Source organism: Oncorhynchus mykiss, chromosome 1, assembly GCF_057628025.1.
Source record: "Oncorhynchus mykiss isolate SJ-2025 chromosome 1, ASM5762802v1, whole genome shotgun sequence".
NCBI lineage: Eukaryota > Metazoa > Chordata > Actinopteri > Salmoniformes > Salmonidae > Oncorhynchus > Oncorhynchus mykiss.
The window spans coordinates 10,118,411-10,189,721 of record NC_143022.1 but is presented as its reverse complement, the minus strand read 5'-3'; the positions used below and the strand labels follow the sequence as shown (position 1 = coordinate 10,189,721).

Below are 71,311 nucleotides of genomic sequence, written 5' to 3'. Positions count from 1 at the left end.
TCAAATAAAAATAAAGTAAGTGATATGTAAATGATTGGCAAAAGGCTCCAACCACCCAAGTCATAGACTGTTCACTCTGCTACCACACGGCAAGCGATACGAGAGCACCAAGTCTGGGACAAAAGGCTCCTTAACAGCTTCCACCCCCAAGTCATTAGACTGCTGAACAGCTTCTACCCTCAAGTCATTAGACTGCTGAACAGCTTCCACCCCCAAGCCATTAGACTGCTGAACAGCTTCTACCCCCAAGCCATAAGACTGCTGAACAGCTTCTACCCCCAAGTCATTAGACTGCTGAACAGCTTCCACCCCCAAGTCATTAGACTGCTGAACAGCTTCTAACCCCAAGTCATTAGACTGCTGAACAGCTTCTACCCCCAAGCCATTAGACTGCTGAACAGCTTCTACCCCCAAGTCATTAGACTGCTGAACAGCTTCCACCCCCAAGTCATTAGACTGCTGAACAGCTTCTACCCCCAAGTCATTAGACTGCTGAACAGCTTCTACCCCCAAGTCATTAGACTGCTGAACAGCTTCTACCCCCAAGTCATTAGACTGCTGAACAGCTTCCACCCCCAAGCCATAAGACTGCTGAACAGCTTCCACCCCCAAGCCATAAGACTGCTGAACAGCTTCTACCCCCAAGCCATAAGACTGCTGAACAGCTTCTACCCCCAAGTCATTAGACTGCTGAACAGCTTCTATCCCCAAGTCATTAGACTGCTGAACAGCTTCTACCCCCAAGCCATTAGACTGCTGAACAGCTTCTACCCCCAAGCCATAAGACTGCTGAACAGCTTCTACCCCCAAGTCATTAGACTGCTGAACAGCTTCCACCCCCAAGTCATTAGACTGCTGAACAGCTTCTAACCCCAAGTCATTAGACTGCTGAACAGCTTCTACCCCCAAGCCATTAGACTGCTGAACAGCTTCTACCCCCAAGTCATTAGACTGCTGAACAGCTTCCACCCCCAAGTCATTAGACTGCTGAACAGCTTCTACCCCCAAGTCATTAGACTGCTGAACAGCTTCTACCCCCAAGTCATTAGACTGCTGAACAGCTTCTACCCCCAAGTCATTAGACTGCTGAACAGCTTCCACCCCCAAGCCATAAGACTGCTGAACAGCTTCCACCCCCAAGCCATAAGACTGCTGAACAGCTTCTACCCCCAAGCCATAAGACTGCTGAACAGCTTCTACCCCCAAGTCATTAGACTGCTGAACAGCTTCTATCCCCAAGTCATTAGACTGCTGAACAGCTTCTACCCCCAAGCCATAAGACTGCTGAACAGCTTCTACCCCCAAGCCATAAGACTGCTGAACAGCTTCTACCCCCAAGTCATAGACTGTTCACTCTGCTACCACACGGCAAGCGATACGAGAGCACCAAGTCTGGGACAAAAGGCTCCTTAACAGCTTCCACCCCCAAGCCATTAGACTGCTGAACAGCTTCTACCCCCAAGTCATTAGACTGCTGAACAGCTTCTACCCCCAAGTCATTAGACTGCTGAACAGCTTCTACCCCCAAGTCATTAGACTGCTGAACAGCTTCTACCCCCAAGTCATTAGACTGCTGAACAGCTTCTACCCCCAAGTCATTAGACTGCTGAACAGCTTTTACCCCCAAGCCATCAGACTGCTGAACAGCTTCTACCCCCAAGCCATTAGACTGATGAACAGCTTCTACCCCCAAGCCATTAGACTGATGAATGTTAATTAAATGGCCACCTGCACTATTTGCATTGACCCCCTTTGTTATTGATGTATTTTTCTAATTGTTTTCCACTGACTCTCTTGAATTGGCTCGATGCACACTCACTACACTCTACCCACACATTCACTGTGACACTGACCGACTTTCACACTAGCGGCTGCTACTGTGTTTATTATCTATCCTGATTGACTAGTCACTTTTACCCTTACCTACATGTACAGTGCCTTGCGAAAGTATTCGGCCCCCTTGAACTTTGCGACCTTTTGCCACATTTCAGGCTTCAAACATAAAGATATAAAACTGTATTTTTTTGTGAAGAATCAACAACAAGTGGGACACAATCATTAAGTGGAACGACATTTATTGGATATTTCAAACTTTTTTAACAAATCAAAAACTGAAAAATTGGGCGTGCAAAATTATTCAGCCTCCTTAAGTTAATACTTTGTAGCGCCACCTTTTGCTGCGATTACAGCTGTAAGTCGCTTGGGGTATGTCTCTATCAGTTTTGCACATCGAGAGACTGAAATGTTTTCCCATTCCTCCTTGCAAAACAGCTCGAGCTCAGTGAGGTTGGATGGAGAGCATTTGTGAACAGCATTTTTCAGTTCTTTCCACAGATTCTCGATTGGATTCAGGTCTGGACTTTGACTTGGCCATTCTAACACCTGGATATGTTTATTTTTGAACCATTCCATTGTAGATTTTGCTTTATGTTTTGGATCATTGTCTTGTTGGAAGACAAATCTCCGTCCCAGTCTCAGGTCTTTTGCAGACTCCATCAGGTTTTCTTCCAGAATGGTCCTGTATTTGGCTCCATCCATCTTCCCATCAATTTTAACCATCTTCCCTGTCCCTGCTGAAGAAAAGCAGGCCCAAACCATGATGCTGCCACCACCATGTTTGATAGTGGGGATGGTGTGTTCAGCTGTGTTGCTTTTACGCCAAACATAACGTTTTGCATTGTTGCCAAAAAGTTCAATTTTGGTTTCATCTGACCAGAGCACCTTCTTCCACATGTTTGGTGTGTCTCCCAGGTGGCTTGTGGCAAACTTTAACCAACACTTTTTATGGATATCTTTAAGAAATGGCTTTCTTCTTGCCACTCTTCCATAAAGGCCAGATTTGTGCAATATACGACTGATTGTTGTCCTATGGACAGAGTCTCCCACCTCAGCTGTAGATCTCTGCAGTTCATCCAGAGTGATCATGGGCCTCTTGGCTGCATCTCTGATCAGTCTTCTCCTTGTATGAGCTGAAAGTTTAGAGGGACGGCCAGGTCTTGGTAGATTTGCAGTGGTCTGATACTCCTTCTATTTCAATATTATCGCTTGCACAGTGCTCCTTGGGATGTTTAAAGCTTGGGAAATCTTTTTGTATCCAAATCCGGCTTTAAACTTCTTCACAACAGTATCTCGGACCTGCCTGGTGTGTTCCTTGTTCTTCATGATGCTCTCTGCGCTTTTAACGGACCTCTGAGACTATCACAGTGCAGGTGCATTTATACGGAGACTTGATTACACACAAGTGGATTGTATTTATCATCATTAGTCATTTAGGTCAACATTGGATCATTCAGAGATCCTCACTGAATTTCTGGAGAGAGTTCGCTGCACTGAAATTAAAGGGGCTGAATAATTTTGCAAGCCCAATTTTTCAGTCTTTGATTTGTTAAAAAAGTTAGAAATATCCAATAAATGTCGTTCCACTTCATGATTGTGTCCCACTTGTTGTTGATTCACCACAAAAAAATACAGTTTTATATCTTTATGTTTGAAGCCTGAAATGTGGCAAAAGGTCGCAAAGTTCAAGGGGGCCGAATACTTTCGCAAGGCACTGTACATACTGTATTACCTCAACTACCTCGCACCCATGCACATTGACTCGGTACTGGTACTCCTTGTATATAGCCTTGTTATTGTTATTGTGTTACTATTTAGAAAATATTTTCTTACTTTTTAACTCTGCATTGTTGGGAATGGGCTCGTAATAAAGCATCTCACAGTTGTTTTCGGCGTATGTGACCAATACGATTAGATTCTCATCTGAACAAATGAATGCTCTCGTTGTTATAATGAGGAATTTATTTAAATAATTTGGTTTTCCTTGAAGATTTGAATGTGCTGAGAAAGCCTTTCGTGATGGATCTAGACAATCTGGTGAAAAGGGAGGGTTTGCGACTCTTCTCTTCAAGTGGGAAGGACGATGCGATATCATAAATTCCCTCTGGAGAAAAGGAGCCATGAGATGTTGTCATCGTCTCTGCAACGAAAGACCATCCAGCATGCCATCAATTTACATTTTTACTCATTTATCAGACACTCTTATCCAGAGAGACTTACAAGGAGCAATTAGGATGAAGTGCCTTGCTCAAGAGCACATTGACAGATTTTGCCTCGTGAACTCAGGGATTCTGAACCAGCAACCTATCGGTTACTGGCCCAACCTCTTAACCCACTAGGCTACCACCCAGCCCACAGTACAGTATGTCATAGGTAACAACTCAGAGGAGTACAATGTCTTTCCAAATGAATTAGTGGAATGGTAAAGGGATAATGTCTCAGTCTTGACTGAGCAGCAGCCTAAACAGCAGCAGGGCTTACCTGTAAAGTACACAGTAGGGGAAATGTTCTGAGGCTGGTACTCCAGAGACTCTTGAGGACAGAGGTTCTTACTAACATTCTTGGAACCCTGGTTGGTGGGAAAAGGCACATTAAAACAAACTGAAATGTTTTCGATATCTTACAGTACAGCATATCAACTGCAAAGAACCAGTGCAATGCCATGACACAAAGAATCATATTAAAAGGTCAACAGCAGTGTTATTCATGAAAGATGTATGTGTACTATACCTTTGTATTGAAGGTGAGGACCTGCTCTCCAGTACTGCTGATGGTATCCCTTTCCAAATCAAACACGCCTTCTACAATGTCACTGGTGGCCACGCTGGTAGCGGACTCAAAATAACATTTAGCAGTGGCTTTGGTGATCATTTGAAGAATGACCATGCAAGTAGAAGTCTTTGGATCGTTCTGGACTGAAACATCAAAGTTTATGTTTTCATACTCATCTGACCACTGTCTCAGGAAGCACTTCACTGTCTCTTCAGCAAATATCTGGAGAAGCTGAGAGGAGAGCTCCTTGGATATGGCACATTGTTCCTTTCCCCATTTCAGCCTTGAAAGAATGGAGTCTGAAGCACTTTTGGCTGCTTCCAATGTTAAGACCTGTGGAGTGCTGTGGCTGTCCTGAATGGCTATCACTTTATCCACCAATTCATGGCTGAAAATGTGGATGGTCCAAGTGGAAATTATTTTTCTCAATTTCCTAACAGCAGATCGGAGGTCGTCAAGATGAGAAGCACCCTGTCCATTTTCCTGTGTGTTCTCAACACTTTCCACCATAATGTCCACTACCACCCCAGCAGCTTGCCTGACTTTGTCCACAAAGGTTACAGGAAGTAAGTCCTCTGTGTGAAAGAAGTCCTCAATGATTGTGTTTCTAACAATTGGAAAGTCAATCTGAGCAGGAAACTCAGTGGGGATGGGAGTCCCGGGTAAAGCAAAGTGCCATTTCGACTGCCTTAATTTTGAAGTAGGTGTTAGAGAGATGGAGGAGCGTGAAGAAGAGGTATTTCTTGTATTTTGGCTGTCAGCACTCCTACAACGGATCGTGTCAATATCCTCCAGCATGGATCCTGAGAGCTTAGTGGTTTTAGGTAGTAATTTGTGCAGAATGTTCACACAGGCATCGTTTCCACCAGGTGTAACACTGCTCTGGTTGACCTCAAGATGGCCGAGACTTGCTCTTTGTGATGCAGGACTGCTTTGATATGTAAAGATTTGGATTGAACCAAGTGTTGTGTCTGATCTTTGAAGATCTTTTCGGAGAAACTCCGTAATCTTACTTTGCAGACTGTAGTAGATGTTACGAGCAACAGACCAGATTATTTTCTCAGAAACCTGTCCAGTGGTGAGCAGGGAGGTTCCAGATACCATGTCAGATGATTGGGTGGTCTGGGTGAGCTCCTGCTGGTCTTTCACCATGGTTTGTATAATATCAGTAGATGTGGTGGATGTAGATACAGACTGGAGGTACTTATCTGTTGTACCTTCCTCCACAATGTTAAATGATCTAGAGAGGACCTCACTCACTCCTTTCTCAGCTTTGGTTTGGAACTCATGACTAGAGAGTTTTTGGAGGCTCTTTGTTGAAAGACTGTGGGAAGATGCAATGCCTTTGGAGGCAGCCGTGCTGCAATCTAGACTTACTGGAGAGGTTCGCTCAGGAGAACCTTGGAGACGTTCAAACATGTCTTCACATGGTGTTGGGGACCTTGACAAGGAGATGTCCTTCAGCTGAGACAGAACACCACCTACCAATATGTTGACCTCAAGGGACATATCAGATATTTTCTTTCCTACTGTGGAGAAGCAAGGTGCATTTGATGCCTGATCCTCGCATGAGGTCAAGATTGTTGAAATGACCTCTTTGGTACTATTGGTCAGTAGAGCCTCGTCTGTTTCAGTCCAGAGAAGTTTTGAACTCTCGCTGACACCCCTGTGTAGAGCCACTTCAAGGTTCAAACTGTGCAAGTGAGGCACACTCTTACTAGCTTGCCTCAAGTCCTGGCTTGCCAAACAAATGTGCTCCTTAGTCCCAAGATGTCCAGAGTCCTCTGTGGGTATATGACTAGACGTTCTGCTCAGCATGTCTGACCTCCGCTGATGAATGATGAAGTCCTTTAATGTCTTCTGAATATTGTTATATAAACTAGTGGTAGCAGACCAGATCCTGCTCTGTAGCTTTTGTGCATTTTCCTGGAGGTCAGGTTCTCTCTCCTCTACTTCTGCAGGTTGCGCCAAGCTCTGCAGGTCTTCCACAAATGTTTCAATGATGCCAAAGGCAGCAGAATCCGCACAAATATCCTTTGACCATGTGTACTGGTTTTGAATGGAACAAGACCTGGATGCTACAGAATAAGCAGGCTGTGCACTAGTTAAGCTACTGGTGGACTTTTTAACTAGGAACTCACTCACTGCTTGAGTGGCATTTCTCTTAAATTCCTCACTTGAGAGTTTTCTAATACAATCTAACAGACTGGTCAAAGAAGCTGTGGCCTTACTTCTGCTGTCCTCAATTTGACAGGGGAACTCACATACTATTGGTGATGAGGCCCTGGAATGGGCAATATCCCCAAGCTGAGCCAGAACACCCTCTACAAATTTCTCTCTCTCAATAGAGAAGCCTGATCCTTTTTCTCCAACAGTGTACAGGGCGTCCTCCTTTGACATCTCAGTGTTGTACAAGACCAGAAGCTCTGAGATGACTTCTTGGGTGCAAGTTGTCAGAAGGAGCATGCTTTCTTCTGACTCAGTTTTTGCCCAAAGAAGTTTTGAGCTCTCACTTAGGCCTCTTTGTAAAGTAACTGCACCAGTGGACTCTGGCAACTGAGGCTCACTCTTACTGGGCCTATATTTCATGTTTAAGCAAGGAAGTGGAACTGTCTCCTTAAACTCAGCATTTGTGATGTTGTCATCAGATGTGACAATGCTCTTTAAGGCACATCGCTGAAGCTTGCTGAAATAATCTTTCAAGTTGTTTTGGATGCTGTGGTAAATGTGAACAGCAGCAGACCAGGCACTCTTCTGTTGGGGACTCTCTTCAGATTCAGCCAAGGACTTCATATCTGACACGAAAGTCTTAACAACTACTGACGCTGCTGAGCCCACTGGGTGAATTGACTCTGTCTTTACAATGCCAGACAATGTTTGACCTGATACAGCACCTGTTAACTCAGACTGAATGACTGAACTAGGAAAGCTCAAACTACTGACTTTTTTGTCAAGAACTCCACTCACTGCTTGTATTGCTGATGTTTGAAACTCCCGGCTAGAGAGTTTTTGGATGCTCTTAGATGTGAGCGTGCAGGAGGAACCAGATTCACTAATATTGTAGCTGCTCTCGTATTTCCTTATCAGGGCATCAAGATCCTCAATAAAGCCAACATGCGATGCCAAAAACGTGATCTTGTCCTTCAGATCTTCCAGCAAATTCTGTTCGTTCTCGTCAACAAAAGCCACCATTGTGTCAGAGATGGTGGTCATGACTTGCCCTGTTAGACTCTTGCTCTCTTGGTCAACTTTTTCAAGTTTAACAGCCAGCTCTCTCACCATGCTCTCAGTCACCTTGGTCTGTGAGTCTCCCCTTACCGGTGTCACTAGAGAGGTGTGACTTGCGGAGGCACTCTTAACGACCACTGATAAGGCCGACTTGACATCTTTAGCCAACTCTGCCATTACAGCAGGGGTTAGCATCATAGAGCCTGCACTTCCAGATGGAGAATTGGACATGCATGCAAGTTTGGAGAGAGAACCTTGCAGGCTGTCCTGCACACAGGTGACAAGGGTGTCCTCTGAGACACCCAAGAGGACTTGTAGCGTCTCAGAGTTGGTTGTTTTCTTCTGCACATCAGACAGAGAGGTTAGAGTCCTTGGGGAAAAAAACGCAGAAATCATCAAAGTCAAACAAATAATATGTAAGGCTGTGATGCACATTCAGTGTGTCAAATACATCTGCACCATTGAAAACAATGAGGAAAACGCTGCTGTTTCTCTGAGAAAAAACCTTAGTGTGATGTCAGCCTAACTGCTTAATTTCTAAAGCCCAATAAAGTGTATTTTGTATAAGTCATTTGTATTGAAACTGGCCTGTAGATATTTTTCTATCCTGGCAATATCTATCCTCTACAAAAATCCAAATTGCTATAAACTTCAAATACTGTAACTTCTAATAACTTCAAGGACAATCATAAATACAAGGCAGTTTGAAGAAATGTTAAAGGGAAATTTCTAAATGTTTCAACTTCATATTCATCATCTCCAGCACCACCCCAACATCAGCATATGTGAAAAACAGGCATTTCTATGTTTTGTAGTAAAAAAGAAAGAGGAAGATAAGTGTTTTCTATGACATCATCAACCAATTAGTAGGAAATGCCTACTCATAATTGGTTAAAATCACACGATGCACACTGATGATGTCATTAGAATCTAGAGCTGAGCATTTAATCAACATTTTTGTTATTTTTCGGTTTTTAAAAAACTAATTGACCGACGTCGGCTCAATTATTTGAATTCCATATAGTTAAATTTTTTCTTCTTCTGTGAGCTCGATGCTCAGTTTCTGTAGAGATAAATCAGATCAAGCACGAACTATGCAATGTAGTAGGGAGTTGTAGTTTCCAACAGGCCAATATTCTACATAGTTTAGCACAGAAAATATGGCAATTAATTCCCACAATCCATTGCACGCCCACTTGCTTGTCCACTCTGTGTGGAGCAGATACGGAAACCTCATTGACTGAGACGGAGAGACGAGAGAATGCATGAGAGAGATAAAAAGCAGTTGCGTTGCGAGGATTCTCTACCTGGAAATACATGACCTAAGTGATTGACAGTTGGTGTTCAGCGGTCATAAAAGTAGGTCTTATTTACTTAGAAGAACTACTAAAATAGTGATTTTGTCAGACAGGATAAGCAGCAGCTCTATAGAGATGAGTTGATGACTTGGAATGAAATAATAAAGTCATCAAATAAATATTTTATATGAGAAAGTAAATTATGGTTGATAAGTCATTAACAGTAATGGACAGTCACTACCATCATGGGACTTTTATTCATTGTTTTATTATGTGTTTGAGTTGATTTTATTTATTTATTTTTTATTTTTACAGGGACAGTGCACATTAATCAACGTTTCAGTAAAAGTGCCGGTTTTAGCCAGCCGGCTAATTTTCAACCGCAGTCCCTGGGCAGGTTATTAAAAACAATTACAATATAGACAATAGCAGCATAGAACAAGCAAGACATAGCAACATAGGACAAGCAAGACGTAGCATACAGACAGAGCAACATAGGACAAGCAAGACGTAGCATACAGACATAGCAACATAGGACAAGCAAGACGTAGCATACAGACAGAGCAACATAGGACAAGCAAGACGTAGCATACAGACAGAGCAACATAGGACAAGCAAGACGTAGCATACAGACATAGCAACATAGGACAAGCAAGACGTAGCATACAGACAGAGCAACATAGGACAAGCAAGACGTAGCATACAGACAGAGCAACATAGGACAAGCAAGACGTAGCATACAGACAGAGCAACATAGGACAAGCAAGACGTAGCATACAGACAGAGCAACATAAAACAAAAAGCGTCAAGACAAAATTCATAAAAGCAACAAAGTTTCCACACCTCACAAGCTACAGACAACAGACAACATGGAAAGCGGCAACACACAGCTAGGGACCATGTTCACAAATCTGATTGACCTTTAGCCATGTCTTCAAGCATTTTGTGAAAGTGTGATATGTGGTGCAGTTATGTGTGTCTGATGGCAGTGTATTCCAGACATGGGAAGCTCTCACAGAGAATGCAGATTTACTAAAGGTGCTTTTCCTTAGGGGAACTATACAGTCACCTCTCATGGCAGACCTTGTGGATCTGCTGCCATATGTCTGGGTTTTCTGTTTAACAAAAATATTGAGTGGAGGGGGAGCCAGGCCATTAAGGATCTTGAATACAAGACATGCGTCGGTGTATTGCACAAGATTTTCCCAACTCAAGAGCTCATGCTTTCTAAGGATGTGACAATGATGATGGCTATTGGGCTTCCTATCAAGCACTTTGAGAGCCTGTTTGTAGACAGACTGAATAGGTTTTAATGTTGTACAGCAAGCTTGGGCCCAACTAGTCAAGCAGTATGTTAAGTGGGGGAGTATCATAGATTTGAAGTACAGTTTTGCTACCTCTGTAGTCAAACAATTTCGTATAAATCGAAAATTAGCTAGGTTGAATTTGGTTATTTGAATGACCTTTTTTACATGCTTTTTAAAAGAGAGGTTGGAATCAAGTATGATGCCAAGGTACTTAAAATCGGATACCACCTGGAGCTTCTCCCCTGACACATAGACATCTGGCTCAGTAGCATCTGTTGTTACAGCATTCAACACACATAATCCATAGTGCATTCAATGTCTAAAAAAAGTATTGAAATCCAAAACCGTGATTATTTTTTAAATATTTGAATCGAAACCAAACCAACCTCAAAAAGCACTAATTTCTCAGCACTATTGGAAACAGTTACGTCCCTCTATATTTTTTTTACTACAATGCATGGAAATGTGTAATTTTCACATATGGTGATGCTGGAGATGAATATGAAGTTGTTAAATTTCCCTTTAAGAACATACCTCATGGCCCCCTTGGGCAGGTAGCTTCCACTGCCCAGACTGCCCTTAGTCAGGTCCTTGAACTTAAGTTGTGATTCCTGCTCTTCTTCATCTTCCTGCTCCATACAGTTGGAGGAAGGGTAGGGAGTCGGGATGCGAAAGCTATTGTAAGACTTTCGACTGCCTGGCCTCTTAGGTACACCAGCCTCAGTAAATCTCACGCGGGACTTGGTGTTAGTCTTATCGTCTAACAGACTGGTGAGTGACGCTGTGAGAGATCTCTGTGACAATGGAGAGGAGGCAGCATCTTGGATGCCCAGTAGTTCGTAAAGACCTGGGATGATGATCTGCATCAGCTTGTCCGATAAAAACTGGACAATCCTCAGACACAAGCCGGCAAGCTGTTGTTTTGTCAGCTGTATTCCAGAAACAGAAGAAGTGTTTTAAAATGTTGCATAGTGCGTCTTTCAAAAGCTTATGAACAAGGTTAAACATTAGGCAGAGTTTTCATGGTAATCTGATTAAATTGTCAGTAACATGATCTTACCGGGTCAAACATGCCCTCACGAATCCCCTTCCATTGCCTGAAAACAATATTGTTATAAATGTTGTCATATCAGGATGCGTGGCAGAATAGTTTTTATTTAATTATTTGCCTGATCGTGAAGTTATACTTGCTTTGTGTCAGTTGTTTTGGCAAAATTGCAATGTGACAACTTTTCTAGCACTGAACATTTTTTTCCGATTGATCAGTTTCTAATTTGATCCTTTTTCCTTGAAGGTGTGATAGTACCAAAGAAAACAGAACATACTTCTCAGTTAGGTTTTGAAGGAAGTCCATAAGTGTCAGATGTTCCACATTGTTGAGCTTCCCCTCTTCTGTGGTTTCCATCACTGAGGTTGCTCTGCTCCTGGTAGAATTGCTCTGCTCCTGGTAGAAATGTAATTATATTGCAAATAATCAAACTTAATAAACAACAAATATCATACTGAAATAATTATTAACTGTTAAAGAGGGGAGTAGCATTGGCAACGTTGGGCCAATTAAACAACTGCAACACAACAGAGATGGTTGTGGTACGTCAACATTGCCAATGATAGCATCACTATAACATTTTATTGGATTAATGTTGTAATATGAAATGACATGGTCAACTTACCATCTCATTGACAGCTTCAGAGGTCAGGTGGTCATCCACCACACAGACAGGCAGGTCTAGAGACTGGGACAAGGCTCTATGGTCATAACCAGGAGAGAATGGAAACATCAGAGCAGTCCCAATGGCAGAATCTAACCACTGTCTTCATGTCAAAGACTCACTCACTCATTTGCTTTGTCAAACCTACCCCTTAGAATAACTTCGATATTAACACTGAATATATTTTGTTATTAAGAGATCTCTCAATAATAATTTTCACAATAGCATATTGGTAGTAGTCAGTGACATATTAAAGCTAAGCAGGGCTGGGTGTAGTTAAAACCCTGGATGGGGTTCGATCCCGGGCTGAGGTGCTGCCTATAGTTTTTTTCTGAAAGTGTATATAATGTTGAAAATCTGACATGGTTTCAAAGGTACAAATTCAACCTATTTTATACAAGGTTTGGCTATGCTGAATTTAGTTTACAATGATGACATCCTGTGGTTGAAATTTCACCCTCAAAACAACAGTTAGGCCTATACCCCATTATATCCACTACACCCCTCCCCTCCCCCCCCCCCACACACACACACTTTATATTTTACCAATATATATGCAGCCCACCAGCCCTAAAGCATGAACATGTTTTTTTGCTAGAAAAAGTGGATTAAGAGAAGCAAAATGATCCTTTACGCTAGTTTCATCTAAATGGAAGGGCAACATGACATTGACAAACTTTGACATATCTGCTTTCACCGGGATTTAAAAACCCAGGCTTTCCTAAAATGTTTACCTCAGCCAGTCTAGAACCCAGGTGTGTCTGCAAAACACATGTACTCCTCCATAAGGTTTATGGGTTCCCTATTGTTTTATCCCAGTACAAGAGGGGCAACTGGATTCAGGATTAAACACAAGCAGTCTTTAAGGTATATCTTATTACAGTTTAGGCCTACCTTATTATTTTCTTCCATCTGGCAATATCATTTTAAGGAATGAAATCTGTTTTGTTGCTAGTATTATTAGTAACTGTAGGAAAATACAGCTGTAGAGTACAAGAATCAGCTACTTTCTGAAGGGAAGCCAAGCTCATAAGCAATTTAGAACCTACAGACAATTATGACAAAGTTGGAACGCATAAATGCGTCACAAACGCCTTGTGGTCACATGTTATTTTAGGGCGTGGCTCCGCATTCGTGACCGGTTCTCTTATTTCTATTTCCCGGTATCCGTTAGTGCTGGAATTTGCGATTAATACTTTTCTCATGCCGAAACCGGATTAAATACATACCGGTAGTTAAATGACAAAAATGATTATATTCGCAATGTCATTAAACAACAACAACATAAATAGCTACTACAGTACCATTTGTTTGATTTTTGTGGACCCACGACTAGACTTTATCCATGTTAGCTAGTTGCTAGCGATGCTAGTCAGCATAGGCTGCTACGTGATAAACAGTTCGCGTTAGCGAATTAGCTACCTAGCTAGCCAGCCTAACAAGCTGTCAAATCCAATGGAAACCCTGCTGCCAAATAAGGGCTAGCTCGATGACCCGTGGTAACAGTGAGGTCCCCATGAGTTTCAAGGCTTTAATAAGTGCTATCGTGCAGAAAAAGCGAATAAAATACTGGTTGATGAGCTAGCTAAGTTAGCTAGCAAGACGGATATGACCGTTAACAGCGTGCATGCACAAATGCATGACGACACTTTGAATATAAGTGAAGCAGGCATGCAGAACGAGATCGCCCCACCAAGCCAGATGGTAGAGGGGTACAACAACGCCGGGACACAGAGGCATAGCTCATACAATTATATTTTGTCCGGGTCAATGACTATCCTTGTTGAATAATAAATACCTGCGTCAAATATATGGCATCGCATGCTAGTGCAAAGATAGCTTGCATGAGTTTTAAAAAATCAGGTGACCACTAGATGTCCTCGTATATCCACATTTAGATCAAATATACTTGGTTTTTCATCAGCACTGTGAATGACAAGCCCACTGAATCTAGTTTAATAATCTTTATACTCAGCAGGTAGAGGCATAGGTACTTCAAATCAGTGCTTAATTTGAGCCGGATCATGCCAGAACAGGATCTGGCACCTTTCCGTTCTGGACTGCTTTGTTCCGGAACCTATTTGGCCGAATCCGGTACCTCTCGTGCCATGAAAAATAATGTTCACTTTTTGCTATGTAACAATTATAATAAAAGCGATCAAAGTTCATTCGAGTTGCCTCTTCGTCAATTATCCTACCCACTCATCTCTCCAGAGTTGCACTTCATCATTTGTTTCCTTATAGAATCATAGCTGCATGAAGGGTTCTGGGGGAATTTTCTAAAGTTACGGAATTACTGCTGTCTGTTCAGAAATAAATTAAATCATTCAGAATAGCCTAATACGTCATGAGAAACCCTATAATTTAGCTACAGAGGACCAATAGCTTATTTTTTAAATAGCCTAGCTGCGGATTGTAGCCCAATAACAAAGAATAGCCTACAGTCGGGAACGCGAGGCAAATCTGTCAGTGAAAAAACAGCAGGCATACAAAACAGGCCTTTTGCAATATTTCAAATACAATCGAGGGAAAACACAGGTTGAAAAGCAATGACTCTTGCTGAAAAGATAATACTATGCTGTAGACTACTAAAATATTTGATCAACTCCCAAACATTGTTTTACAAAACAGAGAGAGGGAGAGATAGGCTTTTGACACGAGCGCATCGACAATCTCCAGCGAGTGAGCTGCGCATCATTGGGTGAGTCAGTGAAACTGGAAAGCATTTTTAGGACTAATTTCCTCCTCATATTGTAGCCTACTATATGTTTCTCCATAAACCTAGGCCTATAGGCTATTGATGGATTCAAGACAAGGTCGTTTTTATTGATCTCAGATACTAAGTTTGTCAGTGTCAAAGTAGCCTGCCATTTCGATCATTTGTGCTGATTAAAAAAGATAATGCCAAAGTCTCCAGTCATGTAAAATTATGTAGAATTGCAGGAAATGCGGTTTTAAAAAGGCCAACACTTTCCCGGACCCTAGGCTACTAAAAATGTTCCCCATGTGTGCACCTTCTGTAAATGGCTCTACCCAAATGTGATGATATGCGTGAGTTCTCATATCTCATGAGTGCTGGTACCACAGAACCCCCCTCTAGCACCCATCCATCCTTCGGGACAGCTGGGTCCTGACAGACGTTGGCATCACCCCTAGCAGTGCCATCTGCTGCCTGCTGAAGGTACCAGCCGAACACCTAGCTGTTTCTACCCGTGCTTGAAAATGCATATCAAAGTGAGCTGGCTATTGCTTGAAACAGCTTCATACTATCATTAACATAAAGTGTTTCAGATATAGTGTGGTGATATATAGTATGGTTATATAGTATGGTTAAATAGTATGGTTATATAGTATGATTATATATATTATGGTGATATAGAGTGTGGTAATATATAGTATGGTGATATAGTATGATTATATAGTATAATAGTATGATTATAGTATGATTATATAGTATGGTTATATAGTATGATTAGGTGATTTAGTTAATTCAAACAGGTGCCATTAATACAGGTAACGAGTGGAGGACAGAGGAGCCTCTTAAAGAAGAAGTTACAGGTCTGTGAGAGCCAGAAATCTTGCTTGTTTGTAGGTGACCAAATACTTATTTTCCACCATAATTTGCAAATAAATTCATTAAAAATCCTACAATGTGATTTTTCTGGATTTTTTTTTGTCATTTTGTCTGTTACAGGCCTCTTTCATCTTTTTAAGTGGGAGAACTTGCACAATTGGTGGCTGACTAAATACTTTTTTGCCCCACTGTATAGTGTGGTGGTATATAGTATGGTGATATATATAGTATGTTGAGGTCACCCTGCTTGAGACTTAAAGTAATATTGCCCTTGCTCAACCAAGACCATGGTTATGGTAGAGTGATTGGTTAGTAAGAACACTGCTTCGTGAGTGTGAAGTGTTGTTGTACAGAGGTCCCTGGGTACATGTCCAGAGCCAGACAGGGACAGAACTCACTCTGTTCCACAAAGTTCTGTGGAAGATTTGCTAACAGAGGAGAGTGGTTATGTATCTAAGTACAAATTTAACCATCAGAATAATGTTTATTTGTGTTCCTTACTCCTTACTTACACATCCCATCATTGACATAGTCAAAGCCAGACCTTCTGTCTGTCTCTCCTTCTTGCTGGTTGACTAGAGTGGAACTCTATAGTATTGAATGGTTGACCTGGGATAGAGCTGAAATGTGGCCCGATATAGTGTTGCCTTTGTACCAAACACCCTTACAGTCATAAACCTTTTCCCCATGTAATCGCCTCGACCTCAGTCTGGTGTTCGCTAACAGTATCTGAAGAGTCTGTATACCCAGTGGTGTATAGTACAGTAGAGCACAGCAGACTACAGCAGACTACAGTAGAGTACAGTAGAGCACAGCAGACTACAGTAGAGCACAGCAGAGTACAGCAGACAATACAGCAGAGTACAGTAGAGCACAGCAGAGTACAGCAGACAGAGCACAGTAGAGTACAGTAGAGCACAGCAGGCCATGTAGTAGGAGAAGAAGAGGCCCTTTGGGTTCATTGAAATACATATTCATAATATTTCTGTTAACAATTTAATCTGCACCCAGATAAGTGTTCAATTTAATTTTCACCCAGATTAGTGTTCAATTTAATTTTCACCCAGATTAGTGTTCAATTTAATCTGCACCCAGATTAGTGTTCAATTTAATCTGCACCCAGATTAGTGTTCAATTTAATTTTCACCCAGATTAGTGTTCAATTTAATCTGCACCCAGATTAGTGTTCAATTTAATTTTCACCCAGATTAGTGTTCAATTTAATCTGCACCCAGATTAGTCTTCAATTTAATTTTCACCCAGATTAGTGTTCAATTTAATCTGCACCCAGATTAGTGTTCAATTTAATTTTCACCCAGATTAGTGTTCAATTTAATCTGCACCCAGATTAGTCTTCAATTTAATTTTCACCCAGATTAGTGTTCAATTTAATCTGCACCCAGATTAGTCTTCAATTTAATTTTCACCCAGATTAGTGTTCAATTTAATTTTCACCCAGATTAGTGTTCAATTTAATCTGCACCCAGATTAGTGTTCAATGTGATAGAACAAAACTCAGTACAGCACATGAATTAGAAAATGTTGTTACAAGTTTCAGCCACGAGATGGTGGTAGATTATAAGTTTAAATAGCATGGACCTTTGATTTGTCTCTGGATAGAAATTGCCCTTGGGCACAGATCTAGGATCAGTTTACTCTCACCAAATCCTAACCTTTACCATTAGCAGTAAAAACACAAACCAGACCTAAGATCAGTGCAAAGGAGCCACTTCATCTTACCCCTGTAATTATATGACTCCTAACTTATATATACTGAGTGTACCAAACATTAGAAACACCTTCCTAATATTGAGTTGCACCCCGCCTTTTGCCATCAGAACAGCCTCAATTCGTTGGGGCATGGACTCTACAAGGTGTTTGAAAGCGTTCCCCAGGGATGCTGGCCCATGTTGACTCCAATGCTTCCAACAGTTGTGCCAAGTTGGCTGGATGTTCTTTGGGTGGTGGACCATTCATGATACACACAGGAAACTGTTGAGTGTGAAAAACCCCAGCAGCATTGCAGTTCTTGACACAAACCGGTGCACCTGGCACCTACTACCCCGTTCAAAGACACTTAAATATTTTGTCTTGCCCATTCACCCTCTGAATGGCACACATACACAATCTTCCTTAAATCTCTTAAAACTCTTCCTTAAATCTGCGTATTCCTTCAAAGCTCAGTTGTCCTGAGTCTGCACAACTCTGCCAGGACCTAGGATCAAGAGAGACACTCAAGTGTTTTAGTACTATATCTCTTGACACAATGATGAAAATAATCATGGCCTCTAAACCTTCAAGCTGCATACTGGACCCTATTCCAACTAAACTACTGAAAGAGCTGCTTCCTGTGCTTGGCCCTCCTATGATGAACATAATAAACGGCTCTCTATCCACCGGATGTGTACCAAACTCACTAAAAGTGGCAGTAATAAAGCCTCTCTTGAAAAAGCCAAACCTTGACCCAGAAAATATAAAAAACTATCGGCCTATATCGAATCTTCCATTCCTCTCAAAAATTTTAGAAAAGGCTGTTGCGCAACAACTCACTGCCTTCCTGAAGACAAACAATGTATACGAAATGCTTCAGTCTGGTTTTAGACCCCATCATAGCACTGAGACGGCACTTGTGAAGGTGGTAAATTACATTTTAATGGCATCGGACCGAGGCTCTGCATCTGTCCTCGTGCTCCTAGACCTTAGTGCTGCTTTTGATACCATCGATCACCACATTCTTTTGGAGAGATTGGAAACCCAAATTGGTCTACACGGACAAGTTCTGGCCTGGTTTAGATCTTATCTGTCGGAAAGATATCAGTTTGTCTCTGTGAATGGTCTGTCCTCTGACAAATCAACTGTAAATTTCGGTGTTCCTCAAGGTTCCGTTTTAGGACCACTATTGTTTTCACTATATATTTTACCTCTTGGGGATGTTATTCGAAAACATAATGTTAACTTTCACTGCTATGCGGATGACACACAGCTGTACATTTCAATTAAACATGGTGAAGCCCCAAAATTGCCCTTGCTAGAAGAATGTGTTTCAGACATAAGGAAGTGGATGGCTGCAAACTTTCTACTTTTAAACTCGGACAAAACAGAGATGCTTGTTCTAGGTCCCAAGAAACAAAGAGATCTTCTGTTGAATCTGACAATTAATCTTAATGGTTGTACAGTCGTCTCAAATAAAACTGTGAAGGACCTCGGCGTTACTCTGGACCCTGATCTCTCTTTTGAAGAACATATCAAGACCATTTCAAGGACAGCTTTTTTCCATCTACGTAACATTGCAAAAATCAGGAACTTTCTGTCCAAAAATGATGCAGAAAAATTAATCCATGCTTTTGTCACTTCCAGGTTAGACTACTGCAATGCTCTACTCTCCGGCTACCCGGATAAAGCACTAAATAAACTTCAGTTAGTGCTAAATACGGCTGCTAGAATCCTGACTAGAACCAAAAAATTTGATCATATTACTCCAGTGCTAGCCTCTCTACACTGGCTTCCTGTCAAAGCAAGGGCTGATTTCAAGGTTTTACTGCTAACCTACAAAGCATTACATGGGCTTGCTCCTATCTATCTCTGTGATTTGGTCCTGCCGTACATACCTACACGTACGCTACGGTCACAAGACGCAGGCCTCCTAATTGTCCCTAGAATTTTTAAGCAAACAGCTGGAGGCAGGGCTTTCTCCTATAGAGCTCCATTTTTATGGAACGGTCTGCCTACCCATGTCAGAGACGCAAACTCGGTCTCAACCTTTAAGTCTCTACTGAAGACTCATCTCTTCAGTGGGTCATATGATTGAGTGTAGTCTGGCCCAGGAGTGGGAGGGTGAACGGAAAGGCTCTGGAGCAACGAACCACCCTTGCTGTCTCTGCCTGGCCGGTTCCCCTCTTTCCACTGGGATTCTCTGCCTCTAACCCTATTACAGGGGCTGAGTCACTGGCTTTACTGGGGCTCTCTCATGCCGTCCCTGGAGGGGGTGCGTCACCTGAGTGGGTTGAGTCACTGATGTGGTCATCCTGTCTGGGTTGGCGCCCCCCCCCCCCCCCCTTAAGTTGTGCCGTGGCGGAGGTCTTTGTGGGCTATACTCAGCCTTGTCTCAGGATGGTATGTTGGTGGTTGAAGATATCCCTCTAGTGGTGTGGGGGCTGTGCTTTGGCAAAGTGGGTGGGGTTATATCCTTCCTGTTTGGCCCTGTCCGGGGGTGTCCTCGGAGTGGGCCACAGTGTCTCCTGACCCCTCCTGTCTCAGCCTCCAGTATTTATGCTGCAGTAGTTTATGTGTCGGGGGGCTAGGGTCAGTTTGTTATATCTGGAGTACTTCTCCTGTCCTATTCGGTGTCCTGTGTGAATCTAAGTGTGCGTTCTCTAATTCTCTCCTTCTCTCTTTCTCTCTCTCGGAGGACCTGAGCCCTAGGACCATGCCCCAGGAATACCTGACATGATGACTCTTTGCTGTCCCCAGTCCACCTGACTGTGCTGCTGCTCCAGTTTCAACTATTCTGCCTTATTATTATTCGACCATGCTGGTCATTTATGAACATTTGAACATCTTGACCATATTTTGTTATAATCTCCACCCGGCACAGCCAGAAGAGGACTGGCCACCCCACATAGCCTGGTTCCTCTCTAGGTTTCTTCCTAGGTTTTGGCCTTTCTAGGGAGTTTTTCCTAGCCACCGTGCTTCTTCACCTGCATTGCTTGCTGTTTGGGGTTTTAGGCTGGGTTTCTGTACAGCACTTTGAGATATCAGCTGATGTACGAAGGGCTATATAAAATAAATTTGATTGATTGATTGAATCTATGCCTCAATTGTCTCAAGGCTTAAAAATCCTTCTTTAACCTGTCCGCTCCCCTACATCTACACTGAAGTGGATTTAACAAGTGACATCATTAAGGGATCATAGCTTTCACCTAGATTCACCTGGTCAGTCTTTGTCATGGAAAGAACAGGTGTTCATAATGTTTTGTTTACTCAGTGTATAAACACAACATAGGTATTTATGTAAAACAAGTGAATTTACTGTATGTCCATGGTCTTATACTTCAGCGGGAGCCGGTGGTGCGTGTGTTCAGTGCCGTGAAGGGGGAGACCCTCTCAGTCTTGGGCACTGTGTTTCTCCTGAGTACGTCTGTGGCCAGGCTCATGACCCTGGTGTCCCAGCAGTGTGGGCTTCCCGTCAGCTCCTTCAGACTGAGCTCTCCCACCGGCCTGCAAATCTACGACTGCAACCGGCTGCACGACTACGCCATTGACCTGGGTATGGCCTTCCTTGTGCAGTAGATCAATGGTCCTCTGGCTCAACACCTTATGGATGTAACACAGAGACAAATGGACTGTATGGAACACATTCTTGGTTCATGGAAACCAGGAGGACAACCTGCATGTGTTTCTGTCTCCCAGGGGCTACTCTAGTGTTGGACACCTGGGATGGGTGGGCGGAGTTCCTCAGAGGCTGCTTCCTGGGACACAGACTGACCGTCCAACGACACCTGTCTAGGGAGAGACCTCTGAGGAGGTCAGAATACACATCTACACACTGAACTGTATGATAGACTTACTATCAACAGTGATGGTACTGAACCTTTATATAGCTTACAATAATGGTACTGACCCTGTATATAGCTTACAAAGATAGTACTGACCTTGTATATAGCTTACAATAATGGTACTGACCCTGTATATAGCTTACAATAATGGTACTGACCCTGTATAAAGCTTACAATGATAGTACTGACCCTGTATATAGCTTACAATAATGGTACTGACCCTGTATATAGCTTACAATAATGGTACTGACCCTGTATATAGCTTACAATGATGGTACTGACCCTGTATATAGCTTACAATAATGGTACTGACCCTGTATATAGCTTATATTCTCGTGTTTTTTTCCTTCATACGTTTTTTCTCTTACCCTGATATTTAATACTGCATTGTGGGAAAGAGCTTGCAAGTAAGCATTTTACTGTACTGTTTTATAACCCACTGTATCTTGTGAACTTGACAAAATAAATAAATAAATACATAAATACATATAAATACATTGATTCTGTATTATTCCAGGTTCCAGCTCCGGGTGGCACTCTACATCGCTGCTTCTCTGGGCCACCTGGACCTGGCCGGCTGGCTGCTGGAGAGGGGGGTGCGTGTCATTGAGCCGGTGGGGGTTCACCCTTACCGTGAGTGGTGCCACCAGACGGCCCACCCCGACATCGCCAAGTGTCCCGCTGTCGCCTCCATCGAGCGCGGCCAGCTCACCATCCTCAAACTCTTTATCGCCAGCAGCGTTCTGACCCTTGCCTGTCGGGATCCCCAGGGTCGTGACCCCCTGAGGATCGCCCTTCAGTACGGCCACAGGGAGTGTGTGAGTCACCTGGCCACCAAGCTGTGCTCTGTGGTGGTCCTCCCAGGTATGGCCCTGCCCATGCGGACATACCTCCAGATAAAGGGCTGGGTGAGGCTGGGGCAGAGGAGGGCAGCATCCAGGCACTGCATGGGCCTCAACAGGGCTCCGTTCAGGACCAGGGTGGGCGACACGGTCCTGGTGGACGGCTTCACCCTCCCCAAGATGTCTTCCAAGCCCAGGAGGAGTGAGGCCAAGGCGGGTATCAGGGTGATGTCCACAGCCTCTCGACGTTTGACCCCCATCAACTGCCCATCTCATGTATCCTGCCCGTTCCGCGCCCTGGCATCCCAGGATAAACCTCTTCAACTACCGAAGCTACACCCTGTGGCCACGAGGGATGAAAGAGAGAAGAAGAGGGGATGTGGAGGGAAGGGATGTGAGGAGGATGAGAGTGGGGATCAGAACAGCAACCAATGGAGGAGCAGAGTCCCGCTCCCGCCCATTTCCAGAGACACCAATCTCAGACCTGTGTTTGCCTCGCCAAACTCCGCCCAGATACTCACCACCTCACTGGAGGCCTTTTCTCCCCACTGCGACCGCACACCCAGAGAAAACGCCATATACTGTTTGGCCTTGGCCAGGTTAGTCCAAGTTTAAATGACAGCTACGGTGAATATGAATATTTCTCTGGAGGTTTCTTATGAAAGGTGTGAATACTGTCAGAAGAAGCCTCCTATAATCAGTGGTGGTGGGGGGGGACACATGTAAAAGCTGTTTACACACTTTTTATTTTATTTTGTTCAAGCATTTACCCACCTTTTGTGGAAGATGCATTGAAAGTAGAGGGAGCGTTACTTCTTTAATCCTGAACGGCAATCAGCATTTACCAGTCAATGGTTTTACCACTACATCACTGCCTATGATATACCCTTATCCTCCCTGAATAGATTTCAGTACAAACAAATCATGAGCCAACCATCATGCTTAGAAGGTACATAGTCAAATCAAATCAACTCAAACTTTATTTGTCACATGCGCTGAATACAACAAGTGTAGATCTTTCCGTGAAATACTTTACTTACAAGCCCTTAACAAACAGTGCAGTTCAAGAAGAGTTAAGAGAATATTTACCCAATAAACTAAAGTAACAAATAATAAAACAGTTGAACTTGTCCAGTGGCCATTTGATTAATTGTTCAGCAGTCTTATGACTTGGGGTTAGAAACTGTTATAGGTTTACCCTAACAAGTCCTGAAACAAATCATGAGCCAACTATCATGCTTAGAAGGTATATAGTGTCAGTCTTATTGGTTCACCCTAACAAGTTGTTTCAGTATGGGGAGAGGATAGGATGTAAGGGCGCTTCATTAATGTATTGAAGCCATTACATATACAGTATTTCACAATGCTAGGACACAGATTTGGTCTCCTAACCTTGTTCTGGTTGATTGACTCTCTAACAGTGCCTTCACACAGAGACCATGGTTGCAGCAGCTGAATGTAGCGCGGACTCTGTCCAGGAGGAGTGCTCAGCACATTGGGTAGACACCAGGATCCTGGTCATTAGACTGCTGAATAGCTTCTACCCCCTAGCCATACGACTGCTGAACAGCTTCTACCCCCAAGTCATTAGACTGCTGAACAGCTTCTACCCCCAAGTCATTAGACTGCTGAACAGCTTCTACCCCCAAGTCATTAGACTGCTGAACAGCTTCTACCCCCAAGTCATTAGACTGCTGAACAGCTTCTACCCCCAAGCCATAAGACTGCTGAACAGCTTCTACCCCCAAGCCATTAGACTGCTGAACAGCTTCTACCCCCAAGTCATTAGACTGCTGAACGTTAATTAAATGGCCACCTGCACTATTTGCATTGACCCCCTTTGTTATTGATGTATTTTTCTAATTGTTTTCCACTGACTCTCTTGAATTGGCTCGATGCACACTCACTACACTCTACCCACACATTCACTGTGACACTGACCGACTTTCACACTAGCTGCTGCTACTGTGTTTATTATCTATCCTGATTGCCTAGTCACTTTTACCCTTACCTACATGTACATACTGTATTACCTCAACTACCTCGCACCCATGCACATTGACTCGGTACTGGTACTCCTTGTATATAGCCTTGTTATTGTTATTGTGTTACTATTTAGAAAACATTTTCTTACTTTTTAACTCTGCATTGTTGGGAATGGGCTCGTAATAAAGCATCTCACAGTTGTTTTCGGCGTATGTGACCAATACGATTAGATTCTCATCTGAACAAATGAATGCTCTCGTTGTTATAATGAGGAATTTATTTAAATAATTTGGTTTTCCTTGAAGATTTGAATGGGCTGAGAAAGCCTTTCGTGATGGATCTAGACAATCTGGTGAAAAGGGAGGGTTTGCGACTCTTCTCTTCAAGTGGGAAGGACAATGCGATATCATAAATTCCCTCTGGAGAAAAGGAGCCATGAGATGTTGTCATCGTCTCTGCAACGAAAGACCATCCAGCATGCCATCAATTTACATTTTAACTCATTTATCAGACACTCTTATCCAGAGAGACTTACAAGGAGCAATTAGGATGAAGTGCCTAGCTCAAGAGCACATTGACAGATTTTGCCTCGTGAACTCAGGGATTCTGAACCAGCAACCTATCGGTTACTGGCCCAACCTCTTAACCCACTAGGCTACCACCCAGCCCACAGTACAGTATGTCATAGGTAACAACTCAGAGGAGTACAACATCTTTCCAAATGAATTAGTGGAATGGTAAAGGGATAATGTCTCAGTCTTGACTGAGCAGCAGCCTAAACAGCAGCAGGGCTTACCTGTAAAGTACACAGTAGGGGAAGTGTTCTGAGGCTGGTACTCCAGAGACTCTTGAGGACAGAGGTTCTTACTAACATTCTTGGAACCCTGGTTGGTGGGAAAAGGCACATTAAAGCAAACTGAAATGTTTTCGATATCTTAAAGTACAGCATATCAACTGCAAAGAAGCAGTGCAATGCCATGACACAAAGAATCATATAAAAGGTCAACAGCAGTGTTATTCATGAAAGATGTATGTGTACTATACCTTTGTATTGAAGGTGAGGACCTGCTCTCCAGTACTGCTGATGGTATCCCTTTCCAAATCAAACACGCCTTCTACAATGTCACTGGTGGCCACGCTGGTAGCGGACTCAAAATAACATTTAGCAGTGGCTTTGGTGATCATTTGAAGAATGACCATGCAAGTAGAAGTCTTTGGATCGTTCTGGACTGAAACATCAAAGTTTATGTTTTCATACTCATCTGACCACTGTCTCAGGAAGCCCTTCACTGTCTCTTCAGCAAATATCTGGAGAAGCTGAGAAGAGAGCTCCTTGGATATGGCACATTGTTCCTTTCCCCATTTCAGCCTTGAAAGAATGGAGTCTGAAGCACTTCTGGCTGCTGCCAATGTTAAGACCTGTGGAGTGCTGTGGCTGTCCTGAAGGGCTATCACTTTATCCACCAATTCATGGCTGAAAATGTGGATGGTCCAAGTGGAAATGATTTTTCTCAATTTCCTAACAGCAGATCGGAGGTCGTCAAGATGTGAAGCACCCTGTCCATCTTCCTGTGTGTTCTCAACACTTTCCACCATAATGTCCACTACCACCCCAGCAGCTTGCCTGACTTTGTCCACAAAGGTTACAGGAAGTAAGTCCTCTGTGTGAAAGAAGTCCTCAATGATTGTGTTTCTAACAATGGGAAAGTCAATCTGAGCAGGAAACTCAGTGGGGATGGGAGTCCCGGGTAAAGCAAAGTGCCATTTCGACTGCCTTAATTTTGAAGTAGGTGTTAGAGAGATGGAGGAGCGTGAAGAAGAGGTATTTCTTGTATTTTGGCTGTCAGCACTCCTACAACGGATCGTGTCAGTATCCTCCAGCATGGATCCTGAGAGCTCAGTGGTTTTAGGTAGTAATTTGTGAGGAATGTCCACACAGGCATCGTTTCCACCAGGTGTAACACTGCTCTGGTTGACCTCAAGATGGCAGAGACTTGCTCTTTGTGATGCAGGACTGCTTTGATATGTAAATATTTGGATTGAACCAAGTGTTGTGTCTGATCTTTGAAGATCTTTTCTGAGAAACTCCGTAATCTTACTTTGCAGACTGTTGTAGATGTTACGAGCAACAGACCAGATTCTTTTCTCAGAAACCTGTCCAGTGGTGAGCAGGGAGGTTCCAGATACCATGTCAGATGATTGGGTGGTCTGGGTGAGCTCCTGCTGGTCTTTCACCATGGTTTGTATAATATCAGTAGATGTGGTGGATGTAGATACAGACTGGAGGTACTTATCTGTTGTACCTTCCTCCACAATGTTAAATGATCTAGAGAGGACCTCACTCACTCCTTTCTCAGCTTTGGTTTGGAACTCATGACTAGAGCGTTTTTGGAGGCTCTTTGTTGAAAGACTGTGGGAAGATGCAATGCCTTTGGAGGCAGCCGTGCTGCAATCTAGACTTACTGGAGAGGTTCGCTCAGGAGAACCTTGGAGACGTTCAAACATGTCTTCACATGGTGTTGGGGACCTTGACAAGGAGATGTCCTTCAGCTGAGACAGAACACCACCTACCAACATGTTGACCTCAAGGGACATATCAGATATTTTCTTTCCTACTGTGGAGAAGCAAGGTGCATTTGATGCCTGATCCTCGCATGAGGTCAAGATTGTTGAAATGACCTCTTTGGTACTATTGGTCAGTAGAGCCTCGTCTGTTTCAGTCCAGAGAAGTTTTGAACTCTCGCTGACACCCCTGTGTAGAGCCACTTCAAGGTTCAAACTGTGCAAGTGAGGCACACTCTTACTAGCTTGCCTCAAGTCCTGGCTTGCCAAACAAATGTGCTCCTTAGTCCCAAGATGTCCAGAGTCCTCTGTGGGTATATGACTAGACATTCTGCTCAGCATGTCTGACCTCCGCTGATGAATAATGAAGTCCTTTAATGTCTTCTGAATATTGTTATATAAACTAGTGGTAGCAGACCAGATCCTGCTCTGTAGCTTTTGTGCATTTTCCTGGAGGTCAGGTTCTCTCTCCTCTACTTCTGCAGGTTGCGCCAAGCTCTGCAGGTCTTCCACAAATGTTTCAATGATGCCAAAGGCAGCAGAATCCGCACAAATATCCTTTGACCATGTGTACTGGTTTTGAATGGAACAAGACCTGGATGCTACAGAATAAGCAGGCTGTGCACTAGTTAAGCTACTGGTGGACTTTTTAACTAGGAACTCACTCACTGCTTGAGTGGCATTTCTCTTAAATTCCTCACTTGAGAGTTTTCTAATACAATCTAACAGACTGGTCAAAGAAGCTGTGGCCTTACTTCTGCTGTCCTCAATTTGACAGGGGAACTCACATACTATTGGTGATGAGGCCCTGGAATGGGCAATATCCCCAAGCTGAGCCAGAACACCCTCTACAAATTTCTCTCTCTCAATAGAGAAGCCTGATCCTTTTTCTCCAACAGTGTACAGGGCGTCCTCCTTTGACATTTCAGTCTTGTACAAGACCAGAAGCTCTGAGATGACTTCTTTGGTGCAAGTTGTCAGAAGGAGCTTGCTTTCTTCTGACTCAGTTTTTGCCCAAATAAGTTTTGAGCTCTCACTTAGGCCTCTTTGTAAAGTAACTGCACCAGTGGACTCTGGCAACTGAGGCTCACTCTTACTGGGCCTATATTTCATGTTTAAGCAAGGAAGTGGAACTGTCTCCTTAAACTCAGCATTTGTGATGTTGTCATCAGATGTGACAATGCTCTTTAAGGCACATCGCTGAAGCTTGCTGAAATAATCTTTCAAGTTGTTTTGGATGCTGTGGTAAATGTGAACAGCAGCAGACCAGGCACTCTTCTGTTGGGGACTCTCTTCAGATTCAGCCAAGGACTTCATATCTGACACGAAAGTCTTAACAACTACTGACGCTGCTGAGCCCACTGGGTGAATTGACTCTGTCTTTACAATGCCAGACAATGTTTGACCTGATACAGCACCTGTTAACTCAGACTGAATGACTGAACTAGGAAAGCTCAAACTACTGACTTTTTTGTCAAGAACTCCACTCACTGCTTGTATTGCTGATGTTTGAAACTCCCGGCTAGAGAGTTTTTGGATGCTCTTAGATGTGAGCGTGCAGGAGGAACCAGATTGACTAATATTGTAGCTGCTCTCGTATTTGCTTATCAGGGCATCAAGATCTTCAATGAAGCCAACATGCGATGCCAAAAACGTGATCTTGTCCTTCAGATCTTCCAGCAAATTCTGTTTGTTCTCGTCAACAAAAGCCACCATTGTGTCAGAGATCATGGTCATGACTTGCCCTGTTAGACTCTTGCTCTCTTGGTCAACTTTTTCAAGTTTAGCAGCCAGCTCTCTCACCATGCTCTCAGTCACCTTGGTCTGTGAGTCTCCCCTTACCGGTGTCACTACAGAGGTTTGGCTAGCGGAGGCACTCTTAACGACCACTGATAAGGCCGACTTGACATCTTTAGCCAACTCTGCCATTACAGCAGGGGTTAGCATCATAGAGCCTGCACTTCCAGATGGAGAATTGGACATGCATGCAAGTTTGGAGAGAGAACCTTGCAGGCTGTCCTGTACACAGGTGACAAGGGTGTCCTCTGAGACACCTAAGAGGACTTGTAGCGTCTCAGAGTTGGTTGTTTTCTTCTGCACATCAGACAGAGAGGTTAGAGTCCTTGGGGAAAAAAACGCAGAAATCATCAAAGTCAAACAAATAATATGTAAGGCTGTGATGCACATTCAGTGTGTCAAATACATCTGCACCATTGAAAACAATGAGGAAAACGCTGCTGTTTCTCTGAGAAAAAACCTTAGTGTGATGTCAGCCTAACTGCTTAATTTCTAAAGCCCAATAAAGTGTATTTTGTATAAGTCATTTGTATTGAAACTGGCCTGTAGATATCTATCTATCCTGGCAATATCTATCCTCTACAAAAATCCAAATTGCTATAAACTTCAAATACTGTAACTTCTAATAACTTCAAGGACAATCATAAATACAAGGCAGTTTGAAGAAATGTTAAAGGGAAATTTCTAAATGTTTCAACTTCATATTCATCATCTCCAGCACCACCCCAACATCAGCATATGTGAAAAATTGTAATTTCTATGTTTTGTAGTAAAAAAAGAAAGAGGAAGATAAGTGTTTTCTATGACATCATCAACCAATTAGTAGGCAATGCCTACTCATAATTGGTTAAAATCACACGATGCACACTGATGATGTCATTAGAATCTAGAGCTGAGCATTTAACTAGACCGACGTCGGCTCAATTATTTGAATTCCATATAGTTAATTTTTTTCTTCTTCTGTGAGCTCGATGCTCAGTTTCTGTAGAGATAAATCAGATCAAGCACGAACTATGCAATGTAGTAGGGAGTTGTAGTTTCCAACAGGCCAATATTCTACATAGTTTAGCACAGAAAATACGGCAATTAATTCCCATAATCCATTGCACGCCCACTTGCTTGTCCACTCTGTGTGGAGCAGATACGGAAACCTCATTGACTGAGACGGAGAGACAAGAGAATGCATGAGAGAGATAAAAAGCAGTTGCGTTGCGAGGATCCTCTACCTGGAAATACATGATCTAAGTGATTGACAGTTGGTGTTCAGCGGTCATAAAAGTAGGTCTTATTTACTTAGAAGAACTACTAAAATAGTGATTTTGTCAGACAGGATAAGCAGCAGCTCTATAGAGATGAGTTGATGACTTGGAATGAAATAATAAAGTCATCAAATAAATATTTTATATGAGAAAGTAAATGATGGTTGATAAGTCATAAACAGTAATGGACAGTCACTACCATCATGGGACTTTTATTCATTGTTTTATTATGTGTTGTTACAGCATTCAACACACATAATCCATAGTGCATTCAATGTCTAAAAAAAGTATTGAAATCCAAAACCGTGATTATTTTTTAAATATTTGAATGGAAACCAAACCAACCTCAAAAAGCACTAATTTCTCAGCACTATTGAAAACAGTTACGTCCCTCTATATTTTTTTTACTACAAAGCATGGAAATGTGTAATTTTCACATATGGTGATGCTGGAGATGAATATGAAGTGGTTAAATTTCCCTTTAAGAACATACCTCATGGCCCCCTTGGGCAGGTAGCTTCCACTGCCCAGACTGCCCTTAGTCAGGTAAATCTCCTTGAACTTAAGTTGTGATTCCTGCTCTTCTTCCTCTTCCTGCTCCATACAGTTGGAGGAAGGGTAGGGAGTCGGGATGCGAAAGCTATTGTAAGACTTTCGACTGCCTGGCCTCTTAGGTACACCAGCCTCAGTGAATCTCACGCGGGACTTGGTGTTAGTCTTATCGTCTAACAGACTGGTGAGTGACGCTGTGAGAGATCTCTGTGACAATGGAGAAGAGGCAGCATCTTGGATGCCCAGTAGTTCGTAAAGACCTGGGATGATGATCTGCATCAGCTTGTCCGATAAAAACTGGACAATCCTCAGACACAAGCCGGCAAGCTGTTGTTTTGTCAGCTGTATTCCAGAAACAGAAGAAGTGTTTTAAAATGTTGCATAGTGCGTCTTTCAAAAGCTTATGAACAAGGTTAAACATTAGGCAGAGTTTTCATGGTAATCTGATTAAATTGTCAGTAACATGATCTTACCGGGTCAAACATGCCCTCACGAATCCCCCTCCATTGCCTGAAAACAATATTGTTATAAATGTTGTCATATCAGGATGCGTGGCAGAATTGTTTTTATTTAATTATTTGCCTGATCGTGAAGTTATACCTGCTTTGTGTCAGTTGTTTTGGCAAAATTGCAATGTGACAACTTTTCTAGCACTGAACATTTTTTTCAGATTGATCAGTTTCTAATTTGATCCTATTTTCTTGAAGGTGTGATAGTACCAAAGAAAACAGAACATACTTCTCAGTTAGGTTTTGAAGGAAGTCCATAAGTGTCAGATGTTCCACATTGTTGAGCTTTCCCTCTTCTGTGGTTTCCATCACTGAGGTTGCTCTGCTCCTGGTACAATTGCTCTGCTCCTGGTAGAGATGTAATTATATTGCAAATAATCAAACTTAATAAACAACAAATATCATACTGAAATAATTATTAACTGTTAAAGAGTGGAGGAGCATTGGCAACGTTGGGCCAATTAAACAACTGCAACACAACAGAGATGGTTGTGGTACGTCAACATTGCCAATGATAGCATCACTATAACATTTTATTGGATTAATGTTGTAATATGAAATGACAAGGTCAACTTACCATCTCATTGACAGCTTCAGAGGTTAGGTGGTCATCCATCACACAGACAGGCAGGTCTAGAGACTGGGACAAGGCTCTATGGTCATAACCAGGAGAGAATGGAAACATCAGAGCAGTCCCAATGGCAGAATCTAACCACTGTCTTCATGTAGAAAAAGCGAATAAAATACTGGTTGATGAGCTAGCTAAATTAGCTAGCAAGACGGGTATGACCGTTAACAGCGTGCATGCACAAATGCATGACGACACTTTGTATCTCAGTGAAGCAGGCATGCAGAACGAGATCGCCCCACCAAGCCAGATAGTAGAGGGGTGCAACAACGCCGGGACACAGAGGCATAGCTCATACAATTATATTTTGTTCCAGTCAATGACAATACATGTTGAAAAATAAATACCTGTGTCAAATATATGGCATCGCATGCTAGTGCAAAGATAGCTTGCATGGATTTTTAAAAAATCCGGTGACCACTAGATGTCCTCGTATATCCACATTTAGATCAACTGTACTTGATTTTTCATCAGTACTGTGAATGACAAGCCCACTGAATCTAGTTTAATAATCTTTATACTCAGCAGGTAGAGGCCTAGGTACTTCAAATCAGTGCTTAATTTGAGCAGGATCATGCCAGAACAGGATCCGGCACCGTTCCGTTCTGGACTGTTTTGTTCCGGAACCTATTTGGCCGAATCCGGTACCTCTCGTGCCATGAAAAATCATTTTCACTTTTTGCTATTTAACAATTATAATAAAAGCGATCAATGTTCATTCGAGTTGCCTCTGTAACAGGGTTATATTGGTGATTCCCCTTGCCACTTTATTGTTAAGCCAATGGGTTTTTGGTTTGAGTTTGTCTTGCCTTCACCTACTCAACGTGGCATCTTATTGGCTGGTTTGAATAGCTGCTTACGAGGGGTGATGTTCCAGTTAAAATCGTCCCAGTGAACAAGCACCAAACCAGCGGTAAGTTGTTGGTTGCAAAGCACTGTACATCAAAAGTGATTTTTATACTTTCAGGTGATTTAAATGTTAAATTTATATCAAATTGTTTGTAAATGTTATTCGAACATCACACATAAGATGCAGCGGTTTTTGGAGAATATTTGTTGTGCATTTTGTTGTAGAGAATTCCCGCCAGTACTAGCTAGCAATTTACTGAGTCAAGTTAAGGAAATACTGCTGTCTGTTCAGAAATAAATTAAATCATTCAGAATAGCCTAATACGTCATGAGAAACCCTATAATTTAGCTACAGAGGACCAATAGCTTCTTTTTTAAATAGCCTAGCTGCGGATTGTAGCCCAATAACAAAGAATAGCCTACAGTCGGGAACGCGAGGCAAATCTGTCAGTGAAAAAACAGCAGGCAGACAAAACAGGCCTTTTGCAATATTTCAAATACAATCGAGGGAAAACACAGGTTGAAAAGCAATGACTCTTGCTGAAAAGATAAGACTATGCTGTAGACTACCAAAATATTTGATCAACTCCCAAACATTGTTTTACAAAACAGAGAGAGGGAGAGATAGGCTTTTGACACGAGCGCATCGACAATCTCCAGCGAGTGAGCTGCGCATCATTGGGTGAGTCAGTGAAACTGGAAAGCATTTTTAGGACTAATTTCCTCCTCATATTGTAGCCTACTATATGTTTCTCCACAAACCTAGGCCTATAGGCTATTGATGGATTCAAGACAAGGTCGTTTTTATTGATCTCAGATACTAAGTTTGTCAGTGTCAAAGTAGCCTGCCATTTCGATCATTTGTGCGGATTAAAAAAAGATAATGCCAAAGTCTCCAGTCATGTAAAAGGATGTAGAATTGCACGAAATGCGGTTTTAAAAAGGCCAACACTTTCCCGGACCCTAGGCTACTAAAAATGTTCCCCATGTGTGCACCTTCTATATGTGTGCACCCAAGTCCATATGGGAGTTGTAGCAATGGGACAAGACTGTAACTACCAATTGGATACCACTAAATTGGAGAAGAAAAAAAAAGAAGTCACCTTGGGGGTTTGTGGTATATGGCCAATATACCTCCGCGTTGCGTTGTGCCTAAGAACAGCCCTTGGCCGTGGTATATTGGCCATATACCACACCTCCTTGGGCCTATTTTCTTAATTGTACACAATTGGACACTTACAATTATTGTATGGTAAACATTGACATCTGTCTGGGTGGAACACCTTCCATAATGGGTGTCTGTGTGGGACACCCTCCATTACGGCTCCATCAGTGTTGAGCCCTCTCATTCTTATTGTATGGGACACTCAATTACGGCTCCTTGTGTTTCCAATTTTCTTCCTCTGGCAGGATTACTTCCACGTGCAACTGTCAGACGACAAGCAGGTGAGGCACTTCCTGGAGCTGAGCTATGCTGGTGCCATCCTTCGGGACAGCTGGGTCCTGACAGACGTTGGCATCACCCCTAGCAGTGCCATCTGCTGCCTGCTGAAGGTACCAGCCGAACACCTAGCTGTTTCTACCCGTGCTTGAAAATGCATATCAAAGTGAGCTGGCTATTGCTTGAAACAGCTTCATACTATCATTAACATAAAGTGTTTCAGATATAGTGTGGTAATATATAGTATGGTTATATAGTATGGTTAAATAGTATGGTTATATAGTATGATTATATAGTATGATTATATATATTATGGTGATATAGAGTGTGGTAATATATAGTATGGTTATATAGTATGATTATATAGTATGGTTATATGGGGCGGCAGGGTAGCCTAGTGGTTAGAGCGGTGGACTAGTAACCGGAAGGTTGCAAGTTCAAATCCCTGAACAGACAAGGTCGTTCTGTCGTTCTGCCCCTGAACAGGCCCACTGTTCCTTGGCCGTCATTGAAAATAAGAATTTGTTCTTAACTGACTTGCCGAAAGGTAAAATAAAATAGTTGTAGGTGACCAAATACTTATTTTCCACCATAATTTGCAAATAAATTCATTAAAAATCCTACAATGTGATTTTTCTGGATTTTTTTTTCTAATTTTGTCTGTCATAGTTGAAGTGTACCTATGATGAAAATTACAGGCCTCTCTCATCTTTTTAAGTAGGAGAACTTGCACAATTGGTGGCTGACTAAATACTTTTTTGCCCCACTGTATAGTGTGGTGGTATATAGTATGGTGATATATAGTATGTTGAGGTCACCCTGCTTGAGACTTAAAGTAATATTGCCCTTGCTCAACCAAGACCATGGTTATGGTAGTGATTGGTTAGTAAGGACACTGCTTTGTGAGTGTGAAGTGTTGTTGTACAGAGCTCCCTGGGTACATGTCCAGAGCCAGACAGGGACAGAACTCACTCTGTTCCACAAAGTTCTGTGGAAGATTTGCTAACAGAGGAGAGTGGTTATGTATCTAAGTACAAATGTAACCATCAGAATAATGTTTATTTGTGTTCCTTACTCCTTACTTACACATTCCATCATTGACATAGTCAAAGCCAGACCTTCTGTCTGTCTCTCCTTCTTGCTGGTTGACTAGAGTGGAAATCTATAGTATTGTATGGTTGACCTGGGATAGAGCTGAAATGTGGCCCGATGTAGTGTTGCCTTTGTACCAAACACCCTTACAGTCATAAACCTTTTCCCCATGTAATCGCCTCGACCTCAGTCTGGTGTTCGCTAACAGTATCTGAAGAGTCTGTTTACCCAGTGGTGTATAGTACAGCAGAGTACAGCAGAGCACAGTATAGTACAGTATAGTACAGTAGAGCACAGCAGACTACAGTAGAGCACAGCAGACTACAGCAGAGTACAGCAGAGTACAGCAGAGTACAGTAGAGCACAGCAGAGTACAGCAGACTGAGTACAGCAGACTACAGAGCACAGCAGGCCGTATAGTAGGAGAAGAAGAGGCCCTTTGGGTTCATTGAAATACATATTCATAATATTTCTGTTAACAATTTAATCTGCACCCAGATTAGTCTTCAATTTAATTTTCACCCAGATTAGTGTTCAATTTAATTTACACCCAGATTAGTGTTCAATTTAATCTGCACCCAGATTAGTGTTCAATTTAATCTGCACCCAGATTAGTGTTCAATTTAATTTTCACCCAGATTAGTGTTCAATTTAATTTACACCCAGATTAGTGTTCAATTTAATCTGCACCCAGATTAGTGTTCAATTTAATTTTCACCCAGATTAGTGTTCAATTTAATTTTCACCCAGATTAGTGTTCAATTAAATTTTCACCCAGATTAGTGTTCAATTAAATTTTCACCCAGATTAGTGTTCAATTTAATTTTCACCCAGATTAGTGTTCAATTTAATTTTCACCCAGATTAGTGTTCAATTTAATTTTCACCCAGATTAGTGTTCAATTTAATTTTCACCCAGATTAGTGTTCAATTTAATTTTCACCCAGATTAGTGTTCAATTTAATTTTCACCCAGATTAGTGTTCAATTTCATTTTCACCCAGATTAGTGTTCAATTTCATTTTCACCCAGATTAGTGTTCAATTTCATTTTCACCCAGATTAGTGTTCAATTTAATCTGCACCCAGATTAGTGTTCAATTTCATTTTCACCCAGATTAGTGTTCAATTTAATCTGCACCCAGATTAGTGTTCGATGTGATAGAACAAAACTCAGTACAGCACATTAATTAGAAAATGTTGTTACAAGTTTGAGCCACGAGATGGTGGTAGATTATAAATTTAAATAGCATGGACCTTTGATTTGTCTCTGGATAGAAATTGCCCTTGGGCACAGATCTAGGATCAGTTTACTCTCACCAAATCCTAACCTTTACCATTAGCAGTAAAAACACAAACCAGACCTAAGATTAGTGCAAAGGAGCCACTTCATCTTACCCCTGTAATTATATGACTCCTAACTTATATATACTGAGTGTACCAAACATTAGAAACACCTTCCTAATATTGAGTTGCACCCCGCCTTCTGCCATCAGAACAGCCTCAATTTGTTGGGGCATGGACTCTACAAGGTGTTTGAAAGCGTTCCCCAGGGATGCTGGCCCATGTTGACTCCAATGCTTCCAACAGTTGTGCCGAGTTGGCTGGATGTTCTTTGGGTGGTGGACCATTCATGATACACACAGGAAACTGTTGAGTGTGAAAAACCCCAGCAGCATTGCAGGTCTTGACACAAACCGGTGCACCTGGCAACTACTACCCCGTTCAAAGGCACTTAAATATTTTGTCTTGCCCATTCACCCTCTGAATGGCACACATACACAATCTATGCCTCAATTGTCTCAAGGCTTAAAAATTATTCTTTAACCTGTCTGCTCCCCTTCATCTACACTGAAGTGGATTTAACAAGTGACATCATTAAGGGATCATAGCTTTCACCTGGATTCACCTGGTCAGTCTTTGTCATGGAAAGAACAGGTGTTCATAATGTTTTGTTTACTCGGTGTATAAACACAACATAGGTATTTATGTAAAACAAGTGAATTTACTGAATGTCCATGGTCTTATACTTCAGCGGGAGCCGGTGGTGCGTGTGTTCAGTGCCGTGACGGGGGAGACCCTCTCAGTCTTGGGCACTGTGTTTCTCCTGAGTACGTCTGTGGCCAGGCTCATGACCCTGGTGTCCCAGCAGTGTGGGCTTCCCGTCAGCTCCTTCAGACTGAGCTCTCCCACCGGCCTGCAACTCTACGACTGCAACCGGCTGCACGACTACGCCATTGACCTGGGTATGGCCTTCCTTGTGCAGTAGATCAATGGTCCTCTGGCTCAACACCTTATGGATGTAACATAGAGACAAATGGACTGTATGGAACACATTCTTGGTTCATGGAAACCAGGAGGACAACCTGCATGTGTCTCTGTCTCCCAGGGGCTACTCTACGGTTGGACACCTGGGATGGGTGGGCGGAGTTCCTCAGAGGCTGCTTCCTTGGACACAGACTGACCGTCCAACGACACCTGTCTAGGGAGAGACCTGTGATGAGATCAGAATACACATCTACACACTGAACTGTATGATAGACTTACTATCAACAGTGATGGTACTGAACCTTTATATAGCTTACAATGATAGTACTGACCCTGTATATAGCTTACAATGATAGTACTGACCTTGTATTTAGCTTACAATGATAGTATGATAGCTTATAATGATAGTACTGACCCTGTATATAGCTTATATTCTCGTGTTTTTTTCCTTCATACAATTTTTCTCTTACCCTGATATTTAAAACTGCATTGTGGGAAAGAGCTTGCAAGAAAGCATTTTACTGTACTGTTTTATAACCCACTGTATCTTGTGAACTTGACAAAAAAAAACTTGAAACGTGTTATAAATACATTGATTCTGTATTATTCCAGGTTCCAGCTCCGGGTGGCACTCTACATCGCTGCTTCTCTGGGCCACCTGGACCTGGCCGGCTGGCTGCTGGAGAGGGGGGTGCGTGTCATTGAGCCGGTGGGGGTTCACCCTTACCGTGAGTGGTGCCACCAGACGGCCCACCCCGACGTCGCCAAGTGTCCCGCTGTTGCCTCCATCGAGCGCGGCCAGCTCACCATCCTCAAACTCTTTTTCGCCATCAGCGTTCTGACCCTTGCCTGTCGGGGAAGTGTGTGCGTCACCTGGCCACCAAGCTGTGCTCTGTGGTGGTCCTCCCAGGTATGGCCCTGCCCATGCGGACATACCTCCAGATAAAGGTATCAGGGTGATGTCCAAAGCCTCTCGACGTTTGACCCCCATCAACTGCCCATCTCATGTATCCTGCCCGCTCCGCGCCCTGGCATCCCAGGATAAACCTCTTCAACTACCGAAGTTACACCCTGTGGCCACGAGGGATGAAAGAGAGAAGAGGGGATGGGAAGGGATGTGAGGAGGATGAGAGTGGGGATCAGAACAGCAACCAATGGAGGAGCAGAGTCCCGCTCCCGCCCATTTCCAGAGACACCAATCTCAGACCTGTGTTTGCCTCGCCAAATTCCGCCCAGATACTCACCACCTCACTGGAGGCCTTTTCTCCCCACTGCGACCGCACACCCAGAGAAAACGCCATATACTGTTTGGCCTTGGCCAGGTTAGTCCAAGTTTAAATGACAGCTACGGTGAATATGAATATTTCTCTGGAGGTTTCTTATGAAAGGTGTGAATACTGTCAGAAGAAGCCTCCTATAATCAGTGGTGGTGGGGGGGGGGAACACATGTAAAAGCTGTTTACACACTTTTTATTTTATTTTGTTCAAGCATTTACCCACCTTTTGTGGAAGATGCATTGAAAGTAGAGGGAGCGTTACTTCTTTAATCCTGAACGGCAATCAGCATTTACCAGTCAATGGTTTTACCACTACATCACTGCCTATGATATACCCTTATCCTCCCTGAATAGATTTCAGTACAAACAAATCATGAGCCAACCATCATGCTTCGAAGGTATATAGTCAAATCAAATCAAACTTTATTTGTCACATGCGCTGAATACAACAAGTGTAGATCTTTCCGTGAAATACTTTACTTACAAGCCCTTAACAAACAGTGCAGTTCAAGAAGAGTTAAGAGAATATTTACCCAATAAACTAAAGTAACAAATAATAAAACATTTGAACTTGTCCGGTGGCCATTTGATTAATTGTTCAGCAGTCTTATGACTTGGGGTTAGAAGCTGTTATAGGTTTACCCTAACAAGTCCTGAAACAAATCATGGGGCGGCAGGGTTAGAGCGTTGGACTAGTAACCGGAAGGTTGCAAGTTCAAATCCCGAGCTGACAAGGTACAAATCTGTCGTTCTGCCCCTGAACAGGCAGTTAACCCACTGTTCCTAGGCTGTCATTGAAAATAAGAATTTGTTCTTAACTGACTTGCCTAGTTAAATAAAATAAAAATAAATAAAAAAATGAGCCAACTATCATGCTTAGAAGGTATATAGTGTCAGTCTTATTGGTTCACCCTAACAAGTTGTTTCAGTATGGGGAGAGGATAGAATGTAAGGGCGCTTCATTAATGTATTGAGGCCATTACATATACAGTATTTCACAATGCTAGGACACAGATTTGGTCTCCTAACCTTGTTCTGGTTGATTGACTCTCTAACAGTGCCTTCACACAGAGACCATGGTTGCAGCAGCTGAATGTAGCGCGGACTCTGTCCAGGAGGAGTGCTCAGCACATTGGGTAGACACCAGGATCCTGGTCATTAGGCAGATTAAACATACTGAAACAAGGAGGGACAACCTGGAATTGTCCAAAAAGGAACTCTTATTTGAGTTTTTATTTTTTACAGTGAACAAGATGAGACTTTGGAACGGATGATGCCTGAAACAATGTGGACGACTTAGAATTTCGTTCCTTTGGATGAGGCTTATAGATATAGTCAGTACTGTGTTTGATTTGTGTGCAGAAAGTTTACAACGGCAGGCAGTGGATTCTCAGTCATTCCTCTCAAGTAACAAAAAACGTATCATATTTCACTGGCTATTTGTAGTAGCCAAATGTGAATGGAATTATTATCATTCTAGAATCATTCAGTTGACTGAATGTGACTATGGTTGTGCTGTATGTGACTATGTGATTGTACTGAATGTGACTATGTGGTTGTACTGAATGTGATTGTGGTTGTGCTGTATGTGACTATGTGGTTGTACTGAATGTGACTATGTGATTGTACTGAATGTGGTTGTACTGTACGTGATTGTAAGTGTTTGACATGGGTCTAATTGAGGCCCCCCCCCACACTTAACACTAGTTTTTATCCATAGAAATCCTCACTTGCTGATGAAGACCTATAGTGGTTGAAATCAATGTAAAATACAGTATGAACACTGCTGCCTTAAAACTCTTTTATTAAGATGTGGATCATTATTGCTCATTTAAATGAGTCTGTGCAGTGTCAAAATAATACACCTGATACATAAGGGGGGAAAAAATGCTAAAAAATACCACAAGACATGAAATAATGGCATTATGGGAAAATAATACATACTGTATTTCACAGAGTATTTGACAAACTCTTTATTTACGTTACAAAACTGACAACTACTGTAACGATGTGTTAGCACAGCATGTGTCATCATTCCCCTGCAGTGTGTGGATTTACACAGCAATATAGCAGACAGCTTAAATAGTTTATTTTTATTTAACCTTTATTTCACTAGACAAGTCAGTTAAGAACAAATTCTTATTTACAATGATGGCCAAACCCGGACGACGCTGGGCCAATTATGCGGCACAATATGGGACTCCCAATCACTTGGGACTGCTTAGACTGCTGAACAGCTTCTACCCCCAAGCCATAAGACTGCTGAACAGCTTCTACCCCCAAGCCATTAGACTGCTGAACAGCTTCTACCCCCAAGCCACCAGACTGCTGAACAGCTTCTACCCCCAAGTCATTAGACTGCTGAACAGCTTCTACTCCCAAGTCATTCGACTGCTGAACAGCTTCCACCCCCAAGTCATTAGACTGCTGAACAGCTTCCACCCCCAAGCCATTAGACTGCTGAACAGCTTCTACCCCCAAGCCATAAGACTGCTGAACAGCTTCTACCCCCAAGCCATTAGACTGCTGAACAGCTTCTACCCCCAAGCCACCAGACTGCTGAACAGCTTCTACCCCCAAGTCATTAGACTGCTGAACAGCTTCTACTCCCAAGTCATTAGACTGCTGAACAGCTTCCACCCCCAAGTCATTAGACTGCTGAACAGCTTCCACCCCCAAGCCATTAGACTGCTGAACAGCTTCCACCCCCAAGTCATTAGACTGCTGAACAGCTTCCACCCCCAAGTCATTAGACTGCTGAACAGCTTCCACCCCCAAGTCATTAGACTGCTGAACAGCTTCTACTCCCAAGTCATTAGACTGCTGAACAGCTTCTACTCCCAAGTCATTAGACTGCTGAACAGCTTCCACCCCCAAGTCATTAGACTGCTGAACAGCTTCTACACCCAAGCCATTAGACTGCTGAACAGCTTCTACCCCCAAGTCATTAGACTGCTGAACAGCTTCTACCCCCAAGTCATTAGACTGCTGAACAGCTTCTACCCCCAAGTCATTAGACTGATGAACAGCTTCTACTCCCAAGCCATTAGACTGCTGAACAGCTTCTACTCCCAAGTCATTAGACTGCTGAACAGCTTCTACCCCCAAGTCATTAGACTGCTGAACAGCTTCTACCCCCAAGTCATTAGACTGCTGAACAGCTTCCACCCCCAAGTCATTAGACTGCTGAACTTTAATTAAATGGCCACCTGCACTATTTTCATTGACCCCCTTTGTTATTGATGTATTTTTCTAATTGTTTTCCACTGACTCTCTTGAATTGGCTCGATGCACACTCACTACACTCTACCCACACATTCACTGTGACACTGACCGACTTTCACACTAGCTGCTGCTACTGTGTTTATTATCTATCCTGATTGCCTAGTCACTTTTACCCTTACCTACATGTACATACTGTATTACCTCAACTACCTCCCACCCATGCACATTGACTCGGTACTGGTACTCCTTGTATATAGCCTTGTTATTGTTATTGTGTTACTATTTAGAAAATATTTTCTTACTTTTTAACTCTGCATTGTTGGGAATGGGCTCGTAATAAAGCATCTCACAGTTGTTTTCGGCGTATGTGACCAATACGATTAGATTCTCATCTGAACAACTGAATGCTCTCGTTGTTATAATGAGGAATTTATTTAAATAATTTGGTTTTCCTTGAAGATTTGAATGTGCTGAGAAAGCCTTTTGTGATGGATCTAGACAATCTGGTGAAAAGGGAGGGTTTGCGACTCTTCTCTTCAAGTGGGAAGGACGATGCGATATCATAAATTCCCTCTGGAGAAAAGGAGCCATGAGATGTTGTCATCGTCTCTGCAACGAAAGACAATCCAGCATGCCATCAATTTACATTTTTACTCATGTATCAGACACTCTTATCCAGAGAGACTTACAAGGAGCAATTAGGATTAAGTGCCTTGCTCAAGAGCACATTGACAGATTTTGCCTCGTGAACTCAGGGATTCTGAACCAGCAACCTATCGGTTACTGGCCCAACCTCTTAACCCACTAGGCTACCACCCAGCCCACAGTACAGTATGTCATAGGTAACAACTCAGAGGAGTACAACGTCTTTCCAAATGAATTAGTGGAATGGTAAAGGGATAATGTCTCAGTCTTGACTGAGCAGCAGCCTAAACAGCATCAGGGCTTACCTGTAAAGTACACAGTAGGGGAAATGTTCTGAGGCTGGTACTCCAGAGACTCTTGAGGACAGAGGTTCTTACTAACATTCTTGGAACCCTGGTTGGTGGGAAAAGGCACATTAAAACAAACTGAAATGTTTTCGATATCTTAAAGTACAGCATATCAACTGCAAAGAACCAGTGCAATGCCATGACACAAAGAATCATATAAAAGGTCAACAGCAGTGTTATTCATGAAAGATGTATGTGTACTATACCTTTGTATTGAAGGTGAGGACCTGCTCTCCAGTACTGCTGATGGTATCCCTTTCCAAATCAAACACGCCTTCTACAATGTCACTGGTGGCCACGCTGGTAGCGGACTCAAAATAACATTTAGCAGTGGCTTTGGTGATCATTTGAAGAATGACCATGCAAGTAGAAGTCTTTGGATCGTTCTGGACTGAAACATCAAAGTTTATGTTTTCATACTCATCTGACCACTGTCTCAGGAAGCCCTTCACTGTCTCTTCAGCAAATATCTGGAGAAGCTGAGAGGAGAGCTCCTTGGATATGGCACATTGTTCCTTTCCCCATTTCAGCCTTGAAAGAATGGAGTCTGAAGCACTTTTGGCTGCTTCCAATGTTAAGACCTGTGGAGTGCTGTGGCTGTCCTGAAGGGCTATCACTTTATCCACCAATTCATGGCTGAAAATGTGGATGGTCCAAGTGGAAATTATTTTTCTCAATTTCCTAACAGCAGATCGGAGGTCGTCAAGATGAGAAGCACCCTGTCCATTTTCCTGTGTGTTCTCAACACTTTCCACCATAATGTCCACTACCACCCCAGCAGCTTGCCTGACTTTGTCCACAAAGGTTACAGGAAGTAAGTCCTCTGTGTGAAAGAAGTCCTCAATGATTGTGTTTCTAACAATGGGAAAGTCAATCTGAGCAGGAAACTCAGTGGGGATGGGAGTCCCGGGTAAAGCAAAGTGCCATTTCGACTGCCTTAATTTTGAAGTAGGTGTTAGAGAGATGGAAGAGCGTGAAGAAGAGGTATTTCTTGTATTTTGGCTGTCAGCACTCCTACAACGGATCGTGTCAATATCCTCCAGCATGGATCCTGAGAGCTCAGTGGTTTTAGGTAGTAATTTGTGCGGAATGTCCACACAGGCATCGTTTACACCAGGTGTAACACTTCTCTGGTTGACCTCAAGATGGCCGAGACTTGCTCTTTGTGATGCAGGACTGCTTTGATACGTAAAGATTTGGATTGAACCAAGTGTTGTGTCTGATCTTTGAAGATCTTTTCTGAGAAACTCCGTAATCTTACTTTGCAGACTGTAGTAGATGTTACGAGCAACAGACCAGATTCTTTTCTCAGAAACCTGTCCAGTGGTGAGCAGGGAGGTTCCAGATACCATGTCAGATGATTGGGTGGTCTGGGTGAGCTCCTGCTGGTCTTTCACCATGGTTTGTATAATATCAGTAGATGTGGTGGATGTAGATACAGACTGGAGGTACTTACCTTCCTCCACAATGTTAAATGATCTAGAGAGGACCTCACTCACTCCTTTCTCAGCTTTGGTTTGGAACTCATGACTAGAACGTTTTTGGAGGCTCTTTGTTGAAAGACTGTGGGAAGATGCAATGCCTTTGGAGGCAGCCGTGCTGCAATCTAGACTTACTGGAGAGGTTCGCTCAGGAGAACCTTGGAGACGTTCAAACATGTCTTCACATGGTGTTGGGGACCTTGACAAGGAGATGTCCTTCAGCTGAGACAGAACACCACCTACCAACATGTTGACCTCAAGGGACATATCAGATATTTTCTTTCCTACTGTGGAGAAGCAAGGTGCATTTGATGCCTGATCCTCGCATGAGGTCAAGATTGTTGAAATGACCTCTTTGGTACTATTGGTCAGTAGAGCCTCGTCTGTTTCAGTCCAGAGAAGTTTTGAACTCTCGCTGACACCCCTGTGTAGAGCCACTTCAAGGTTCAAACTGTGCAAGTGAGGCACACTCTTACTAGCTTGCCTCGAGTCCTGGCTTGCCAAACAAATGTGCTCCTTAGTCCCAAGATGTCCAGCGTCCTCTGTGGGTATATGACTAGACATTCTGCTCAGCATGTCTGACCTCCGCTGATGAATGATGAAGTCCTTTAATGTCTTCTGAATATTGTTATATAAACTAGTGGTAGCAGACCAGATCCTGCTCTGTAGCTTTTGTGCATTTTCCTGGAGGTCAGGTTCTCTCTCCTCTACTTCTGCAGGTTGCGCCAAGCTCTGCAGGTCTTCCACAAATGTTTCAATGATGCCAAAGGCAGCAGAATCCGCACAAATATCCTTTGACCATGTGTACTGGTTTTGAATGGAACAATACCTGGATGCTACAGAATAAGCAGGCTTTGCACTAGTTAAGCTACTGGTGGACTTTTTAACTAGGAACTCACTCACTGCTTGAGTGGCATTTCTCTTAAATTCCTCACTTGAGAGTTTTCTAATACAATCTAACAGACTGGTCAAAGAAGCTGTGGCCTTACTTCTGCTGTCCTCAATTTGACAGGGGAACTCACATACTATTGGTGATGAGGCCCTGGAATGGGCAATATCCCCAAGCTGAGCCAGAACACCCTCTACAAATTTCTCTCTCTCAATAGAGAAGCCTGATCCTTTTTCTCCAACAGTGTACAGGGCATCCTCCTTTGACAGTTCAGTGTTGTACAAGACCAGAAGCTCTGAGATGACTTCTTTGGTGCAAGTTGTCAGAAGGAGCTTGCTTTCTTCTGACTCAGTTTGTGCCCAAAGAAGTTTTGAGCACTCACTTAGGCCTCTTTGTAAAGTAACTGCACCAGTGGACTCTGGCAACTGAGGCTCACTCTTACTGGGCCTATATTTCATGTCTAAGCAAGGAAGTGGAACTGTCTCCTTAAACTCAGCATTTGTGATGTTGTCATCAGATGTGACAATGCTCTTTAGGGCAAATCTCTGAAGCTTGTCGAAATAATCTTTCAAGTTGTTTTGGATGCTGTGGTAAATGTGAACAGCAGCAGACCAGGCACTCTTCTGTTGGGGACTCTCTTCAGATTCAGCCAAAGACTTCATATCTGACACGAAAGTCTTAACAACTACTGACGCTGCTGAGCCCACTGGGTGAATTGACTCTGTCTTTACAATGCCAGACAATGTTTGACCTGATACAGCACCTGTTAACTCAGACTGAATGACTGAACTAGGAAGGCTCAAACTACTGACTTTTTTGTCAAGAACTCCACTCACTGCTTGTATTGCTGATGTTTGAAACTCCCGGCTAGAGAGTTTTTGGATGCTCTTAGATGTGAGCGTGCAGGAGGAACCAGATTCACTAATATTGTAGCTGCTCTCGTATTTCCTAATCAGGGCATCAAGATCCTCAATGAAGCCAACATGCGATGCCAAAAACGTGATCTTGTCCTTCAGATCTTCCAGCAAATTCTGTTCGTTCTCGTCAACAAAAGCCACCATTGTGTCAGAGATGGTGGTCATGACTTGCCCTGTTAGACTCTTGCTCTCTTGGTCAACTTTTTCAAGTTTAAAAGCCAGCTCTCTCACCATGCTGTCAGTCACCTTGGTCTGTGAGTCTCCCCTTACCGGTGTCACTAGAGAGGTTTGACTTGCGGAGGCACTCTTAACGACCACTGATAAGGCCGACTTGACATCTTTAGCCAACTCTGCCATTACAGCAGGGGTTAGCATCATAGAGCCTGCACTTCCAGATGGAGAATTGGACATGCATGCAAGTTTGGAGAGAGAACCTTGCAGGCTGTCCTGCACACAGGTGACAAGGGTGTCCTTTGAGACACCTAAGAGGACTTGTAGCGTCTCAGAGTTGGTTGTTTTCTTCTGCACATCAGACAGAGAGGTTAGAGTCCTTGGGGGAAAAAAACGCAGAAATCATCAAAGTCAAACAAATAATATGTAAGGCTGTGATGCACATTCAGTGTGTCAAATACATCTGCACCATTGAAAACAATGAGGAAAACGCTGCTGTTTCTCTGAGAAAAAACCTTAGTGTGATGTCAGCCTAACTGCTTAATTTCTAAAGCCCAATAAAATGTATTTTGTATAAGTCATTTGTATTGAAACTGGCGTGTAGATATCTATCTATCCTGGCAACATCTATCCTCTACAAAAATCCAAATTGCTATAAACTTCAAATACTGTAACTTCTAATAACTTCAAGGACAATCATAAATACAAGGCAGTTTGAAGAAATGTTAAAGGGAAATTTCTAAATGTTTCAACTTCATATTCATCATGTCCAGCACCACCCCTACATCAGCATATGTGAAAAACGGTAATTTCTATGTTTTGTAGTAAAAAAAGAAAGAGGAAGATAAGTGTTTTCTATGACATCATCAACCAATTAGTAGGAAATGCCTACTCATAATTGGTTAAAATCACACGATGCACACTGATGATGTCATTAGAATCTAGAGCTGAGCATTTAACCAACATTTTTGTTATTTTTCGGTTTTTAAACAATTAATTGACCGACATCGGCTCAATTATTTGAATTCCATATAGTTAATTTTTTTCTTCTTCTGTGAGCTCGATGCTCAGTTTCTGTAGAGATAAATCAGATCAAGCACGAACTATGCAATGTAGTAGGGAGTTGTAGTTTCCAACAGGCCAATATTCTACATAGTTTAGCACAGAAAATACGGCAATTAATTCCCATAATCCATTGCACGCCCACTTGCTTGTCCACTCTGTGTGGAGCAGATACGGAAACCTCATTGACTGAGACGGAGAGACGAGATAATGCATGAGAGAGATAAAAAGCAGTTGCGTTGCGAGGATTCTCTACCTGGAAATACATGATCTAAGTGATTGACAGTTGGTGTTCAGCGGTCATAAAAGTAGGTCTTATTTACTTAGAAGAACTACTAAAATAGTGATTTTGTCAGACAGGATAAGCAGCAGCTCTATAGAGATGAGTTGATGACTTGGAATTAAATAATAAAGTCATCAAATAAATATTTTATATGAGAAAGTAAATGATGGTTGATATGTCATAAACAGTAATGGACAGTCACTACCATCATGGGACTTTTATTCATTGTTTTATTATGTGTTGTTACAGCATTCAACACACATAATCCATAGTGCATTCAATGTCTAAAAAAAGTATTGAAATCCAAAACCGTGATTATTTTTTAAATATTTGATTCGAAACCAAACCAACCTCAAAAAGCACTAATTTCTCAGCACTATTGGAAACAGTTACGTCCCTCTATATTTTTTTTACTACAAAGCATGGAAATGTGTAATTTTCACATATGGTGATGCTGGAGATGAATATGAAGTTGTTAAATTTCCCTTTAAGAACATACCTCATGGCCCCCTTGGGCAGGTAGCTTCCACTGCCCAGACTGCCCTTAGTCAGGTAAATCTCCTTGAACTTAAGTTGTGATTCCTGTTCTTCTTCCTCTTCCTGCTCCATACAGTTGGAGGAAGGGTAGGGAGTCGGGATGCGAAAGCTATTGTAAGACTTTCGACTGCCTGGCCTCTTAGGTACACCAGCCTCAGTAAATCTCACGCGGGACTTGGTGTTAGTCTTATCGTCTAACAGACTGGTGAGTGACGCTGTGAGAGATCTCTGTGACAATGGAGAGGAGGCAGCATCTTGGATGCCCAGTAGTTCGTAAAGACCTGGGATGATGATCTGCATCAGCTTGTCCGATAAAAACTGGACAATCCTCAGACACAAGCCGGCAAGCTGTTGTTTTGTCAGCTGTATTCCAGAAACAGAAGAAGTGTTTTAAAATGTTGCATAGTGCGTCTTTTTAAAGCTTATGAACAAGGTTAAACATTAGGCAGAGTTTTCATGGTAATCTAATTAAATTGTCAGTAACATGATCTTACCGGGTCAAACATGCCCTCACGAATCCCCTTCCATTGCCTGAAAACAATATTGTTATAAATGTTGTCATATCAGGATGCGTGGCAGAATTGTTTTTATTTAATTATTTGCCTGATCGTGAAGTTATACTTGCTTTGTGTCAGTTGTTTTGGCAAAATTGCAATGTGACAACTTTTCTAGCACTGAACATTTTTTTCAGATTGATCAGTTTCTAATTTGATCCTATTTCCTTGAAGGTGTGATAGTACCAAAGAAAACAGAACATACTTCTCAGTTAGGTTTTGAAGGAAGTCCATAAGTGTCAGATGTTCCACATTGTTGAGCTTTCCCTCTTCTGTGGTTTCCATCACTGAGGTTGCTCTGCTCCTGGTACAATTGCTCTGCTCCTGGTAGAAATGTAATTATATTGCAAATAATCAAACTTAATAAACAACAAATATCATACTGAAATAATTATTAACTGTTAAAGAGTGGAGGAGCATTGGCAACGTTGGGCCAATTAAACAACTGCAACACAACAGAGATGGTTGTGGTACGTCAACATTGCCAATGATAGCATCACTATAACATTTTATTGGATTAATGTTGTAATATGAAATGACAAGGTCAATTTACCATCTCATTGACAGCTTCAGAGGTCAGGTGGTCATCCATCACACAGACAGGCAGGTCTAGAGACTGGGACAAGGCTCTATGGTCATAACCAGGAGAGAATGGAAACATCAGAGCAGTCCCAATGGCAGAATCTAACCACTGTCTTCATGTCAAAGACTCACTCACTCATTTGCTTTGTCAAACCTACCCCTTAGAATGACTTTGATATTAAAAACCCAGGCTTTCCTAAAATGTTTACCTCAGCCAGTCTAGAACCCAGGTGTGTCTGCAAAACACATGTACTCCTCCATAAGGTTCATGGCTTGCCTATTGTTTTATCCCAGTACAAGAGGGGCAACTGGATTCAGGATTAAACACAAGCAGTCTTTAAGGTATATCTTATTACAGTTTAGGCCTACCTTATTATTTTCTTCCATCTGGCAATATCATTTTAAGGAATGAAATCTGTTTTGTTGCTAGTATTATTAGTAACTGTAGGAAAATACAGCTGTAGAGTACAAGAATCAGCTACTTTCTGAAGGGCAGCCAAGCTCATAAGCAATTTAGAACCTACAGACAATTATGACAAAGTTGGAACGCATGATTGCGTCACAAACGCCTTGTGGTCACATGTTATTTTAGGGCGTGGCTCCGCATTCGTGACCGGTTCTCTTATTTCTATTTCCCGGTATCCGATAGTGCTGGATTTTGCCATTAATACTTTTCTCATGCCGAAACCGGATTAAATACATACCGGTAGTTAAATGACAAAAATTATTATATTCGCAATGTCATTAAACAACAACAACATAAATAGCTACTACAGTACCATTTGTTTGATTTTTGTGGACCCACGACTAGACTTTATCCATGTTAGCTAGTTGCTAGCGATGCTATTCAGCATAGGCTGCTACGTGATAAACAGTTCGCGTTAGCGAATTAGCTACCTAGCTAGCCAGCCTAACAAGCTGTCACATCCAGTGGAAACCGATGCAACCCTGCTGCCAAATAAGGGCTAGCTCGATGACCCGTGGTAACAGTGAGGTCCCCATGAGTTTCAAGGCTTTAATAAGTGCTATCGTGCAGAAAAAGCGAATAAAATACTGGTTGATGAGCTAGCTAAGTTAGCAAGACGGGTATGACCGTTAACAGCGTGCATGCACAAATGCATGACGACACATTGTATCTCAGTGAAGCAGGCATGCAGAACGAGATCGCCCCACCAAGCCAGATAGTAGAGGGGTGCAACAACGCCGGGACACAGAGGCATAGCTCATACAATTATATTTTGTCCGGGTCAATGACTATCCTTGTTGAATAATAAATACCTGCGTCAAATATATGGCATCGCATGCTAGTGCAAAGATAGCTTGCATGAGTTTTAAAAAATCAGGTGACCACTAGATGTCCTCGTATATCCACATTTAGATCAAATATACTTGGTTTTTCATCAGCACTGTGAATGACAAGCCCACTGAATCTAGTTTAATAATCTTTATACTCAGCAGGTAGAGGCATAGGTACTTCAAATCAGTGCTTAATTTGAGCCGGATCATGCCAGAACAGGATCCGGCACCTTTCCGTTCTGGACTGCTTTGTTCCGGAACCTATTTGGCCGAATCCGGTACCTCTCGTGCCATGAAAAATAATGTTCACTTTTTGCTATGTAACAATTATAATAAAAGCGATCAAAGTTCATTCGAGTTGCCTCTTAGTCAATTATCCTGCCCCCTCATCTCTCCAGAGTTGCACTTCATAATTTGTTTCCTTATAGAATCATAGCTGCATGAAGGGTTCTGGAGGAATTTTCTAAAGTTACGGAATTACTGCTGTCTGTTCAGAAATAAATTAAATCATTCAGAATAGCCTAATACGTCATGAGAAGCCCTATAATTTAGCTACAGAGGACCAATGGCCCCTGTTTTTAAATAGCCTAGCTGCGGATTGTAGCCCAATAACAAAGAATAGCCTACAGTCGGGAACGCGAGGCAAATCTGTCAGTGAAAAAACAGCACGCAGACAAAACAGGCCTTTTGCAATATTTAAAATACAATCGAGGGAAAACACAGGTTGAAAAGCAATGACTCTTGCTGAAAAGATAAGACTATGCTGTAGACTACCAACATATTTGATCAACTCCCAAACATTGTTTTACAAAACAGAGAGAGGGAGAGATAGGCTTTTGACACGAGCGCATCGACAATCTCCAGCGAGTGAGCTGCGCATCATTGGGTGAGTCAGTGAAACTGGAAAGCATTTTTAGGACTAATTTCCTCCTCATATTGTAGCCTACTATATGTTTCTCCACAAACCTAGGCCTATAGGCTATTGATGGATTCAAGACAAGGTCGTTTTTATTGATCTCAGATACTAAGTTTGTCAGTGTCAAAGTAGCCTGCCATTTCGATCATTTGTGCGGATTAAAAAAAGATAATGCCAAAGTCTCCAGTCATGTACAAGGATGTAGAATTGCACGAAATGTGGTTTTAAAAAGGCCAACACTTTCCCGGACCCTAGGCTACTAAAAATGTTCCCCATGTGTTCACCTACTTTAAATGGCTCTACTCTACTGCTCTACCCAAATGTGATGATATGCGTTCAATGCTCTATTATAATAGGTGATATTTTTTCTCATGAGTTCTGGTACCACAGAGCCCCCCCTCTGGCACCTCCCAATTTACAAATTAAGCTCTGCTTCAAATTTTTATTTTACAAGGCAAGTCAGTTAAAAACAAATTCTTATTTTCATTAAAGGCCTAGGAACAGTAACTGCCTGTTCAGGGGCAGAATGACAGATTTGTACCTTGTCAGTTCAGGGATTTGAACTTGCAACCTTTCGGTTACCAGTCCAACACTCTAACCACTAGGCTACTTGTCTTCTTGAAGGGTTTCATGTGAGCCTGTTTGCATCCCTCCCAGCTGCCCACTGCATTGAGGCTAGGTAAAACAGTCACCACAGATAAATCCATGATAACCAAAAACTTCAACAAGCATTTCTCAACGGCTGGCCATGCCTTCCTCCTGGCTTCTCCAACCTCGGCCAACAGCTCCATGGGAAAGGAAGATGATTCTAAGAAGCAATTTGTTCATTTGGCTGGTGTCAAGTAAAGTATGTGACTAGTACTTACAATAGGAGACATGGTTATGTGATGGGGTGATAGTACTTACAGTAGGAGACGTGATGGGGCGATCGTACTTACAGTAGGAGACGTGATGGGGCGATGGTACTTACAGTAGGAGACATGTGATGGGGCGATAGTACTTACAGTAGGAGACATGGTTATGTGATGGGGTGATAGTACCTACAGTAGGAGATATGGTTATGTGATGGGGCGATAGTACTTACAGTAGGAGACGTGATGGGGCGATAGTACTTACAGTAGGAGACATGTGATGGGGCGATAGTACTTACAGTAGGAGACATGTGATGGGGCGATAGTACTTACAGTAGGAGACATGTGATGGGGCGATAGTACTTACAGTAGGAGACATGTGATGGGGCGATAGTACTTACAGTAGGAGACATGTGATGGGGCGATAGTACTTACAGTAGGAGACATGTGATGGGGCGATAGTACTTACAGTAGGAGACATGGTTATGTGATGGGGCGATAGTACTTACAGTAGGAGACATGTGATGGGGCGATAGTACTTACAGTAGGAGACATGTTATAGGGCGATAGTACTTACAGTAGGAGACAGCCACGCCAGCAGTGCTTTGTCAACATTGTCCCATCACGCACTAGTGACTCCTGTGGCGGGCCAGGCGCAGTGCACGCAGCAGTGCACGCTGACACGGTCGACACGGCTGGCTTCCAGGTTAAGCGGGCATGGTGTCATGAAGCAGTGTGGCTTGGCTGGGTTGTGTTTCGGAGGACGCACGGCTCTTGGCTCTCGCCTCTCCCAAGTCCATATGGGAGTTGTAGCAATGGGACAAGACTGTAACTACCAATTGGATACCACTAAATTGGAGAAGAAATTAAAAAGAAGTCACCTTGAGGGTTTGTGGTATATGGCCAATATACCTCCACGTTGCGTTGTGCCTAAGAACAGCCCTTGGCCGTGGTATATTGGCCATATACCACACCTCCTTGGGCCTTATTTCTTAATTGTACACATTTGGACACTTTTACAATTATTGTATGGTAAACATTGACATCTGCCTGGGTGGAACACCCTCCATAATGGGTGTCTGTGTGGGACACCCTCCATTACGGCTCCATCAGTGCTGAGCCCTCTCACTCTGATTGTATGGGACACTCAATTACGGCTCCTTGTGTTTCCAATCTTCTTCCTCTGGCAGGATTACTTCCACGTGCAACTGTCAGACGACAAGCAGGTGAGGTACTTCCTGGAGCTGAGCTATGCTGGTGCCATCCTTCGGGACAGCTGGGTCCTGACAGACGTTGGCATCACCCCTAGCAGTGCCATCTGCTGCCTGCTGAAGGTACCAGCCAAACACCTAGCTGTTTCTACCCGTGCTTGAAAATGCATATCAAAGTGAGCTGGCTATTGCTTGAAACAGCTTCATACTATCATTAGCATAAAGTGTTTCAGATATAGTGTGGTAATATATAGTATGGTTATATAGTATGGTTATATAGTATGATTATATAGTATGATTATATAGTATGATTAGGTATGATTAGGTGATTTAGTTCATTCAAACAGGTGCCATTAATACAGGTAACGAGTGGAGGACAGAGGAGCCTCTTAAAGAAGAAGTTACAGGTCTGTGAGAGCCAGAAATGTTGCTTGTTTGTAGGTGACCAAATACTTATTTTCCACCATAATTTGCAAATAAATTCATTAAAAATCCTACAATGTGATTTTTCTGGATTTTTTTTCTTTCTCATTTTGTCTGTCATAGTTGAAGTGTACCTATGATGAAAATTACAGGCCTCTCTCATCTTTTTAAGTGGGAGAACTTGCACAATTGGTGGCTGACTAAATACCTTTTTGCCCCACTGTATAGTGTGGTGGTATATAGTATGGCGATATATAGTATGTTGAGGTCACCCTGCTTGAGACTTAAAGTAATATTGCCCTTGCTCAACCAAGACCATGGTCATGGTAGAGTATTTGGTTAGTAAGGACACTGCTTTATACCGAGACCATGGTTATGGTAGAGTGATTGATTAGTAAGAACACTGCTTCGTGAGTGTGAAGTGTTGTTGTACAGAGGTCCCTGGGTACATGTCCAGAGCCAGACAGGGACAGAACTCACTCTGTTCCACAAAGTTCTGTGGAAGATTTGCTAACAGAGGAGAGTGGTTATGTATCTAAGTACAAATTTAACCATCAGAATAATGTTTATTTGTGTTCCTTACTCCTTACTTACACATCCCATCATTGACATAGTCAAAGCCAGACCTTCTGTCTGTCTCTCCTTCTTGCTGGTTGACTAGAGTGGAAATCTATAGTATTGTATGGTTGACCTGGGATAGAGCTGAAATGTGGCCCGATGTAGTGTTGCCTTTGTACCAAACACCCTTACAGTCATAAACCTTTTCCCCATGTAATCGCCTCGACCTCAGTCTGGTGTTCGCTAACAGTATCTGAAGAGTCTGTATACCCAGTGGTGTATAGTACAGTAGAGCACAGCAGAGTACAGTAGAGCACAGCAGACTACAGTAGAGCACAGCAGAGTACAGCAGACAATACAGCAGAGTACAGTAGAGCACAGCGGAGTACAGCAGACAGAGTACAGCAGAGTACAGTAGAGCACAGCAGAGTACAGCAGACAGAGCACAGTAGAGTACAGTAGAGCACAGCAGGCCGTATAGTAGGAGAAGAAGAGGCCCTTTGGGTTCATTGAAATACATATTCATAATATTTCTGTTAACAATTTAATTTTCACCCAGATTAGTCTTCAATTTAATTTTCACCCAGATTAGTGTTCAATTTAATCTGCACCCAGATTAGTTTTCATTGTGATAGAACAAAACTCAGTACAGCACATGAATTAGAAAATGTTGTTACAAGTTTCAGCCACGAGATGGTGGTAGATTATAAGTTTAAATAGCATGGACCTTTGATTTGTCTCTGGATAGAAATTGCCCTTGGGCACAGATCTAGGATCAGTTTACTCTCACCAAATCCTAACCTTTACCATTAGCAGTAAAAACACAAACCAGACCTAAGATCAGTGCAAAGGAGCCACTTCATCTTACCCCTGTAATTATATGACTCCTAACTTATATATACTGAGTGTACCAAACATTAGAAACACCTTCCTAATATTGAGTTGCACCCCGCCTTTTGCCATCAGAACAGCCTCAATTCGTTGGGGCATGGACTCTACAAGGTGTTTGAAAGCGTTCCCCAGGGATGCTGGCCCATGTTGACTCCAATGCTTCCAACAGTTGTGCCAAGTTGGCTGGATGTTCTTTGGGTGGTGGACCATTACACAGGAAACTGTTGAGTGTGAAAAACCCCAGCAGCATTGCAGTTCTTGACACAAACCGGTGCACCTGGCACCTACTACCCCGTTCAAAGACACTTAAATATTTTGTCTTGCCCATTCACCCTCTGAATGGCACACATACACAATCTATGCCTCAATTGTCTCAAGGCTTAAAAATCCTTCTTTAACCTGTCCGCTCCCCTACATCTACACTGAAGTGGATTTAACAAGTGACATCATTAAGGGATCATAGCTTTCACCTAGATTCACCTGGTCAGTCTTTGTCATGGAAAGAACAGGTGTTCATAATGTTTTGTTTACTCGGTGTATAAACACAACATAGGTATTTATGTAAAACAAGTGAATTTACTGTATGTCCATGGTCTTATACTTCAGCGGGAGCCGGTGGTGCGTGTGTTCAGTGCCGTGAAGGGGGAGACCCTCTCAGTCTTGGGCACTGTGTTTCTCCTGAGTACGTCTGTGGCCAGGCTCATGACCCTGGTGTCCCAGCAGTGTGGGCTTCCCGTCAGCTCCTTCAGACTGAGCTCTCCCACCGGCCTGCAAATCTACGACTGCAACCGGCTGCATGACTACGCCATTGACCTGGGTATGGCCTTCCTTGTGCAGTAGATCAATGGTCCTCTGGCTCAACACCTTATGGATGTAACACAGAGACAAATGGACTGTATGGAACACATTCTTGGTTCATGGAAACCAGGAGGACAACCTGCATGTGTCTCTGTCTCCCAGGGGCTACTCTACGGTTAGACACCTGGGATGGGTGGGCGGAGTTCCTCAGAGGCTGCTTCCTGGGACACAGACTGACCGTCCAACGACACCTGTCTAGGGAGAGACCTGTGAGGAGGTCAGAATACACATCTACACACTGAACTGTATGATAGACTTACTATCAACAGTGATGGTACTGAACCTTTATATAGCTTACAATAATGGTACTGACCCTGTATATAGCTTACAAATATAGTACTGACCCTGTATATAGCTTACAATAATGGTACTGACCCTGTATATAGCTTACAATAATGGTACTGACCCTGTATATAGCTTACAATGATAGTACTGACCCTGTATATAGCTTACAATAATGGTACTGACCCTGTATATAGCTTACAATAATGGTACTGACCCTGTATAAAGCTTACAATGATAGTACTGACCCTGTATATAGCTTACAATAATGGTACTGACCCTGTATATAGCTTACAATAATGGTACTGACCCTGTATATAGCTTACAATGATGGTACTGACCCTGTATATAGCTTACAATAATGGTACTGACCCTGTATATAGCTTACAATGATAGTACTGACCCTGTATATAGCTTACAATAATGGTACTGACCCTGTATATAGCTTACAATAATGGTACTGACCCTGTATAAAGCTTACAATGATAGTACTGACCCTGTATATAGCTTACAATAATGGTACTGACCCTGTATATAGCTTACAATAATGGTACTGACCCTGTATATAGCTTACAATGATGGTACTGACCCTGTATATAGCTTACAATAATGGTACTGACCCTGTATATAGCTTATATTCTCGTGTTTTTTTCCTTCATACGTTTTTTCTCTTACCCTGATATTTAATACTGCATTGTGGGAAAGAGCTTGCAAGTGAGCATTTTACTGTACTGTTTTATAACCCACTGTATCTTGTGAACTTGACAAAATAAATAAATAAATACATAAATACATATAAATACATTGATTCTGTATTATTCCAGGTTCCAGCTCCGGGTGGCACTCTACATCGCTGCTTCTCTGGGCCACCTGGACCTGGCCGGCTGGCTGCTGGAGAGGGGGGTGCGTGTCATTGAGCCGGTGGGGGTTCACCCTTACCGTGAGTGGTGCCACCAGACGGCCCACCCCGACGTCGCCAAGTGTCCCGCTGTCGCCTCCATCGAGCGCGGCCAGCTCACCATCCTCAAACTCTTTATTGCCAGCAGCGTTCTGACCCTTGCCTGTCGGGATCCCCAGGGTCGCGACCCCCTGAGGATCGCCCTTCAATACGGCCACAGGGAGTGTGTGAGTCACCTGGCCACCAAGCTGTGCTCTGTGGTGGTCCTCCCAGGTATGGCCCTGCCCATGCGGACATACCTCCAGATAAAGGGCTGGGTGAGGCTGGGGCAGAGGAGGGCAGCATCCAGGCACTGCATGGGCCTCAACAGGGCTCCGTTCAGGACCAGGGTGGGCGACACGGTCCTGGTGGACGGCTTCACCCTCCCCAAGATGTCTTCCAAGCCCAGGAGGAGTGAGGCCAAGGCGGGTATCAGGGTGATGTCCACAGCCTCTCAAAGTTTGACCCCCATCAACTGCCCATCTCATGTAACCTGCCCGCTCCGCGCCCTGGCATCCCAGGATAAACCTCTTCAACTACCGAAGCAACACCCTGTGGCCACGAGTGATGAAAGAGAGAAGAAGAGGGGATGTGGAGGGAAGGGATGTGAGGAGGATGAGAGTGGGGATCAGAACAGCAACCAATGGAGGAGCAGAGTCCCGCTCCCGCCCATTTCCAGAGACACCAATCTCAGACCTGTGTTTGCCTCGCCAAACTCCGCCCAGATACTCACCACCTCACTGGAGGCCTTTTCTCTCCACTGCGACCGCACACCCAGAGAAAACGCCATATACTGTTTGGCCTTGGCCAGGTTAGTCCGAGTTTAAATGACAGCTACGGTGAATATGAATATTTCTCTGGAGGTTTCTTATGAAAGGTGTGAATACTGTCAGAAGAAGCCTCCTATAATCAGTGGTGGTGGGGGGGGGGAACACATGTAAAAGCTGTTTACACACTTTTTATTTTATTTTGTTCAAGCATTTACCCACCTTTTGTGGAAGATGCATTGAAAGTAGAGGGAGCGTTACTTCTTTAATCCTGAACGGCAATCAGCATTTACCAGTCAATGGTTTTACCACTACATCACTGCCTATGATATACCCTTATCCTCCCTGAATAGATTTCAGTACAAACAAATCATGAGCCAACCATCATGCTTAGAAGGTACATAGTCAAATCAAATCAACTCAAACTTTAATTTGTCACATGCGCTGAATACAACAAGTGTAGATCTTTCCGTGAAATGTTTACTTTACAAGCCCTTAACAAACAGTGCAGTTCAAGAAGAGTTAAGAGAATATTTACCCAATAAACTAAAGTAACAAATAATAAAACATTTGAACTTGTCCGGTGGCCATTTGATTAATTGTTCAGCAGTCTTATGACTTGGGGTTAGAAGCTGTTATAGGTTTACCCTAACAAGTCCTGAAACAAATCATGAGCCAACTATCATGCTTAGAAGGTATATAGTGTCAGTCTTCTTGGTTCACCCTAACAAGTTGTTTCAGTATGGGGAGAGGATAGAATGTAAGGGCGCTTCATTAATGTATTGAGGCCATTACATATACAGTATTTCACAATGCTAGGACACAGATTTGGTCTCCTAACCTTGTTCTGGTTGATTGACTCTCTAACAGTGCCTTCACACAGAGACCATGGTTGCAGCAGCTGAATGTAGCGCGGACTCTGTCCAGGAGGAGTGCTCAGCACATTGGGTAGACACCAGGATCCTGGTCATTAGGCAGATTAAACATACTGAAACAAGGAGGGACAACCTGGAATTGTCCAAAAAGGAACTCTTATTTGAGTTTTTATTTTTTACAGTGAACAAGATGAGACTTTGGAACGGATGATGCCTGAAACAATGCGGACAACTTAGAATTTCGTTCCTTTGGATGAGGCTTATAGATATAGTCAGTACTGTGTTTGATTTGTGTGCAGAAAGTTTACAACGGCAGGCAGTGGATTCTCAGTCATTCCTCTCAAGTAACAAAAAATGTATCATATTTCACTGGCTATTTGTAGTAGCCAAATGTGAATGGAATTATTATTATTCTACAATCATTCAGTTGACTGAATGTGACTGTGGTTGTGCTGTATGTGACTATGTGGTTGTACTGAATGTGACTATGTGGTTGTACTGAATGTGATTGTACTGAATGTGACTATGTGGTTGTGCTGTATGTGATTGTACTGAATGTGACTATGTGATTGTACTGAATGTGACTATGTGGTTGTGCTGTATGTGATTGTACTGAATGTGACTATGTGATTGTACTGAATGTGACTATGTGGTTGTGCTGTATGTGATTGTACTGAATGTGACTATGTGATTGTACTGAATGTGACTATGTGGTTGTGCTGTATGTGATTGTACTGTACGTAATTGTAAGTGTTTGACATGGGTCTAATTGAGGCTCCAACCCCCTGCCTTAAAACTCTTTTATTAAGATGTGGATCATTATTGCTCATATGAGTCTGTGCAGTGTCAAAATAATAAATTCTTATTTACAATGATGGCCAAACCCGGACGACGCTGGGCCAATTATGCAGCACCCTATGAAACTCCCAATCACTTGGGAGTGGGAAGGATACCAAATCCAATATCACACACTTCTTCCTTAGTATTCTGAGAACTGTCAGATAGCTGTGAGAGCTATGAGTGGATCGTGGATCCATGCATAAATGATAACTTTACTGTAACTCAGTGGGGCAAGTAGAACATCCGGGTTAGTGTATGTGCATTATCTGGACAGTTGATTGTCTTTGTCTCAAAGCCTTTCCATTTCTGGGGTATTGAAGAAGCTTCTGATCTCAACCTTCTTGACAGGTAAGAAACACTTGGTTAGTGTATGTGTCTTATCCAATGGGTTGTCAGGTGAACGTTGAAGATGCTTCTTGGAGGTGATCTAATGATGTCATTGAATCGATGTCATTGAGTTGCTCACTGGACAAGACAATTATTCACTGAAAATTAAATCTGTCTTTCATTTCACTTATGTTGATACTTGATTGGCTATTTGCTGTCTTTTGAAAATACAAAAATGAATATAACTGTTTTATGAAACACTTGTAGACATTCATTGTTTTCAAAATCATATTTTCAGCAAAACAGATACATACGTTTACAATATGACATCAAATCAAATAAAAATAAAGTAAGTGATATGTAAATGATTGGCAAAAGGCTCCAACCACCCAAGTCATAGACTGTTCACTCTGCTACCACACGGCAAGCGATACGAGAGCACCAAGTCTGGGACAAAAGGCTCCTTAACAGCTTCTACCCCCAAGTCATTAGACTGCTGAACAGCTTCTACCCCCAAGTCATTAGACTGCTGAACAGCTTCTACCCCCAAGTCATTAGACTGCTGAACAGCTTCTACCTCCAAGTCATTAGACTGCTGAACAGCTTCCACCCTCAAGTCATTAGACTGCTGAACAGCTTCTACCCCCAAGTCATTAGACTGCTGAACAGTTTCTACCCCCAAGTCATTAGACTGCTGAACAGCTTCCACCCCAACTCATTAGACTGCTGAACAGCTTCTACCCCCAAGTCATTAGACTGCTGAACAGCTTCTACCCCCAAGTCATTAGACTGCTGAACAGCTTCTACCCCCAAGTCATTAGACTGCTGAACAGCTTCTACCCTCAAGTCATTAGACTGCAGAACAGCTTCTACCCCCAAGTCATTAGACTGCTGAACAGCTTCCACCCTCAAGTCATTAGACTGCTGAACAGCTTCTACCCCCAAGTCATTAGACTGCTGAACAGCTTCTACCCCCAAGTCATTAGACTGCTGAACAGCTTCCACCCCCAACTCATTAGACTGCTGAACAGCTTCTACCCCCAAGTCATTAGACTGTTGAACAGCTTCTACCCCCAAGTCATTAGACTGCTGAACAGCTTCTACCCTCAAGTCATTAGACTGCTGAACAGCTTCTACCCCCAAGTCATTAGACTGCTGAACAGCTTCTACCCCCAAGTCATTAGACTGCTGAACAGCTTCTACCCCCAAGTCATTAGACTGCTGAACAGCTTCCACCCCCAACTCATTAGACTGCTGAACAGCTTCTACCCCCAAGTCATTAGACTGCTGAACAGCTTCTACCCCCAAGTCATTAGACTGCTGAACAGCTTCTACCCCCAAGCCATAAGACTGCTGAACAGCTTCTACCCCCAAGCCATTAGACTGCTGAACAGCTTCTACCCCCAAGCCATCAGACTGCTGAACGTTAATTAAATGGCCACCTGCACTATTTGCATTGACCCCCTTTGTTATTGATGTATTTTTCTAATTGTTTTCCACTGACTCTCTTGAATTGGCTCGATGCACACTCACTACACTCTACCCACACATTCACTGTGACACTGACCGACTTTCACACTAGCTGCTGCTACTGTGTTTATTATCTATCCTGATTGACTAGTCACTTTTACCCTTACCTACATGTACATACTGTATTACCTCAACTACCTCGCACCCATGCACATTGACTCGGAACTGGTACTCCTTGTATATAGCCTTGTTATTGTTATTGTGTTACTATTTAGAAAACATTTTCTTACTTTTTAACTCTGCATTGTTGGGAATGGGCTCGTAATAAAGCATCTCACAGTTGTTTTCGGCGTATGTGACCAATACGATTAGATTCTCATCTGAACAAATGAATGCTCTCGTTGTTATAATGAGGAATTTATTTAAATAAATGTGGTTTTCCTTGAAGATTTGAATGGGCTGAGAAAGCCTTTCGTGATGGATCTAGACAATCTGGTGAAAAGGGAGGGTTTGCGACTCTTCTCTTCAAGTGGGAAGGACGATGCGATATCATAAATTCCCTCTGGAGAAAAGGAGCCATGAGATTTTGTCATCGTCTCTGCAACGAAAGACCATCCAGCATGCCATCAATTTACATTTTTTCTCATTTATCAGACATCAGACAGACTTATCCAGAGAGACTTACAAGGAGCAATTAGGATTAAGTGCCTTGCTCAAGAGCACATTGACAGATTTTGCCTCGTGAACTCAGGGATTCTGAACCAGCAACCTATCGGTTACTGGCCCAACCTCTTAACCCACTAGGCTACCACCCAGCCCACAGTACAGTATGTCATAGGTAACAACTCAGAGGAGTACAACGTCTTTCCAAATGAATTAGTGGAATGGTAAAGGGATAATGTCTCAGTCTTGACTGAGCAGCAGCCTAAACAGCAGCAGGGCTTACCTGTAAAGTACACAGTAGGGGAAATGTTCTGAGGCTGGTACTCCAGAGACTCTTGAGGACAGAGGTTCTTACTAACATTCTTGGAACCCTGGTTGGTGGGAAAAGGCACATTAAAACAAACTGAAATGTTTTCGATATCTTAAAAGTACAGCATATCAACTGCAAAGAAGCAGTGCAATGCCATGACACAAAGAATCATATAAAAGGTCAACAGCAGTGTTATTCATGAAAGATGTATGTGTACTATACCTTTGTATTGAAGGTGAGGACCTGCTCTCCAGTACTGCTGATGGTATCCCTTTCCAAATCAAACACGCCTTCTACAATGTCACTGGTGGCCACGCTGGTAGCGGACTCAAAATAACATTTAGCAGTGGCTTTGGTGATCATTTGAAGAATGACCATGCAAGTAGAAGTCTTTGGATCGTTCTGGACTGAAACATCAAAGTTTATGTTTTCATACTCATCTGACCACTGTCTCAGGAAGCACTTCACTGTCTCTTCAGCAAATATCTGGAAAAGCTGAGAGGAGAGCTCCTTGGATATGGCACATTGTTCATTTCCCCATTTCAGCCTTGAAAGAATGGAGTCTGAAGCACTTTTGGCTGCTTCCAATGTTAAGACCTGTGGAGTGCTGTGGCTGTCCTGAAGGGCTATCACTTTATCCACCAATTCATGACTGAAAATGTGGATGGTCCAAGTGGAAATGATTTTTCTCAATTTCCTAACAGCAGATCGGAGGTCGTCAGGATGAGAAGCACCCTGTCCATCTTCCTGTGTGTTCTCAACACTTTCCACCATAATGTCCACTACCACCCCAGCAGCTTGCCTGACTTTGTCCACAAAGGTTACAGGAAGTAAGTCCTCTGTGTGAAAGAAGTCCTCAATGATTGTGTTTCTAACAATGGGAAAGTCAATCTGAGCAGGAAACTCAGTGGGGATGGGAGTCCCGGGTAAAGCAAAGTGCCATTTCGACTGCCTTAATTTTGAAGTAGGTGTTAGAGAGATAGAAGAGCGTGAAGAAGAGGTATTTCTTGTATTTTGGCCGTCAGCACTCCTACAACGGATCGTGTCAATATCCTCCAGCATGGATCCTGAGAGCTCAGTGGTTTTAGGTAGTAATTTGTGCGGAATGTCCACACAGGCATCGTTTCCACCAGGTGTAACACTGCTCTGGTTGACCTCAAGATGGCCGAGACTTGCTCTTTGTGATGCAGGACTGCTTTGATATGTAAAGATTTGGATTGAACCAAGTGTTGTGTCTGATCTTTGAAGATCTTTTCTGAGAAACTCCGTAATCTTACTTTGCAGACTGTAGTAGATTTTACGAGCAACAGACCAGATTCTTTTCTCAGAAACCTGTCCAGTGGTGAGCAGGGAGGTTCCAGATACCATGTCAGATGATTGGGTGGTCTGGGTGAGCTCCTGCTGGTCTTTCACCATGGTTTGTATAATATCAGTAGATGTGGTGGATGTAGATACAGACTGGAGGTACTTATCTGTTGTACCTTCCTCCACAATGTTAAATGATCTAGAGAGGACCTCACTCACTCCTTTCTCAGCTTTGGTTTGGAACTCATGACTAGAACGTTTTTGGAGGCTCTTTGTTGAAAGACTGTGGGAAGATGCAATGCCTTTGGAGGCAGCAGTGCTGCAATTTAGACTTACTGGAGAGGTTCGCTCAGGAGAACCTTGGAGACGTTCAAACATGTCTTCACATGGTGTTGGGGACCTTGACAAGGAGATGTCCTTCAGCTGAGACAGAACACCACCTACCAACATGTTGACCTCAAGGGACATATCAGATATTTTCTTTCCTACTGTGGAGAAGCAAGGTGCATTTGATGCCTGATCCTCGCATGAGGTCAAGATTGTTGAAATGACCTCTTTGGTACTATTGGTCAGTAGAGCCTCGTCTGTTTCAGTCCAGAGAAGTTTTGAACTCTCGCTGACACCCCTGTGTAGAGCCACTTCAAGGTTCAAACTGTGCAAGTGAGGCACACTCTTACTAGCTTGCCTCAAGTCCTGGCTTGCCAAACAAATGTGCTCCTTAGTCTCAAGATGTCCAGAGTCCTCTGTGGGTATATGACTAGACATTCTGCTCAGCATGTCTGACCTCCGCTGATGAATGATGAAGTCCTTTAATGTCTTCTGAATATTGTTATATAAACTAGAGGTAGCAGACCAGATCCTGCTCTGTAGCTTTTGTGCATTTTCCTGGAGGTCAGGTTCTCTCTCCTCTACTTCTACAGGTTGCGCCAAGCTCTGCAGGTCTTCCACAAATGTTTCAATGATGCCAAAGGCAGCAGAATCCGCACAAATATCCTTTGACCATGTGTACTGGTTTTGTATGGAACAAGACCTGGATGCTACAGAATAAGCAGGCTGTGCACTAGTTAAGCTACTGGTGGACTTTTTAACTAGGAACTCACTCACTGCTTGAGTGGCATTTCTCTTAAATTCCTCACTTGAGAGTTTTCTAATACAATCTAACAGACTGGTCAAAGAAGCTGTGGCCTTACTTCTGCTGTCCTCAATTTGACAGGGGAACTCACATACTATTGGTGATGAGGCCCTGGAATGGGCAATATCCCCAAGCTGAGCCAGAACACCCTCTACAAATTTCTCTCTCTCAATAGAGAAGCCTGATCCTTTTTCTCCAACAGTGTACAGGGGGTCCTCCTTTGACATCTCAGTGTTGTACAAGACCAGAAGCTCTGAGATGACTTCTTTGGTGCAAGTTGTCAGAAGGAGCTTGCTTTCTTCTGACTCTGTTTTTGCCCAAAGAAGTTTTGAGCTCTCACTTAGGCCTCTTTGTAAAGTAACTGCACCAGTGGACTCTGGCAACTGAGGCTCACTCTTACTGGGCCTATATTTCATGTCTAAGCAAGGAAGTGGAACTGTCTCCTTAAACTCAGCATTTGTGATGTTATCATCAGATGTGACAATGCTCTTTAAGGCACATCGCTGAAGCTTGCCGAAATAATCTTTCAAGTTGTTTTGGATGCTGTGGTAAATGTGAACAGCAGCAGACCAGGCACTCTTCTGTTGGGGACTCTCTTCAGATTCAGCCAAGGACTTCATATCTGACACGAAAGTCTTAACAACTACTGACGCTGCTGAGCCCACTGGGTGAATTGACTCTGTCTTTACAATGCCAGACAATGTTTGACCTGACACAGCACCTGTTAACTCAGACTGAAAGACTGAACTAGGAAAGCTCAAACTACTGACTTTTTTGTGAAGAACTCCACTCACTGCTTGTATTGCTGATGTTTGAAACTCCCGGCTAGAGAGTTTTTGGATGCTCTTAGATGTGAGCGTGCAGGAGGAACCAGATTCACTAATATTGTAGCTGCTCTCGTATTTCCTTATCAGGGCATCAAGATCCTCAATGAAGCCAACATGCGATGCCAAAAACGTGATCTTGTCCTTCAGATCTTCCAGCAAATTCTGTTCGTTCTCGTCAACAAAAGCCACCATTGTGTCAGAGATGGTGGTCATGACTTGCCCTGTTAGACTCTTGCTCTCCTGGTCAACTTTTTCAAGTTTAGCAGCCAGCTCTCTCACCATGCTCTCAGTCATCTTGGTCTGTGAGTCTCCCCTTACCGGTGTCACTAGAGAGGTTTGACTTGCGGAGGCACTCTTAACGACCACTGATAAGGCAGACTTGACATCTTTAGCCAACTCTGCCATTACAGCAGGGGTTAGCATCATAGAGCCTGCACTTCCAGATGGAGAATTGGACATGCATGCAAGTTTGGAGAGAGAACCTTGCAGGCTGTCCTGCACACAGGTGACGAGGGTGTCCTCTGAGACACCTAAGAGGACTTGTAGCAAGTCAGAGTTGGTTGTCTTCTTCTGCACATCAGACAGAGAGGTTCTTGAAAAAAAAAAAAAGAAATCATCACAGTCAAACAAATAATATGTAATGCTGTGAGGAACGTTGCTCTGGTGGAGGTGTGTCAACCACATCTAATGATAAAAAATAATAATTTATTCAACTTCTATAGTTCTTTTCATTACAGAAAGATAAATGAGAAAAGCCTTTAAAGCCTTTAAACAGCTTGGAAAATTCCAGAAAAGGATGTCATGGCTTTAGAAGCTTATGTTAGGCTAATTGACATCATTTGGGTCTGTGGATGTATTTCAAGGCCAACCTTCAAACTCAGTGCCTCTTCACTTGACATCATGAGAAAATCAAAAGAAATCCGCCAAGACCTCAGAAAAAGAATTGGTTCATCCTTGGGAGCAATTTCCAAATGGCTGAAGGTACCACGTTCATCTGTACAAACAATAGTACGCAAGTATAAACACCATGGGACCACGCAGCCGTCATACCACTCAGGAAGGAGACGCGTTTTGTCTCCTAGAGATGAACGTACTTGGGTGCGAAAAGTGCAAATCAATCCAGCAATGGACCGTGTGAAGATGCTGGAGGAAACAGGTACAAAAGTATCTATATCCACAGTAAAACGAGTCCTATATCGACATTACCTGAAAGGCCGCTCAGCAGGGAAGAAGCCACTGCTCCGGAAGCCGCCATAAAAAACCCAGACTACGGTTTGCAACTGCACATGGGGACAAAGATCGTACTTTTTGGAGAAATGTCCTCTGGTCTGATGAAACCAAAATAGAAAATAGAAACCAAAACATCATTATGTTTGGAGGAAAAAGGGTGACGCTTGCAAGCTAAAGAACACCTCCCAACCGTGAAGCACGGGGGTAGCAGAATCATGTTGTGGGGGTGCTTTGCTGCAGGAGGGTCTAGTGCACTTCACAAAATAGATAGCATCATGAGGCTGGAAAATTATGTGGATATATTGAAGCAACATCTCAAGACTTCAGTCAGGAAGTTAATGCTTGGTCGCAAATGGGTCTTCCAAATGGACATGACCCCAAGCATACTTCCAAAGTTGTGGCAAAATGACTTAAGAACAACAAAGTCAAGGTATTGGAGTGGCCAACACAAAGCCCTGACCTCAATCCTATAGAACATTTGTGGGCAGAACTGAAAAAGCTTGTGCAAGCAAGGAGGCCTACAAACCTGACTCAGTCATACCAGCTCTGTCAGGAGGAATGGGCGAAAATTCTCCCAACTTATTGTGGGAAGCTTGTGGAAGGCTACCCAAAACATTTGACCCAAGTTAAACAATTTATAGGCAATGCTACCAAATACTATTTGAGTGTATGTAAACTTCTGACCCACTGGGAATGTGAAGAAAGAAATAAAAGCTGAAATAAATTATTCTTTCTTCTTCTATTATTCTGACATTTCACATTCTTAAAATAAAGTGGTGATTTTAACTGACCTAAAACAGGGACATTTTACTAGGATTAAATGTCAGGAATTGTGAAAAACTGAGTTTAAATGTACTTGGCTAAGGTGTATGTAAACTCCGAATTCAACTTTATATGGCCATATCTATCCTCTAAAAAAAAAAGTGAAATTGCTATAAACATCAAATACTGTTGAAGGACAATCATAAATAAAAGGCAGTATTGAAGAATGGTTACAGACATACCTCATGGCTGGCTTGGGCAATGGTTTTGGGCAGTAGCTTCCACTGCCCAGACTGCCCATCTCCTTAGTCAGGTACATCTCCTTGAACTTAGGTTGTTGTGATTCCTGCTCTTCTTCCTCTTCCTGATCCATACAGTTGGAGGAAGGGTAGGGAGTCGGGATGCGAAAGCTATTGTAAGACTTTCGACTGCCTGGCCTCTTAGGTACACCAGCCTCAGTAAATCTCACGCGGGACTTGGTGTTAACCTTATCGTCTAACAGACTGGTGAGTGACGCTGTGAGAGATCTCTGTGACAATGGAGAGGAGGCAGCATCTTGGATGCCCAGTAGTTCGTAAAGACCTGGGATGATGATCTGCATCAGCTTGTCCGATAAAAACTGGACAATCCTCAGACACAAGCCGGCAAGCTGTTGTTTTGTCAGCTGTATTCCAGAAACAGAAGAAGTGTTTTAAAATGTTGCATAGTGCGTCTTTCAAAAGCTTATGAACAAGGCTAAACATTCAGTGATCATTGTATTCTAAATAAGCTTTCAGATCTTACCGGGTCAGAAATGCCATTACGAATCCTACTCCATTGCCTGAAAATGATTAATATGAATTATTCATATTAATAGTATTAATATTGTCAGAAATGTCAGTCAGTAGAGTCATCAGATTAAACAGTATTTTACACATGCTTTGTAGCAATTGTTTTGACAACATTGTAGTGTGATGTAACTTTTTCCGCAATGGAAATGTAGTTGATGAATCTGCTTTCATACAATCCTTTACAGGTTTGATAGTAGTACTGTACCAAAGAAAATAGAACATACTCCTCAGTTAGGTTCTGCAGGAAGTTAATAATCAGTGAAAAAGACTCAAGATGTGTCGCACTGTTGAGGCTCTCTTCTTCTGTGGTTTCCACAGTGCTGCTTTGCTTCTGGTAGAAATAAACATTATGAGTCTCAAATAATGGCACCAACAGAGTCAAACTTAACATATACAACAAATATCATACTGAAAGAACTTATGAACCGTTAGAGAGTGGAGGAGCATTGGCAACGTTGGACAAATTTAAACAACTGAAACACAACAGAGATGGTTGTGGTACGTCAACATTGCCAACGATAGCATCACTATAACATTTTATTGGATTAATGTTGTAATATGAAATGACAAGGTCAATTTACCATCTCATTGACAGCTTCAGAGGTCAGGTGGTCATCCATCACACAGACAGGCAGGTCTAGAGACTGGGACAAGGCTCTATGGTCATAAGCAGGAGAGAATGGAAACAACATCAGAGCAGTCCCAATGGCAGAATCTAACCACTGTCTTCATGTCAAAGACTCACTTAGTAGTTAATACATGGCCACAAATAATGAGCGGTTCAAATAGATCGGCTGGGGAGTTGACACTACAAATGACTCCATGAATGACGCCTGACCTGCCCCATAACAAGTTCTTTCTTAGTAGTCTCTCTCTCTTAATCTCCACACAAATATCTAACTGGACAGAGTGTAAGTGGCCTTACCTGACTCTCTCAGTGTCAGAAACATCATAGTCTTGTTGTTCTATGTCCTCCAGGGACATCTCAGCTACAGCAGACGGGGCAAAGCCCGGGATGATCTCTCAAACTGAAAATAATGACTGTTTATGTGAACTGAACCATTTACAGTGGCTTGCGAAAGTATTCACCCCCCTTGGCATTTTCCCTATTTTGTTGCCTTATAACCTGGAATTAAAATAGATTTTTGCACTGTCAACTGTGGGACCTTAGGTATGTGCCTTTCCAAATCATGTCCAATCAATTGAATTTACCCCAGGTGGACTCCAATCATGTTGTAGAAATACCTCAAGGATGATCAAGGGAAACAGGACGCACCGGAGCTCAATTTCGAGTCTCATAGCAAAGGGTTTGAATACTTATGTAAATAAGGTATTTCTGTTTTTTTCCGTTTTAAATTGCAAAAATGTCTAAAAAACTGTTTTTGCTTTGTCATTATAGGATATTGTGTGTAGATTGATGAGGAAAATGTTGTATGTAATCCATTTTAGAATAAGGCTGTAATGTAAAAAATGAAATGTGTAAAAAGTCAAGGGGTCTGAATACTTTCCAAATGCACTGAAGCAGTCTATAAGATATATCTTATTACAGTTTAGGCCTACCTTGTTATTTTCTTCCATCTGGCAATATCATATTAATGGATTAAATCTATTTAGTTTGTTTTGTTGCTAGTATTTTTATTAATTGTTTGAAAACACAAGTATTATCTACTTTCTGAAGGACAGCCAAGTTGATAGGCAACATAGAACCTACAAACAATTATGACATCATTGGAACACATGCACGTGTCACAAACACCTTTAGCCCAAAAAAGCAGTGTAGCAGTGCTGCCCAAGCTGGGGGCAATACACTTTTATTAGGCTTTTATTCAGATTCACAAACAATGCTCTACTTGAAGTCAATGAGTAAACATGTAGCAACATGGCTGAGCTTTAACGTGTAAGTAGAAGTTGACACTAACCATATGTATAATCCTAAAATGCTTGCCCTGATAACCAGTCTAGAACCCAGGTATGTCTCCTGCTATTTATAGTATCTTTAAAGTACATCTTATTACAGTTTAGGCCTATCTTATTATTTTCTTCCATCTACCAATATCTTTTTAAGGGCAAATACACACACGTGTTGTAGGCCAATGAACTCCATAGTTTTAATCAGAGTTTATAATAAGGAAGGGGAATTCTGTAACAGGTTATGACATCAAAGGTATGGCAGCTATGGAGAATCATTTTCAAAACAATGCCCAAAACGGGAAATCATTGGATGTGATTCATTCGATTCTATGCAATTTCATCTTTGAGGACTGACATGGAAGCAACCATTACACAACCCTGAACTCAATAACCCCACCCCAGTTTCAGAAGAGATATCAAACCATATCTGGTCATATTGTATTACATACACCCAGGCTGTGCCTGGACAGTGATGGATGGCTATATATAACATCCTTGTCCATCATGTTCAGTGTGTTAGTGCTCTCACCACAGAGAGGCAGCAGCCTCCACTGAGCAGCTCAGCAGCCTCAGCAGCCTCCATTGATATATACTTATACTGTATTGCAATGCTTCTGGTCTCTTGCACACTGTGATTTGTCTATTTGTTTTGGGATTTGTGTGTTGGCCTGTTTTGAAATAGTTTGATAATAACCTACTACTTTGACCTAATGCACTTCATCAATGATGGTGGTTGTATTGTTTGGGATTTGTACTGATAAGCATCATGTTGTCTTACTCTAGGGAACTTTCCAGCAAATGTGGA

The 71,311-nt window shown here is 42.6% G+C and overlaps 5 protein-coding genes across 5 annotated transcripts; 2 read left to right on the top strand and 3 right to left on the bottom strand.

The window, feature by feature from the left end:
* The first annotated feature begins 13,761 nt into the window (after positions 1-13,761).
* LOC149985380 (protein ANKUB1-like) lies at positions 13,762-23,627 on the top strand. Its single transcript, XM_090182722.1, has 7 exons — positions 13,762-13,857; positions 15,254-15,334; positions 20,783-20,993; positions 21,137-21,251; positions 21,800-22,400; positions 22,638-22,723; positions 23,546-23,627. The coding sequence occupies exons 1-7, from the start codon at positions 13,762-13,764 to the stop codon at positions 23,625-23,627; spliced, it is 1,272 nt and encodes a 423-aa protein (XP_090038848.1).
* Positions 23,628-24,386: 759 nt separating this feature from the next.
* LOC118937321 (uncharacterized) lies at positions 24,387-31,132 on the bottom strand. Its single transcript, XM_090182709.1, has 6 exons — positions 31,019-31,132; positions 30,754-30,790; positions 30,222-30,622; positions 25,155-28,794; positions 24,907-24,994; positions 24,387-24,565 (listed from the first exon to the last, which is right to left on the bottom strand). Exons 1-6 carry the CDS (start codon positions 31,096-31,098, stop codon positions 24,387-24,389), a joined length of 4,425 nt encoding a protein of 1,474 aa, XP_090038835.1. The 5' UTR covers positions 31,099-31,132.
* A 10,864-nt stretch (positions 31,133-41,996) lies between these two features.
* On the bottom strand, positions 41,997-48,771 carry LOC110515172 (uncharacterized). Its single transcript, XM_090182704.1, has 6 exons — positions 48,658-48,771; positions 48,393-48,429; positions 47,861-48,261; positions 42,765-46,395; positions 42,517-42,604; positions 41,997-42,175 (listed from the first exon to the last, which is right to left on the bottom strand). Exons 1-6 carry the CDS (start codon positions 48,735-48,737, stop codon positions 41,997-41,999), a joined length of 4,416 nt encoding a protein of 1,471 aa, XP_090038830.1. The 5' UTR covers positions 48,738-48,771.
* A 1,378-nt stretch (positions 48,772-50,149) lies between these two features.
* LOC110515166 (protein ANKUB1) lies at positions 50,150-58,976 on the top strand. The gene is made up of 6 exons (XM_090182701.1): positions 50,150-50,218; positions 53,288-53,431; positions 55,787-55,997; positions 56,141-56,255; positions 57,133-58,068; positions 58,895-58,976. The coding sequence occupies exons 1-6, from the start codon at positions 50,150-50,152 to the stop codon at positions 58,974-58,976; spliced, it is 1,557 nt and encodes a 518-aa protein (XP_090038827.1).
* A 27-nt stretch (positions 58,977-59,003) lies between these two features.
* On the bottom strand, positions 59,004-68,138 carry LOC149985379 (uncharacterized). Its single transcript, XM_090182693.1, has 3 exons — positions 68,008-68,138; positions 64,151-66,209; positions 59,004-59,012 (listed from the first exon to the last, which is right to left on the bottom strand). Exons 1-3 carry the CDS (start codon positions 68,136-68,138, stop codon positions 59,004-59,006), a joined length of 2,199 nt encoding a protein of 732 aa, XP_090038819.1.
* Between the last annotated feature and the right edge of the window lie 3,173 nt (positions 68,139-71,311).

What these genes read in the sequence shown, in the direction of transcription:
- LOC149985380 (XM_090182722.1), top strand. Translation starts at nt 13,762, where the DNA reads ATGACCGTTAACAGCGTGCATGCACAAATGCATGACGACACTTTGAAT. An exon ending in TCGCCCCACCAAGCCAGATG is followed by an intron (nt 13,858 to 15,253) that starts GTAGAGGGGTAC and finishes ACCCCCCTCTAG; the next exon opens with CACCCATCCATCCTTCGGGA. An exon ending in AGGGAGAGACCTCTGAGGAG is followed by an intron (nt 21,252 to 21,799) that starts GTCAGAATACAC and finishes GTATTATTCCAG; the next exon opens with GTTCCAGCTCCGGGTGGCAC.
- LOC110515172 (XM_090182704.1), bottom strand. Translation starts at nt 48,737, where the DNA reads ATGGAAACCACAGAAGAGGGAAAGCTCAACAATGTGGAACATCTGACA. An exon ending in TCCTCACCTTCAATACAAAG is followed by an intron (nt 42,605 to 42,764) that starts GTATAGTACACA and finishes CCCACCAACCAG; the next exon opens with GGTTCCAAGAATGTTAGTAA. An exon ending in CCCTACTGTGTACTTTACAG is followed by an intron (nt 42,176 to 42,516) that starts GTAAGCCCTGAT and finishes CTTTCGTTGCAG; the next exon opens with AGACGATGACAACATCTCAT.
- LOC118937321 (XM_090182709.1), bottom strand. Translation starts at nt 31,098, where the DNA reads ATGGAAACCACAGAAGAGGGAAAGCTCAACAATGTGGAACATCTGACA. An exon ending in CTTCAAAACCTAACTGAGAA is followed by an intron (nt 30,791 to 31,018) that starts GTATGTTCTGTT and finishes TATTGTTTTCAG; the next exon opens with GCAATGGAGGGGGATTCGTG. An exon ending in TCCTCACCTTCAATACAAAG is followed by an intron (nt 24,995 to 25,154) that starts GTATAGTACACA and finishes CCCACCAACCAG; the next exon opens with GGTTCCAAGAATGTTAGTAA.
- LOC110515166 (XM_090182701.1), top strand. Translation starts at nt 50,150, where the DNA reads ATGCATGACGACACATTGTATCTCAGTGAAGCAGGCATGCAGAACGAG. An exon ending in TCGCCCCACCAAGCCAGATA is followed by an intron (nt 50,219 to 53,287) that starts GTAGAGGGGTGC and finishes TTCCTCTGGCAG; the next exon opens with GATTACTTCCACGTGCAACT. An exon ending in CCATCTGCTGCCTGCTGAAG is followed by an intron (nt 53,432 to 55,786) that starts GTACCAGCCAAA and finishes CTTATACTTCAG; the next exon opens with CGGGAGCCGGTGGTGCGTGT.
- LOC149985379 (XM_090182693.1), bottom strand. Translation starts at nt 68,138, where the DNA reads ATGGATCAGGAAGAGGAAGAAGAGCAGGAATCACAACAACCTAAGTTC. An exon ending in TTGCCCAAGCCAGCCATGAG is followed by an intron (nt 66,210 to 68,007) that starts GTATGTCTGTAA and finishes TCCATCTGGAAG; the next exon opens with TGCAGGCTCTATGATGCTAA.